This window comes from Camponotus floridanus, unplaced genomic scaffold (genome assembly GCF_003227725.1).
Source record: "Camponotus floridanus strain SB8 unplaced genomic scaffold, Cflo_v7.5 scaffold327, whole genome shotgun sequence".
Taxonomy (NCBI): Eukaryota; Metazoa; Arthropoda; class Insecta; order Hymenoptera; family Formicidae; genus Camponotus; species Camponotus floridanus.
This window is the reverse complement of record NW_020229467.1, coordinates 33,296-105,384: the sequence shown is the minus strand read 5'-3', so window position 1 is coordinate 105,384 and position 72,089 is coordinate 33,296. Positions and strand designations below refer to the sequence as shown.

At 39.2% G+C, this 72,089-nt stretch overlaps 3 protein-coding genes across 3 annotated transcripts; all 3 read right to left on the bottom strand.

Moving 5' to 3' along the window:
- Nucleotides 1–29,765: 29,765 nt before the first annotated feature.
- LOC112638587 lies at nt 29,766–32,003 on the bottom strand. Its single transcript, XM_025410582.1, has one exon. It carries the CDS (start codon nt 32,001–32,003, stop codon nt 29,766–29,768), a length of 2,238 nt encoding a protein of 745 aa, XP_025266367.1.
- Nucleotides 32,004–32,784: 781 nt separating this feature from the next.
- Nucleotides 32,785–34,866, bottom strand: LOC112638586. The gene has a single exon (XM_025410581.1). It carries the CDS (start codon nt 34,864–34,866, stop codon nt 32,785–32,787), a length of 2,082 nt encoding a protein of 693 aa, XP_025266366.1.
- Nucleotides 34,867–37,393: 2,527 nt separating this feature from the next.
- On the bottom strand, nt 37,394–37,981 carry LOC105254426. The gene has a single exon (XM_011263100.2). It carries the CDS (start codon nt 37,979–37,981, stop codon nt 37,394–37,396), a length of 588 nt encoding a protein of 195 aa, XP_011261402.2.
- Between the last annotated feature and the right edge of the window lie 34,108 nt (nt 37,982–72,089).

Here is a 72,089-nt window from a genome sequence, read left to right as displayed (position 1 = left end):
TTTGATTTGTTTTACTGGTTTCTGCAGTCATCCAGATGCTTGTTTGGAACTTTGGAATTTCTGAGACTTGTATCATTTCGTCTAATGATTCATCAATATCGTTACTTGTTTCGTCAACAATTTTAGCGGCTCTAATTTTTCTCGACCTTTTTAAATTTTCTTCTATATCAGGGCCAGAGTTATGTCGGATAATTCTTCGGCATCTTTTAACTTTTTCCTTGCCACTCCATAGTTTTCTGAAAAAAAATTTTTAAATAAAACTTAGTAAATAATACAAATTTAATTTAATTAATTTAATTTAATTTAATTTAATTATATTTTCTTATATTACAAAATAGCTACATATATATAATGGGCGGCCAGCTATATTTATATATCGTAATTACGATTTTAACAAAAATTGAAATTTATGAAATGTGACAGTTAATTTTTTTAAAGGAATCTTGTTTAAAAAATAAATGGTTCACATTTCATAAATTTCAATTTCAAACAGTTGGTCACCACTGTATATTTTATTGTAAAAGAATATTTCAGAATAATATATACAAAAAAAATAACATTACTTTACGAAATGTTCCATATATTTTTCGAATAGGATGCTCCAACCAAGTATATTCTGGCTCCTCCCTCAATTTAACTGCTTTATCATAACCGCTTGTTGTTTGTAAAATTTGGCCAAAAAGCTTTCTTTAAGTCTCCACTTAACCAATTATATTGGTATAACTTGTAGTCCATCTTCGAATTCCACGATTGCATAAAATTTATCAGTCATTTCTGTGTCAATGAATATTAATTACTTCATTGTGTATTAATGGAAAAACTGCGTATTTAACATTTTCATATGGTAATTTGACATATTTTTTATCACATTTTTCAATGGCCATGATTTCAAATCTGATAATGATTTTACGGAATAAACCCCAAGCAATGATGATGAGCAAGGCATATTATAAATCTTCCTTTTCCAAAAATTCGCGTCCAATAATAATTGGAATATTCTGTTTTTTGCAGTGTGCCACGTTTTCAATACATACTATAGCACCGCAATTTAAACCACAACAATTATCTGCATGTGAGCCAGTTTTAAATGTTATTCCGTTGACATATTTGATAATTTTATATTGTGGATTATTGCAGTCAAGTAAAAGTGGACCATCATCATGTAATGTAATTAAAGTGGGATATATCAGGATAGAATCTGACAAATTAGTCAATGTACTTAATCTATTTGATGTACTTAAATTTTCTTTTTCAATACATCTTCGTATTACTTGTTCCAAAGGTTTTTCTGCTTTTCTGAGGTATTTTTTAAACACTTGCATGTGATTCTCAAATCTAAACGCACTAAAATTGTCGAGTGGTCCAAATTTTTTTACATCGTCAACAAGATGTATGAGACTATGAATATTATGCGACACGTTTTGTACTCCATAAATCTTGATAAATGTTTTGATAAAAAAACGAATCATATCTTGTGCATACGATAAGTGTTCATCATACAAAGTTTTTGAACACAAGACTCTAATAATAACATGCAATGTCATAAAATGGGTGTACACACTTTTTTTCAATATTGAGTTGAAAGCCAATGGACCTGTATACAACAATATTTGTCTATATTCCGTAGCTTTCCATAATTTAATGTAATCTAATTTCCGTGGCTTTCTTACGAATTCTACAGGTATCGATGGCTTTAATTGAATTGTTAGACGTGTTGATATTTCTTCAATGGCTCTATGTTGTAGCCGATAATAGAATTCTCCATTCAACCATAAATACATTAATTTCCGCATAATTCCCAAACACACTAGGTGCATATAATCCATGGGAACATTTGTAACTGGTTTGAAATGAGGTATTTTGAGTAGACTGCATGTTATATCTGGTTTATGATAACTGTCATCAATTTTGTTAATAAAATCATTATCTGATCTAATTGGTGCATCAATTTGTGGGAAGCATATACGATTTCCGACATATTCTCCTTCTGTTGTGCATTTAGTGCAACTTGAATATCCGGAATGCCCTTTTTACACATAGCATAAATGCTTTTGCCGGTGTATCACATATTAATGCTTCTATTCTGCATTGTATATTACGATTATTGATATATATTCCATTTTCACACATTTCTGCAGCCTCGTTCACAAAATCACTTAAAAAATCATTAACATTTGCAGGTTTTTTCAGTTCCATGATAAATTCCTATTGTAAATACATTATTATATGGAAAAATTGAACCAAGTATGGGCCAAAATTGTTGTTGCGATGATTTTGAAGTGGTAATCCATCGACATTAATAGCAATTTTTATACTGCTTCCAATATTGTTTTTCATGGAGGTTAATATATTCAACATAGACTTTTGCAATCCAAAATGATAGTAAATTCCTGGCTGTACTATACGTATATCTTGTTTTCTCGGAGTTTCAAAAGTGAACGTGCATCTAGAGATAATGATGAAAAACATGAATGTTTTTTTAATCTTTGAAGTAATGCTTTTAAAGCCGTATGTGAAATTTGATGTTGCACAGCCCAGATAGCAAGATCATTTTTCAAATTGTCACCTGTTACATCTGCATCTTCAGATGCTAAATCAGTTTGCGATTCATAAGAATCGCTAACAGAGGACTGTTGCATGTTCAATACATTGTTACTACTTTCGTTCCACTCGTGAACATTATAATTTTCGATTACAGCATTTTCAGCAGCTTGAATGTTTTTTACTTCTGAATTTACTTTAGAAACGTTTTCCAAATGTTCTGTGTATTTATAAGTAATGTTACTATATGACACTGTAGTCGTATTTAATAAAGCATCGTAAACAATTTTGGATTCTTGTACGGCTAATCTTTTTAAATGTCGTTTTGACACACATGCAGCGTCTTTTCTTGAACGCTTTTTATCCATTTTTTTTCTTTTCTGTAACATATTGAAGCTGATAAATATATTAACTATAATATATAATTTAATATTTAATTATTACGTCGATATTATATATACACACACACACACACACACACACACACACACACATATATATATATATATATATATATATATATACATATATATTAATAAAATTGATATTATAAAATAAAATATTGCTGTTAAAATTATCAAAATATAATATTATTGGTAAAATTGTAATTATACAGGGTGTCCTATTTAAAAGAATACATTGGAATATCTGAAGGGAAAGTATTTAGAGAAAAATATTTCAAACAAAAAAATTGTATGGCTTCAAGAGAGATATAAAATAGTGAGCAAAATTTGATTCTTTTGGATAATTCTTTGAAGGTTACATAAAGGTCAATTTCTTAAATGGGTTTTACTATTATATTTTTTACTGAATATTTTTGTAGCTTACCTTAAGAACTTTCCAAAATACTAAAGTATTTTTTGAGTTATATAAAGCTTGAAGTCTACAATTTTTTAACATAAAATGTAAAATATTTTGCAAAATATTCTTAAATATTTAAATAATCTAATCTTAATACTTTTATGCATGGAATAATGAGAGACTAATCAATTGGTGTAAAGAAAACACACAGTTGCTTTTAAGAAAAAGTACGCAGCTGCAAATTACTTGTTTAAAAAGCAACTGTTTTTTTTACATGAATATATTGATTTGATTATTCTGTGTATAAAAGTATTAAGATATAAGACTATCGAAAACTGAAAGTTTCCCCAAGATATTTTATATTTTGTCAAAATATTGTAAACTTTAACAAAAATACTTAATTAATAAAAAATAACTTAATAAAAATGTTTTGGGGAATTTTCAAAATAAGCTGCAAGAATATGCTATAAAAATTAGAGATTCCATTTAAGAAATTGAAAATTTTTTTGTCTCCTTCAAAATAATTATCTAAGATCAAATCAATGGCACCATCTTATATGTCCCCCAAACAACTTTTGTCTAAAACCTTTTTCTCTAAAATGTTTTTTTGAGCAGATATTCCAGTGTATCCTTTTAAATGAGATATTTTGTTTACCTGAAATATCTCCGATTATTTTAAAGATTACAATTTAAATGAAATATAATTTTTAATTTTTTAAAAATATATATTTTATGTTTTATTTATTTATTTATCATTTGTTTTATTATTTATTTCATTAAATTTATTTTATTATTTATTTATACTTATATAAATATATTTCATACTTAAATATAAATACACATACACATAATAAAATAATACATAAATAAAATAATAAATAGTACAATAAAAATAAGAAATAATCAATTCATTTACCTACTTTATAACTTTTAATATTGTAGCCAAAAATTATGTACAGTTTAAAATTTTCAGAAAACTATTCTCATTATTTTTGAAAATCTTATTAAAAATAAAAATTGAATTTTTGAAATTTTAGTTTCAAATTTATTTTGCTTCTAACATTAGTATTATATAATTAGTACTTTTCAGTTAAATTATATACATAATTATATATATATTTGATACGTAAACATTTTGTAAAATATAAAATAATTTAGTGTCGTAAAGTGAATTTAAATAAGACTTATAGTAATTTTAAATCGTTTTTACAAATAATTGCAATAACAGCTAGTTTGCTTACACTAAAAATATCATTAAAACTTACTTTTTGTTGTGATTTGTTGAGTCCGCAGTTTATATCACCTTGTTTTTATATTTCCTCGTTTTAAATATACATATATTGCATATATCCCATCTATATATGTATATATATATATATATGTATACAATTTTCTTACTTCACAGAAACTATTAGATCATGAAGTTGATAATAATGTTCTTTTTGTGCGAATGCTGTAACATATAATAATAATTTCACATAAAAATACATATTTTTGATAAATTAGCAGCATATAAATATAGAATGTGCCATATACATACAAAATTATATATTATTAACATTGAGGTCTAAAATTACACATAATATAAACTTAAATATTTACATTTATATTTTTAACTGATTTGAAAACATTAATATATATTTTTATATATATTTGTTATTTAAATCAATGCAAAGATGTGATTATAAACTTTACATGTAATGTAATTAAAAAATTAAATTTTTAAAGTTTATAATTGTCATAAATAATTTTATGTCTGTACAGAACATTCTGTATACATACAAAGTGTTCCAAAAGTCATAAATTTAAGAGCTCGTTAATCATGTTTTTAAGTAAAAAATGTCAATAAACTTATATTTGATTATCAATGTTACTGACATTCAAAACAGTTTTATTAATGCTAGGAATTCCATGATTCATCGTATTGTAATAACTCCATATAATAGTTCTGCTAATCAAAGATAAGTTTATATTGACATTTTTGACTCACAAAAACATTAACAAATCTTTAAACTTAACTGTATATCTTTTGGGACATCCTATGTATATTTTAAATCACATGTAAAGATATAACTATGAACGTAAAGATATAATTATGAAAGATATAAATATATGTATATGATAATAAAAAATCATATAAGATACGTAGCATTCCCTGTTGCTTCAGTATGATATAAACGGAATGAATTATATTGATGAGCTGTGTACATAAGAAATAAAAAAACAAGACAAAATGTAAAAGAAATATCAAAATGTTAGTTTTTATTACAAATTATTTATACACACCTTGCTATACGCAATATTCCAGTTGTGTATGTGTGTCTTTCCTATGTAGATTGTTTGCAAAAATAAATTTATATTATGCTTTTTACATGGCAATACTGCAACACAGATAAGAATAATAAGTATTTTTAACCTTATTTAATAAACTTATGAGAAAATGAACTATATTGTGAGGTTAATTTGCATTTTTGAGGTTAATATCGTAATTATTAAGTATTAATAAAAAATATAATAAATAAAATTTAGCTTTTATAAAATACCTTTTATATTTAATTTATTTGAGAATAAGAAGTATTACCTGCGATTATAATCACAATCGTATCACAGACGTAGCAAAGAATTACACGTTACACGTTACACGTACGTCGTCAGTGAAGAAGAAGGAAAAGACTTCTTCTTCTTCCTTTTTAGCAAAAATCAGCAGTTTTACTGAGTGCTGATTAGGCTGCCAGATTATCTTCTTTAAGAGGTTGAAATGAGTGTAAGTTCTTAATAGTCCGTATATACAACGGAACGCGCGGGAGAAAGAAAAATTTATTTTAGACGAAACACATCTGCACGTGTCGGTTATTGTCCTGTGGCAACTAGAAGGAAAAGACAAATGACGGCAATAGCGGAAATTACGTATCCAAAATGGCATACATATCCGCTCAAAAGTAAAAATGCACGTAATTCAATAGTATATTATGAGAATATACGAAAAATAATATACTATAAAAGATATTAAAAGTAAATTCTGAGAATATACGAGAATATACGAAAAATAATATACTACACAAAATGTTCTGATAATATCCTGATAATATACGAAAAATAATATACTACACAAGATATTATAAAAATGTTCTGAGTATATTACGTACAGTACGTACATTCACAGAATGAGTATAGAATATTCGTACGATATCATGTGCTGTGTGGGTACAGTACAATTACACACCTGTTCAAACTTACGATCAGAGCATCTGTGGACAATTGTGCTTACAGTTTCTTCGAACGGTCGATGCGTGCGAATTTAAAGACTGATATTGCGCTATTTAACTCAGTATTCGTTAAACAGTTTTGCCGACATGTCTATGACATTCACGTTGAGTGGGAAGAGTAGCGTTCTCACGGCAAACTTCTTTCCCGCCGTAGATTTGGGCGACGATGCATACGAACTCGGTCTAACGGATTTTGAAACTTATCACACAATACCGAATGTGAATTCCTCGAATAATAAATTTTACTTTGGCAAAGACGACGCGGAAATTACGATTCCCGAGGGATCGTACGAGTTGCGAGATATACATGAATTTTTGAAACGTGCAATTTCACGACAACATCGCGATACGAAACACATTGACGACGGTGTCAATGAAGATGGCGAATATCCGATAGTGTTCCGCACTATTTACAATACGAAACACATTGACGACGGTGTCAATGAAGATGACGACGGTGTCAATGAAGATGACGAATATCCGATAGTGTTCCGCACTAATTACAATACGATGAGGAGCGAGATCAAATGCGCATACAGATTAAATTTTAGCAAACCCGGCAACATTGGATCGCTGCTAGGATTCTCGAATCGTATTCTCGAGTCGGGAAAATGGTACGAATCGAACATGCCGATTAACATTATCAACGTTAATATTATCCGCGTAGAATGTAACGTGACCGCGGGCGCGTACAACAACGGCAAACTCGTTCATACGATACATGAATTTTCACCGAGGGTACCGCCGGGATATAAGATATCGGAAACGCCAGCGCAGATCATTTACCTGCCGATCATCGCGCGGAGCATTACGGATTTAACGTTACGCGTTGTCGATCAAAACGGACGATTGCTCGATTTTCGAGGAGAAGAGATCACCGTAAGATTGCACGTACGACGGTTGCAGCGATAACGTACGTATGCGACGTATGAGATGCTCGTGTTGAACGGATCGAAAGACGTGAGAGATAACACAATCTTTATGAAATCAGTGACACCAACAACAACAACAACATCGACGTTCGCTAATATCCAATCATCCGAGAAAAAGAAACTCAACACATCGAACGTTGCGTTTTTGCAATCTTTGGGATTCGCGGTGCGAAACAGCTGAACGATGACCGACATCCTCAACATCGGTGAAGAACCTATCTTTGACGATCGTATCGTCAAGATCGAGACTCACACGTACAACCCGTTCGCCAATACAACGTTCGGACACAATGACGAGATAAGAATACCCATACAACAACAGGATCTGTATACGCTGCCGCATGAGAGTTTCCTATACATCGAGGGAAAACTAACAAAAAACAAACCACAAGCTGGAGGAGAAAGTGAAGTGTTACTGGGAAAAAATTGCGTCGCATTCATGTTCGATGAGATTCGATACGAACTCGACGGTGTTGAGATTGATCGCAATAGAAACGTAGGAATAACTACTATGCTCAAAAACTATGCAACAGCATCAACCGATAGACATGTGATTTTGAAAAATGCCGGCTGGGAGACGTCTACCTACGCGCATGGACATTTCAATTTTTGCGTACCACTCTACATGTTGCTGGGATTTTGCGAGGATTACAGACGCGTGGTGATTAACGCTCGTCACGAATTGATCTTGATACGATCGCGCAACGACAACAATTGTCTGCTTGGAAGTTCGGTGCAGGAGCCTGTGATCGACATATTCAAGATACAATGGCGAATGCCTCACGTGCTGTTGAGCGAAATCAAAAAGTTGTCGATGCTGCGTGCTCTGGAAAGCGGACGATATCTCAGCATGGCTTTTCGCTCGTGGGATCTGTACGAGTATCCGCTATTGCAGTTTACAACCAAGCATTCGTGGGCCATTAAGACTGCGACTCAGCTGGAGAAACCACGATACGTTATCTTCGCTCTGCAGACAGGTCGGAAGAATGACATGTCTAAGGATGTGGGTGCATTCGACGACTGCAATTTGATCAACGTGAAACTCTATCTGAATTCGGAATATTATCCGTACGACGATATGAATCTGGATTTCGAAAAAAGTAGATATGCCATTCTGTATGAAACATACGCACGCTTCTGCCAGAATTATTACGGATACGAGTATCTCGAGCCGAGTCTCACCGTCCTGAAGTTTCTACAACATGGTCCGTTTATGATTATCGATTGTTCTCGACAAAACGAATCGGTCAAGAGCGCGACCGTGGATGTGAGATTGGAATTCGAGTGTAAGGAGAACGTGCCGCCGAATACCACTGCGTACTGTCTCATCATACACGATCGCATGATCCAGTACAATCCGTTGACCAACGTTGTACGCAAACTCACCTAGGCGACACAAGAGAGAGGGGGAAGAAGAGCATGATATAAATCGAAGTCTTGCGAGATGGTTTTAGAGTTTTGTCATTCCTCTCGACTGGCGTATCGAAGAGAGAGAGATCTCATCATGTCCGTACCAACGTTTGTGGATCTGCAAGGATTTATCGTTGGGAAAAATTTTGTCGTGAAGGAAGCGGCAGTCTTGAGAAAGGGATACGTTCTATCGCATTACTTTTTCGCAAGTCCCGTACCGTGGAGCGTGCTTACAAAATCTGAGCGATGTCAAGTCTCATGGCTGATTAGAAATCATCATGGATTACAATGGGAAGACGGAAACGTTCCGTATGGTTTGGCTCAGCGTGTAATTACAACAGCTATCGTTGGTACGATGCACGAAGAAGAAGAAGAAGAATCATCTGTCATATACGTTAAAGGACTTGAAAAGCGAAAATGGTTGACCGATATACTAGACGATACGAGGAATGATTATATTATTGAAACCTTGGATGCAGATTACGAAGATATTGATGCTTTAAATAAATTAGATATTATCAATAGTATGCGATGTGGAAAACATGTTAAGAATTGCGCATTACAAAATGTATTTAAAATATTTAACTGGTGGTCGCAACGCCAGAAAGAATTGCAAGAAAATAAAACAAATATGTAAACATTAATATGTGTTTTATCTCTTATTTCCCCCCTCCCTAGACCTTTCCTTGCGTTTCTAAGAATATTTTATCTGAGCGTTATTTCATCCTTCTCCTAAAATTCAAAGCGTTAGAAGCATTGATCCCCCCACCACATTATACTTTTGGAAGATGAGCGTCACGTATACCCGGTTAATTCCTGTACGATCAGTCTCGCATCAGTAACCGCTCGTGTTTCACTTTTCATAACCTTCAAAGAAATGTACTACGTCGAAAGAAGCAGTAGCGGCAGCGACGTCGGAAGACGCGTGAATAATAATTACGTGCCGAGTCGTAATAAAACTTCATCGTTTGAGAATAAATGTGACGAGTAAGTTTCATTTAACTTTTTTCTATTTTTATAATTTTATTACTATTATTTAATTTTTCTATAGCATTTCGTTGGAGCGTCGTGCGACTCGTATACTAGGTAGACGATACGCATTGACAGCTACGGAATTCAAATTCCTCGAAATTGGTATCAACGTGGGTCCACCGAGTTACGTGGAGATTGCAATAGGAGATCATCGAGGAAAGGAACTGATATTATCTCTCGAAACATGGAAAGGACTCTACGAGCAACGTCGCAATATTCAAAATTTACTTCGGAACGACTCTAAAGATGACTACAATTTCATAAGCGTTGGACCGCTAACAGTGAGAGTTCGTACGATTAACGACGTCAAACTCATAAGTCTCGAATCTTCGGATGTACGCATGATGATGGTCGAATCGACGTTACATCGTATGTTCGATCTCGATCAATGCATAGATGTAACTTTTGATCGATTAGATAAAATTATCCAAACAGTTGATGTTAAATTTACGCAGTTCTGCAATATTGCGTCCACTGTAACGGATCCGAAAGAAGTATCATATGTAATACGCGCGAGTGATGTTTTCAACAAGCATCAACTCGTCGATTGCGAGCTGGCAGCTTTAGCTTTTAATTCTTAATATGTAAGACAAAAATTATATTTGTATACTAAATATATAAGCAGAATAAATAGTTATAAATCTATATTATGATGTACTTTCTTTGCGTTTTGGCGTGCTCTCCCGTCCCAGCTTTCATGCATAGCTCCTTGCGAGAGAATTATCATGAGAGAGTAAACACTAGGAAAGAAAGAGACAGAAGGAGTGATACGGCGCACGTGAGAGAAGAGATATCACGCAATGAAATTATTTTTGATAATTTAATATAATTTTTTAATAGTTTTAATAGTTTAATAGTATTTAGTAGTTCTTATAATTTAGTAATAAATGGAGCAATGAAAAGAGAGAGAGAGAGAGGAATTTGGAAAATAAATCAGATTTTTTTTTATATTAATTAATTAATTTTTAATAAAGAAAATAAAATGTGTATTATATACATAGTGTGCAAAAGAATTTAAAATATACAAAATATAAATGTGTATTATATACATAGTGTGCAAAAGAAATTTTAAAGAATTTAAAATATAAATGTATATTATATAAAGTGTGTAAAAAAAAGATACTGTAAGAAAAATTTAAAAGAATTTAAAATATAAATGTGTGAAAGATAATGTACGAACAAAATTTAAAAGAAGTTAAAATATACAATGTATACAATTATATAATATATATAATACAATTATAAAAGTATAAAAAAGAATACAAAATATAAATGATTAATATATAATTGAATAATATAATATAATAGAAGGGCGATGGCGACGACGATATGGTGGTAGTGGTGGTAGTGGTGGTGGTGGTGTCGATGAGAGGCGATGGTGGGGCGGCCGGTGGAAGAGTGGTGACTCTTTCTGCACATAAAAAAAATTTATTAATTATTTGAATAATTTTGAAAATAAATACCTACACATGCGACCTACCTCCAATTATTGATCAGCATCCATATCAGAATCCGAATCAGAATCATAACTGATCATATATTCAAGATAGTTATGCTGATGGATTCCTCGCATCCTTTCGGAACACGCTTCTCGATTTCCACCTGGCAAACAGCAATCTCGGCAAATGGCTGCCTCTAATTTGTTCCTCTTTCTAATCCGTATATCCCTCTTTCTAATTTTTATATATGATTTTAGATGGGAAGTCGTGATTGGAGAATTTCTTCCGCCAAGTTCGCGATTTCTTAAATATTCCACCACCGACATGTTCATTAATTTTTTATTCCGTTGCTCGCACACTTTAGTCTTATTCACTTTTTTAATGTTTTTTTTTCACAACGTGCATTGTGGACACTTTTTTTAATGTTTTTTTTTCACGACGTACATTGTGGACACATATTGCACGGAAATGTTAGATATAATGGATCTCTGCAATTGGAGCAGTATCGTCCATCCGTTGCATCCAATGTCTGAATTACATGTTTTCGTACGGCATACATCATTTGGGCGTCTACACCTTGCAACGCAATCATGCAGGACGCACATACTGCTAAAGCGCCGCCAGTCGAGTAATAAAAGAATATCGTGCAATATTTTTTTTGTCCGCTTAATGCATTAATTTCTGCGATAGATACTATTTTTGCTCTGACTAGTGCAGAGTCACTATCCTCACTGCAGTCACTAATACAGTCACTGTCGAACGACAACACGTGATCTTCGTCTTCGTTTTCCATTTTATATATTATCACACAATATATCACACTTTCTAACAGAACACTACTTTTTGAGAGAACACTTTTGTTACCGACGTGTCGATGCGCTTTCAAATCACGTACTATGATCTGATGCGCTTCAATCCTTATATTCGACTAACAAACTTTCAGAGATTGTCGGGGACAAAAATTTTTTTGCAAATGTACCTATCGTAGGAAATGCGCTATTATATTACGTCGATACACAGATTGCTTGAAAAGGCTGGACCGAAATATCTCAAAAATATAAGTTTATGAAATAAAGTTATTAAAAATATATATAAGGGTATAAAAGGTTTTTTTACAATATCCCATTTGCAAAAAAAAAATTTTTTGTCCCCCCGATAATCTCTGAAAGCTTGTCCGCTTAATCTCTATTGTTCATACGTCGAACGAAAAAAAACCTAGAATTTTTTATATTAGGGGGTGTACAAAGAGTGTACTCGAGAGTACAAAGCAGCCGAAGATCGGCGCTGATATGTAAACGGGGGGAGCGGGGGGAGACAAAGCAGTCGAACATTGGCACTGTTAAAATTTTTCCTTAAAAAGTAAAATAAAAAATAAAATAAGATGATAAAATAAAATAAAATAAGATGATAAAATAAAATAAAATAAGATGATAAAAAATGATTTTTTTGGTTAGGCCCAAAATCATCTTCAAAAGAATATCGCCCTTTTTTTTGTTTATGCATGTCATAAAACATCCAACACGTGCATCCCCCACCCCGCAATCCCCGCGTGACGTCATACCCCGCTCCGCTGAGATCCCCTCGCACCTCACCTCCCCTGAGAGGACCTAAGTTAGAACCCGCCTAGTACTAACTACTTTACTATGCAAAGCGAGGTATATCTCATACCACGGACATGGATTGGGTTAGATTATATCTTCTGAAAGTGGAGTCCCCCGCAAGGAGGCGGAACATACTGTATCTACACATGTACCTTCTAAGATGAAACAAAATTCACTCTTAACGAAGGTCAAGATTAAATGAATTTCGCTTAATTTTGAAAAGTACATGCGTGGACAGTATGATCCGTTTCTCTGCGGGAGACTCCACTTTCAGAAGATTTAATCGAACCCAATCCATGTCCATGATATGGGATATACCTCGCCTTACAGTTATAAATCCATGCAGTATTCTACGAATTTATTTTATGTTATAGTGCGTTTTTCGTTAATAACTGTTATTCGCTCTCATAACTTTTATGGTAAATCTTCAGAAAACCCACTTATATGAAATAATGGGTAAGAATACCCAATTCCCACGTATCGTATTTTTACCTCCTGAACACGAATATGAAATTTAAAAATGGCGGTCGAACTCGCAAATCGAAGAAAAATGCAATAAAAGGTAAGTTAAAGGTAAATAAAAAAAAGGTAAACAATTTAAAATGTAGAATTTAATACAATTTAATACAATTAAAAAATATCACAAATATATGTGTACACACGCGCGCGCGGGGGGATGCAAGAGGAGCCTTTGGTCCTCCCTCCCGCAACCACCCCGCCGGTAGGCTAGATAGACCTCGCTTTACAACTTACAGCATATATCCATAGTGATTGAACTCTTTGCAATGTCCCCTGTGTGTGTGTGTGTGTGTGTGTGTGTGTGTGTGTGTGTGTATGCATGTGTGTAAGAAAAGTATAAGAAAAGTAAGCAAACCAATCTAAACGAATAAGGTAATACATATATTGTTAAATAATTGTAAAATTAGGGCTATATATCTTTTTTTCGCGAAGAAAGCGAAAGTCACTATTTAATCTTAATTTACATTTAACCCTCGTTAAGACTTAACCTAACCTCGTTAAGAGTGAATTTTTGAATCACCTTGACAATATATGTCAAGATCAAGGTTATCCGAGGTGACTTCTCTAAGCTAAATAATTACCATAACTTTTTGCATTATATTGCTGTTTTCGATGACAAAACTATATTATTTGTGTGTGATCGAGACTTTATGGTTCTTAAAGTATTGCAAGTTAATCTCAGATTAAGAATTAGACGTAAATGAATTGTGAATGAAAATCTTTATATAAAATCGATCTTCCTAAAAAAATTGATTGGATAAAATTAGCCTTTGATGATATGTGGATATAAATCGGTTTATGTCCAACAGACGATAGAAAATTTTTGTTTCTCAAATTTACGATCTCTTTTAAGTTAGAGTCCTTCTTTACTCAAACACTGAAACTGTATTTTCTGTAATTCCAGATGCGAAAACGAGTAAAAGTAATAATATATTCATTGAAACGTTACCCTAGTAGCACACTTTATTGGAACAATATTGGCTAACAATATATATTCAATATTTCCCATGTTAATCCAATATTGCAAAGTAGATGCGATTTCATTTTGAGCCAATGTTGAATTGTAATATTGGACAAATATATTATTTTCATCTTTAACCAAGATTGGCTAATTATATATACCTAAATATACATACCTAAATATTTTTACATTGGATAGATCAGTTTCTTATATATGACAGAATTCACCATAAAAAAAATTAACCGTCTATGGTTAATTTATGGAGTTCTGCAGTTCCTCGCAAAAGCTAAAGGAAGTGCGCCTATAATAGTCCGCACTCTTTGACTGATAAGTCATGACTCGTGAGACCTGTGCCGCGGCCTTATATACTGCTTTAGATGGAGTTCTGCTCTCGGGTTAGGTGTTTTTCTTTTCGCCACCTGTGGTGACTAGCGAAGCTCATATATAATATGTGAACGTGCAATATTGGCATACATTTACAATTACTTCATAGCCAATATTAATATTATAATAGATGCAACCATACTGGCAACACATTTATATTTATTTAGTAGTCAATATTGGTCTTCATGAACACTGCAATATTGCCAGAACACTTGCATTTTATTAGCAATCAATATTAGTTTTACATTGATTGTAAAAGGTTGGAAATATTGGTTGTAATTGGTTGGAAATATTGGCCAAGACATTTCCAATCAGTGATGGTAGGCCGGGTGACTTTTTCGCGCATGCGCAGTAGTAATCACAGGAAAGCAACGGTATATGAGATAGCGGATTATGGGCGCCAAAGTTTTGGCAGGCAAGCTGAGGTCGGTGATGCCAGAAAGAAGTCCTGAGTCCCGAGTGAATGTTATAGTGTTTTAAAATACAGCGAGAAAAGTGATTAGTGAAATGAAAGTGTGCAGTTGGTCGCTCGTAAAAATTTTTTAAAAATTTTCTTTCAGAAATTTATTTAAGAGCGACCAGTGACACACCTTTTGCTTCTACTAGATACTTCGTCAACGCCGCGTTCGTGGCGCATGCGCGAAAAAGTCACCCGACCTACCATCACTGTTTCCAATATAACCAACATTGACTAGATAGTCAAGGTATAACAATATTTTGCTACACATGTACCAATGTTTTGTGCTACTAGGGTAAATTCAATTTGTGTTATAAAATATGCTTTAAGAACTAGTATTTGGCTTTTATAACAGCAGAATGTGTATATGGAAAATTATATTTGATAAAAAGAAATAATTTAACATTATATTCACACGACGATGAAGAAGAAATGGAATATAATGTTTTTATATACTTTTTCGATTAATAATAGGCCTGCGAGGGTCAATTGGTTACAAAAAGCAGAGTAGATGAATGTAACAAATTTTTGACGTTAAAAACGAATTTGACCGCAGAACTTTCCCAGCATGTCAAGTTTTCGGATAATTTATAGTTAGGTTAGGTTAAATAAAAATGAGAATTTCAACAAATTTCATGAATTTATTATGGAAGAATCTAATTTTTTTAAATATTTCTGCCAATGACATCGTATAGTTAGTCTTCATCTTTCAAATCCATTTTTAATTGCCCCGCTACACAATTATTTTTTGTTGAGATATACAAGTTATAAGACTGGTCATACATAGAAATACAATAAGCTATTCAAAGTTAACTGTTTTACCTCTTACCACGAATCAAAATTTGGGCAAAAACATATATTTTTGTACGTCGCTTATCATTTTTTGAAATTAAAAATGGCGGTGAAGACTAGTACTGTACGACATCATTGGAAGAAATATTTCAAAATAGTAGTAATAGTAGTATAGATTTATTGGTCCCCTAAGGGTTTCAATCTCTTACATATATACAGGGTGTTTCATTTTAATCCGACCACCTAAATTTCTCGGAACCTAAGCAAGATAGAGAAAAATGTTTTAGACAAAAGTTGTATGGTTTAGAGGTTTAGGTTCAAGGGGGACATAAGATGATATCATTAGTTTGATCTTGAAGAGCCACCTGAAGGACACGCGAAGGTCAGCTCCAACTTTTTAAATGGGACACTATATGCTTTTGCATATTCTTGTAGCTGATCTCAAGAGCTTTCCAAAACACTATAATTAAGTTAGTTTTCATTAAGTACTTTCCAAGTTATGAGGCTTGAAATCATTTTTTAATTTTACATAAACCGTAAAATATCTTGTAAAATATTCATTTTTCGATTATTTTACCTTAATACTTTTATGTACAAAATAATGAGAAGAATCAATTGGTGTAAAGAAAACTCATAGTTGTCTCGAAAAAAAATATGTAATTTGCAATTAACAATTACATATTTACCAAATTAATCGTAGATAAAGAATTACGGGCTCTGTAATGTTAAAACATAGGAAATCATGAAAAGGAGCAATTAAGAGCCGACGCGAATGGTAGTGCGTGAAATTTCAAAGATTATTAATCCGCGAATTAAATCGCATTTGAAGAGCATATATGCCTGTATCTTACTTGGTGCATAAACCAAGATATCGATTCTCAAATTGAGAATACTATAAGATTCCTTTCTTTATCCCTCTAAAGAGACGTAGGCGAGAAAAATATCGGGGCGAAGTCGCTGAATCGGGAATCGAACCCGAGTCTTTCGCTTGCCGGGCGACTGCTCTTACCACTGAGCTATTCAGCCCCACACCGATACTTCTCTCGTCAATAATATTTATTAAATAATAAGATCGCGATTATCTCCCGCGTAAATTTACCAAATTAATCGTAGATAAATAGTATTCTTCGTAGATCTTATAGTATTCTCAATTTGAGAATCGATATCTTGGTTTATGCACCAAGTAAAATACAGGCATATATGCTCTTCAAATGCGATTTAATTCGCGGATTAATAATCTTTGAAATTTCACGCACTACCATTCGCGTCGGCTCTTAATTGCTCCTTTTCTATTACATGAATTACATATTTTTTCTTAAAAATAACTATGTCTTTTCTTTACACCAATTGATTCCTCTCATTATTTTGTATATAAAAGTATTAAGGTAAAATAATCGAAAAATGAATATTTTACAAGATATTTTACGGTTTATGTAAAATTAAAAAATGATTTCAAGCCTCATAACTTGGAAAGTACTTAATGAAAACTAACTTAATTATAGTGTTTTGGAAAGCTCTTGAGATGAGCTACAAGAATATGCAAAAGCATATAGGGTGTCTCATTTAAAAAGTTGGAGCTGACCTTCGCGTGTCCTTCAGGTAGCTCTTCAAGATCAAACTAATGACACCATCTTATGTCCCCCTTGAAACCATACAACTTTTGTCTAAAACATTTTTCTCTATCTTGCTTAGGTTCCGAGAAATTTAGGTGGTCGGATTAAAATGAAACACCCTGTATACATCAAATCACAACAATAAACAAATTTTAGCTATTAACGTCCACTACCTAACTTCTTTCATCACTCCTCCTACATATACCTGGTGGTGTATGTGCTGGTGCACACAGCCATCACTCCTCCTACTCACCTCCTCCGAACCTGGCCATATTTGGTCTTACAATTTTATTTCCCCCACCCCTCCCTCGTACCTACTCCTCCTTGCCCTACTTCTCCTTACAAGACTCAGCCTCACACACATTCTTACATATATATCTTTCCACATATCTCTTCCGAACCTGGCCTATTATGATCTTACAATTTCTGTTCCCTCTCCCTTCCCTACGAATCTTCCACTCCTCTTTTCATCCGACCCTCCCCCCTCCTTACTCCTCCTCATCTCCTCAACTTCAGGTCCCATTCCTCCCCTCTCCTCTTCCCCATCCTCCTTTCATTACTCATTTTCCTTCCTCCCTCCTCTCTCTCCTCCCTGCCCTTCCTCGTCCCATCTTCATCTAATCCCCTTGTCCCAAAACTCCCTATTCGTTGCAACCACTTTTTTCCCCTCGCTCTTTCCCTCCTCGCTGCCACTACTATTCCCAACTTCCTCTCTCTCCCTCCTACCCTCCCTCATCTTTTCATTCCTCCTCCTCCCTTTCCCATTCCTGTCCTTCCTCGTTCCATCTCCACCTAATCCCCTCCACCCATAGCTCCCTATTCTTCGCCATCACTCTCTTCCCCTTCGCTCTCTCTTTCCTCGCTGTCTCTACTATTCTCCAGCACACTCTCTGCACTATTTTCCTCTTCCTTCTGTCCACCCGTCACTCTCAACAGCCCTGAACCTCTTCTATCACGTGTCTCTCCACCACATTAACTACTTCCTGCTTTCACCATGTGCTTCCCGTCCGATCCTCCATATCGATATTTATCGCTCCTCGCTCCTTTACCGCTCCGCATCGATATATATCGATTCTCGATCCTTTACCGCTGCGTCGACTCCACTTACCATTGATCGATACCTCGCTCTCCTACCTCTGCTCACTGCGCCAACTTCACATCTTCTTGCTCTGCCTACCCCTCCTTACCCCTCCTCTGGTTTTTCTCTTCCTTTTCTTCTCCCGCCTCCGAATTTTCCTTTCCTCCTAACTTCCTCGCTCACCCTCTTCCTTTTCTTCATTATCCTGCACTCCTCTCACTATCCGCCTTTCAATGCGCCATCTCCTCCCCATCATCACCTCCTACTTCTATATATCCTCCTCATTTCTCTTCATCACTCCCACCAACTATTCCATCACTCTCCTTATCTCTCTTAGCTCCTCCACTACTCCTCCTCTTCTAATCATCTTCGCCATCCTTCCTCCTCTTTAGTTACTGCCTCGTATCTCCTTTACTCTATCTCAATACACTCATCGATTCATCGATCATTCTCCAATCCCATGTCCGTCTTCTTTCGCTATCTACTTTCCTTTCTCTCCGCTCACTCACTACCCCTGCACTTCCTTCTTCCTCGATTTATCGATCCATCAATCTACCATCCTTCTACTCCAACGCCCTCTCCGTTCTCTTCTTATCCGCTCCGTTACTTCTACTATACCTCTCTCCTTCTAGTGCTCCCTACCTTTCTCTTGACTCCTTCCTCTTTCTCCTCCCTCCAACACACTTTCTTACTCAACACTTTTACTTCACTTTTCAATCCACCCGTACTTTCCTTCCACTTTTCTTCTAGTATTATCTCCATGTCCTCTTATCCTTCTACCTCCCACCCCTCTTCCTCCTCCAACACTCAACCCTTTTTCTCACTCCTATCCTCCTCATTTTTCTCTTAATCTCTACCTCTCTTTTCCGACCTGTCACTCTCCTGACCCATCATGGCCGACTCCATATTTCAAAATATTTTCTCCCATAGTAAATTTATAATATTGGTCGAAATAATCATTTATAGAATATTTAACCACAAATTACTCAGAAATTTAACGTGCTGGAGAAATTTTGCAGTCAGATTCGTTTTCAGCGTTAAAAAATCTGTCAGATTCACCTTTGCTTTTTGTAACAAAACCTAAAATTCCGCAGGCCTGTATTATTTATAATCTTATATAATCACATAAGTTCATTTTTTCTTGGGCAATAATCTTTCTCATTACATATAAGTTACAATTACATCTTATCAAATAACATGTTATATTAAATTCTGTGATATCTAGTATAAATTTTGCCCAATTGTAAATAGCTGCTCTTGTTTCATATCATATTAAATGAAATATGATTATATCAGTAGTTCAGTATAAGTCTAGTACAAATTCAGTAGAAGTCTATGTGTACGAATTTCTTTACTTGAAAAAATTAACTTTTTGTTAGTGTTAGTGCTATTTGGATATAATTTTTTTATATTTCTTTTGAAATTTATTCGAAATATTATGCACATTTATTCGAAATATTATATATATTTTTACAGTTTGACTATTAGATGTCAAGAGCAATCCTGATATTTGGACATACTCCAAAATTTGGATAAACATCTCACTGACTATGCAACAATGATAATAAACAAAAATATCACATCATAAAGAGAATTTAAGATAAATTAAAATAATACTTTAAAAATGTACACAATATTAACCAAAATGTACGTGTGTATTAAATTCATTAAATATATATATATATATATATATATATATATATACATACAGAATGGATCATTTAAATAAGTCCACGCTAATACCTCGAAAAGAAAAAATTTTTCAAGAAAATGTTTAAGACAAGAGTTTTATGACTTCAAAAGGAACATAAGATAGTGGTAATTATTATGACCTTGGACAGTCGAAGGTCACGTGAAGGTCACCTTTAATTTTTTAAATGGAATCCTATTTTTATTGCTTATTCTTATAGCTTATCTCGAGAGCTTTCCAAAACACTATAATAAAATTTTTTTCATTAAGTATTTTTTGAGTTATGAGGCTTAAAATAATTTCTTAATTTTACGTAAACTATAAAATATCTAGTAAAATATTCATTTTTATATATATTTTTGTGCACAAAATAATGTGAGGAATCATTTAATTAACAATTACATATTTTTTCTCAAAAACAACTATGTTTTTTCTTTATACCAATTGATTCCTCACATTATTTTGTGCATAAAAGTATTAAGGTAATATAATCGAAAAATGAATTTATTTTATAAGATATTTTATAGTACCTCATGTAGACGCGAAAAGTGAGAATTTGGAGTCGATATAATTAAATGTATTGTTGCCTCTTTTCCGCGTATGTGATTGGTCGAATTGAATAAGAATGAACATTGATGAGTTTGATGATAGTTTTTGGGATACGGTAAATTATAAAAGTTCAGTTTTGATAGTGACACTTTAAACGGGGTTAGATTTATTTATAAAAAAATATATTTAAAGTATTGAATATAATAAGAAAAAAGCACGAGAAAAAACAATCATTTAAAAAAAGTGTGCAGTTCCCTTCTTATTTTACGTATTTTTTTTGCAAAAATTGCGTCATTTTTATCGTTACATTTAAATAATCATTTATATATTGTATGTGTATTATTTTGTTTTATCATATAAAATATGATAGGACAGAGAAAGAGAAAAAGAGATGAAGAGGAAAGAAAATAGAAAAAGGACTTTCATCGGACGATAGAAAAAATAGAAAAAAAGAGGTACAGTGAAAAAGAGATCGGCTTTTTCCAATGTTTTTTTTTGCAAAAATTACGATTCTTTTCTTTCCCATGACCGGCGCATACGTGCATGACTCTAAAAAAATCATTAATATCAATCAAATTGGAATAGAATTTTCAGTAAACGCTTCAAAAACGACAGCCAGATATTAGCGGGCTATAAAATTACAAGAAGTAGTATGCGGTCATAGTCAAGACGCCAGCCAGTCAGACGAAATTGATATTTTCTTATCACTTAAAACCTGATAAAGTCTCAAGAAGTTATAAAAAATAAAAGAAACTATTCATGAAAACGCGAATGATGACCGAATGTCGTGACGCGACACATGAACCTATTTTAACTTCAAGAGGGTAGTTTAGTATCTCCAAAAGTCACCCTTTATTTTTAGCAGATGCACTCTACACTTAGAAAAACATAAATTACTGTCACCTCTGATACTGAGAATCCTAAGCCTCCCCGTTTGGAAAACGCTCTCCTATTTGCTGACGAATATAATAGAATTCTGATTTGTTACATTTGTTCTAAACACCCAAGAAGGAGCAAAGAAGAGACGATGGAAATCTAAGGAGAATTTCTATTCGATATCTTCTTCAAGAAAATTTTACAGAGGGCGTAGCCCCAAAATAGAATATAAACACCAACTTTCGACAAGTAAGTGAATACGTGGATTATACAGTAGGATCAGTGAGATATACAGTCAGTCAATAAGTCAACATAGTCAGTCAATCAGTAGAAATCAGTAAGTCAATTAAATGACATATACAGTGAGTAAGCCGAGATATACAGTCAGTAAAATCAGTAAGATAATACAGTCGATACAGTCAGTGAGTCAACATAATCGATCAGTCAGTTTCTTTTCGGAAACCTCGCTAATCTTAATCGGTACTTCTCGAGAAATATCGCAGTCACTGAAAACCTCACAATCAACCTTTAAAGTCAGTACAAAGATCCAACCAATTCCGCCAATCAATACAGTTCCGTCGGCCATCAATCTGTCGATCAGTACAGTTCCGGCTGATACAGCAATCGTTATCAATACGTGAAAATTGTTACTCAGTGCCACGCTAACCGATTACATCGAACAGAGAATCTCCCGGACTAATCGACAGTCGTATTTCCAATCAAGTAGTAAATTTTTTGTTATTGATTCATTTTCTTATTTTTTCCCTTCTTGCTATACTTATTCTAATCGATTTCCTAGTGCAACATATGTCGAGAAACTCGATTAAAGCCAAGGCAAAGCGACTTCGGTATCGTCGCAATCAACGTGCAACCTACTGGCTTGGGCTACGGCTGATCCTTCATTTACTTTAGATTTAAATCAACTTAATACTAACTTACCCATAACAAGAATTTTCTTGAATAATATTCAAGAAGATTCACGAGACGCTCCTTACTTATTTCCCGGAACACTTCCTCTTAGTTATTCCCCCGTAGAATCTGACTCTCTGACTTTCAATTACCTTCACCTCTTCCTTCTCTTCTCAATGAATCACCATCAGACTTACTTCCCCCCCTTCCCCTACTCATCCTCTTCCTATTTATTCCTCAATCGATCCTAGTGATCAGTTCATCGTGGGATTCTTTAGTCTCCGTTTCCCCGAATACATTGATCCAATCCCATCAGATTCCTTTATCATAAGACTCATACACCTTCCCCATATACAATGCGCAACTTCCATAATGTTGCTCTTCCTAATATTTTTATCTAGGGCTTTACTTCGTTTATCAATAAACTTATAGATTTATCCTAGAATTCCTATGGGAATAATTCCTATAAGATATCGTCCCTAAAATTCCTATGGGAATAATTCCTATAAGATATCCTCCAGATTTCAATTAAAGCTCCCTTGTCTTGTTTGAACACGCACGCACGCGAATCCTTCCAATCTCGTCAATTCCTTCACGCAGGGATGCGCGGATTCGCGGCCAATCACGACGCGACACGCGAGGTATCCTTACGCTTCGCGACAACGCCATATCGGGGGCCGTAATGGCCCCGAATTATTCAAAATCTTGCAGTCGACGACCCGGCTAACAGCGATCTTTTTTGACGCCGATCACGTATCCTCCACCCTTGAAGAGTAGCGCCGACCGGGCTCTTGTCCTCCCTTACTTGAAGGCGGCTTCCGCGGCATTTCGCTGCTCTGTTCCTCGGGCGTTATTTCCTCCGATGTAAAATATAATAATGGTTCGCCTTTCCGGGAGTCTCGGTTTTCGCAATCCTCTCTGGCACGGCTGCTCGGCTCGCGTCCCGAAGAGATTTTCCGGGGCGGATGGACGCGCGTCGGGACGGCAACGTCACAATATATAATCAAAATTATTAAAAGATTTTTTGTTTACATAGAAATATATTGATGATTAAAAATAGTAGTAGTAGTAGTAGTGCTTTATTGTTCCCCTTGGGGTTACAATCTTCTATAAAAACATAACAAAATTTCGCTCACAATTGCAGCCGCCCTAACATATTACAATTATTTACCCTATCTACAAACGCATCGCATACATTATCAATCGCGCATGAGTGCCATGAGTGCAGATTGTTTTCTCTACCCATAGCTGCTCCGTACACATATATACATCGCATTTTGCACTCCCGTCCTTTTGCTCTTTTCTCATTCTCTATTTTCATCCTCTACTCCCGCTAACCCCTCTTATCTCTCATTCACTCTCTGCCTCTCTTCCTCTCTCTCTCTCTCTCTCTCATCTTCTCTCTCTCCCTCTAGTCCTCCCTCCTCTCCCTCTCCCAGTCTTTCTCTTTCTACTCTCCTTATCCATCCCTCTCCTTCCCCCTCATCCCCCAGTACCCATCCCACATTTTCCATCCACCTTCCACCTTTTCTTGCCTCCCTAACCTAACTCATACATGCTACAGATCGTTTTCTCCTTTTCCCAATACTTACTCTCTCTTACCTCACTTCCTAACCTAAACCATGCCATCCTTCTTGTTCGAATGAATACGTTTGTGCGGGAGGCACGTCACGAAGGATCTGATCTAAGGACATCACAAGATTGAAGAAAACGACGAACTACGACACGTATATTTTTTGTGATTTTTAATAGCTTTATTTTTAACGCCATACAATTAAATACTAAAGTTTAATACAAAAGAATATGTACACTTATTTTATGAACTGAAATAATGCCGAAGTCGAGATAAGTCCGAGTGAGCAAGCGGTCGTATAATAGAGCAAAGGCGGTTGAATAAAGCGGTTTTACAGTAAGAGCGGTTTAGCGAAAAGTGCGAGACTTCCACGCACGGTGCCCATTATATAGCGAGCGGACTTTTGGTCCCGTTGCGACATGGATCAATTAATTTAATGTTTTAGCGGTGACCTCAGCGTGCCGCGTATAATTGGTTGTTGATAAGATCTGACGTCGAAAATTGTTTATCTGTCATGCGCACAATCCTTTTAGATCAGCTGATTGGCAATCAACTGATCATGACGTATGGACGCGCATGCCCGTAAGCTGCGTAGATTTCGACGATGGTTGACAATAATATTATTAGCGGTGATAATGAGCGTTTTTCGGGTGACAAAAAAAAGAGAGATAACTCGAACGGTCGAGTTTTTCTGGTAAATAGATATTTCGAGAAGATTCTCGACGCCCGTTAATTTTAAATTTTCGAACTTTTGATAGTGAAAAAATGCGAATTTTGCTATACGAATTTTAATCCGGAATAATGATTTTAAATTTCGAACATCTCGCCCGCCTCGTCAGTACATGACGAAATTTATGAGTGTGTGCGGTTACGGACAGATATCGCAAACTGTTCCGTTGATGAGATGTGAAATGATTAATGAATGGAATGCGATAGTGACGTAGTATTAGACACGTTGCTCAAATTATTCGAGTCTTTCGCGAGAATACGCAGTGAAGTTATGAAATGAGGTATATACTGGTGAATAATGTGAGATGAGTGCACACAGTGATTTAGTGAACGATCTTGCGAATGTGGTGAAGTTTAAGAGTGAATGTTAAACAATGAATGAATGTTAAACAATCGCAAGTGAAGTGCAGTGATGAGTGAAAGTGAATGCAAAATTGTGACGCGAAGACCGAAAAAGGGAAATGAAAGAAAAGTTGATAACGCGGCTCGAATGTGATGACATCAAATGTGATTAAAATGTGATTGTACGCGGTCCGATTATCGGAAATAATGCACAAATCAGACCGTAATAAATATTGCAGTGAGGACAAGTTAGTTATATATAAAAAAAATTCGGTGTCTTTCTCGCTCACGAGTCCGGGTGCGTTGATGCTGCGATGTCGGTTCCTGGCAGGAGGACGATCTTAGTCAGTGGTCGGATGAGCTCTGAAGATGCGGTGCGTATGGTGACCACGCGTGTCACGCCGTCGGCCCCAGGATGCAGCCTGATGATCCGGGCGAGTGGCCATCGGGTCGGCAGTGTTATGTCCGACCGCACTAGGCACAGAGCGCCGACGGTAGGATTGGCTGAGTTGTTCAGCCACTTTGATCGGGAGGCCAAGTAGTTGATGTACTCTCGTGATCACCTTTCCCAAAAGGTCGCGCATCCGTTGGAGTAGTTTCCAGCGGGGCAAGAGATTGATGTTGCTGTCCGCCAGTGAAGGCTCAGGCACTACCAGCAGAGGAGCCCCGATCAGGAAGTGTCCCGGTGTGAGCACCGTTATGTCATCGTGGTTATCAGATAGTGCCTGAAGAGGACGCGAGTTAAGGCACGGCTCCACTTGAGCGAGGAAAGTAGACATCTCCTCGAAGGTGAGGGTCGTGTCCGAGGACTCTTCGCAAGTGGTGTTTAGTAGACTTCCTTCCCGACCGTTGCCTCCCAAAGCCCGCCGAAGTGAGGTGCTGCCGGTGGATTGAATTTCCATCGGATCCCGTTGGACGCTGCAATGTGAGCGATGCGTCGGCCGTCGGATGATAACGCTTGGAACAGGAGTCGCAGCTCTCGGTTCGCTCCGACAAAATTTGTAGTCGGAGTAGACTTCCTCGCAGAGGTCCCGACGGGAAGTGAAGCGCCGGAACGCAGCAAGGAATGCATCTGTCGAGTAGTCCGATGCGGCTTCCAGGTGAACGGCCTTGGTGGCGAAGCAGATGAAGACGGCGATGAATCCTTTGTGGGATTTATGGCCTCTTCCCTTTCCGATTCGGATGAGAATCGGCCCGGCATAATCGACCCCGGTTCGCAGGAATGGACGTGCCGGAGCGACTCGTGCCGTCGGAAGGTTGCTCATCATGGGCTGTGGTACTGCGGCCTTCCATTTCGCACATGTGACACACCGGTGGATTATTCCCTTGATGATGGAGCGACCTCGAGGAATCTAGTATCGTAAGCGAAGCAGTCCGAGAGTGAGCTGAACCCCGCCGTGGAGCGTTCGTCTGTGGTGTGCCCTGACGAGGAGCTATGTCATCCATGACTCTGGAGATAAGATAATTGGATGGCGTTCGTCTTCTCACAGCGTGCTTCAGCCGGCCCCCGACTCGAATGATTCCATGATCGTCGAGGAAGGGGGTTAATTTCGTTAGTTGACTCTTGACCAACGTGTGGTTCTGTTTCAAGGCAGGGATTTCCTTGGAAAAGTGAAAAGCTTGCACCAAGTGGAGCCAGAGGAGCAAGGCTGCCTCTAACTCGTCGGGCGGTTGGGGTAAGCCTTCGAACTCGGTGAGTTGCCTCGCCATCGGCAACACCATATGGTGACCCTCAGGAGGCGATGGAGGTCGGAGAACCTGAGGAGCATCTCTGGTTCGGCTTTCTCCGTGGTCGTCAAGTTGGAGGCGATTGCTCTCGTCTCCGGCACCTTGACGTGGTGTATGGCGTGGTCGTTCTGTGGTCAGAGCGATGGATCCTTGGTGAGCCATGGGGGTCCCGTCCACCAGAGGAAATGGTTGAGCAAGTCCCGGGGCTCAATCCCCCGAGAGGCGCAGTCAGCGGGGTTGTCTCGCCCTGGGATGTGTCGCCATTGCGCCTCCGAAAGTTTCGTCTGGATATGGGACACCCTGTTGGCCACGAAGGTTTTCCACTTCGAGGCGTGTCCTTGAATCCATTGAAGCGTTACCCAGGAGTCCGACCACAGAGTGACTGGAGCTGAAATGTCAGGTTAGTGACCAGGACTGCGGCGGACAATTCTAAGCGTGGTAGTGACACGGGCTTAATAGGCGCAACTTTGCTTTTTGCAGCAAGCAGGTTAGTCGTTGTGGAGGAGGAGCTTATCAGGAGATAAACGACGGCCGCGTAACCTCGCTCCGATGCGTCAGCGAACCCGTGAAGCTCGACGTGATTTGGTTGCTTATCGGCACTCAGCCATCGTTTCAACCGGAGCTGTTCCAACAGCGGAAGATCTTCAAGTAGACGTCTCCACAACGCCTCATCCGATTGAGGCAGTGGGGAGTCCCAATCCAAGTGCTTCATCCAAGCTGACTGGATGAGGATTTTGGCACGAGCGATGACTGGAGTTAACCAGCCTAGGGGGTCGAAAATTCAAGTCGTTTCCGACAATGCCTGTCTCTTCGTCAACGGGGCAGTCGTGCGAGGCTGGAGGCGAAACGTGAAGGAGCCGCTGCGGAGGTACCACCGTAGACCAAGCGTCGGATGAACTTCGTCCTCCCAGTCGGTGTGGCTGCTGGAGTTGATGCTCCCTTGGTATCTCCTCAAGGATGCTTTTGTGGTTTGAGACCCACTTCCTCAAGGGGAACCCGCCCGCCGTGCAGAGCCGGCCTTTGTGTCTCGACTGCTTCTTACTGGGTGCTGGCGCCTGTGAGATGTCCTAACGATGTCGACGTAACAATCGCGCCGTAAAGCGACTGCTCCCTTGGGGTTTGCCGGCTCTTCATCGTCGGCTAATTGGCGGAGAGTTCTGATTGCCAGGAAAGGTGTACAGGCCAATCCGTATGTCACCATGTTGAGCCGATACTCCTGAACGTCGTCAGTGCCTTGTCGTCTCCAAAGGATCCGCTGCAAATCTCGATCGTCGGGGTGTACGAGAATCTGCCTGTACATCTTCTCGATGTCAGCGATGAAGACAAAGCGGTGCCAACGCCAACGAAGAAGGATGTTCGCGAGCGGATCCGGCAAGAGATTGCGCGAACGTTGAAGGATAGGCCAGTGCAGTGAAACTCGTGATATTCACACAAAACAATAGTTTATTAGAGTTCAACGATGACCGTGACAAGTGTACAGAGCAACGAGCGGTGCGACAAGCGAAGCGGTTAAACTCGCGGGAGATCGCGAGCGGCGTGACAGATCGAGCGTGCGGGAAATCAAAGTCCGAGAAGAATAGCGGTTGTCGTATAATATTTGCGGTTTGACTGAGCGGTAAGGTTAAGCGGTATAGTAAGCGAAAAGTGCGAGACTTCAATTGAGTCTACGTGCGGAGCTACTTATATCGTGAGCGGGATTTTGGGCCCGCTGGGACGTGGCCCAATTAATTTGTAAATTGGCGGTGACCTCAGGGGGCCGCACGTTATTAGCCGCCGATGAGGTCAGGGGCCAAGTTTTTACAGTTGCCATGCGCACGCTCCTATTCGATCAGCTGATTGGCGCGCAGCTGATCGTGACGTGCGGGCGCGCATGCCCGTATGTTGCTTTAGTTTTGACGGCGGTTGACGATGTTATTGTCAATCGCTTAATTTCAAGCGTTTTTATGCGGTGCAAAAACGAGCGGTGACTCGAACGTTCGAGTTTTGTTTACCGAACGAAGGCTCGAGAAAGTTCTCGATGCCCGTTAGATTTGAAATACGGATTTTAGCAACGCGAAATTTTACATTGAGATAATCGATTACGCATTTCGAACATCCCGCCCGCCTCGTCAGCGCGTGACGAAATTCGCGAGTAGGAACGGGGACGGACAGATGTCGCAAGCGGTCCAATTGGCGGTGTCTGGATCGCGATCGATGAATGGAATGTGTGACGCAATACGATAACACGTGTTGTTCAGTCGATTTCTATCTTTCGCGAGACTAAGAGTTGCGGTAGTGAAATACGGTGATATTTACAGTGAAATAATGAAAAGTAGTGCGATGTGAAGTGCAATGATTAATAGGGATCAATTGTGCATCGCTCGGGGATGCACAATGTACAGTGAGTGGGTGACTAGGGATACGCGAATAAGGAAATCGCGGCGAGAACGCGAGATGGGCGACGGACAGCTGTAATGAAAAATATATACACGATATATACAATATGTACAATATAGTGAGGCGCGCAAGACTCTACGCATCGCGGGGAGAATAGTGCCCGAGCATTATTCGTCTACGGACGCGCGAGCCTCCTTGACTCCCGGTAAAAGGACGAGTTTTACGACTGGCCGAACGAGATCCGAGGTGGAGGTGCGGACAGTCACAACGCGGACCGTGCCATCGCTTCCTGGATGCAGCGCGAGTATTCGCGCGAGGGGCCATCGGGAAGGCGGGGTGATCTCCGAGCGGATGAGGCACAATGCTTCGACCTCCGGAGCGGGCTCGGATTTGAGCCATTTTGATCGAGGTGCCAAGGCGTGGACATACTCCTGAGACCATCGCTGCCAGAAGTGGTCACGCATTCGTTGCAGCAGCTGCCACCGGGATAGGGCGTTCGGAGGCCGTTCGGCTAGTGAAGGCTCTGGGACCGCCAGTAGAGGGGCGCCTATTAGGAGATGCCCAGGAGTCAATGCGGTGATGTCGTCGGAGTCATCTGAGAAAGCCTGCAATGGACGAGAATTTAAACATGCTTCGATTTGTGAAAGAAGAGTACTCATCTCCTCGAAGGTGAGCGTAGTCTCTCCTATCACCCGTCGCAGGTGATGTTTCATGGATTTCACCGCCGCTTCCCAGAGGCCTCCGAAGTGCGGCGTGGCGGGGGGATTGAAGCGCCAGGATATCCCTTCCTTGGCGACTTCCCGAGAGAGGCGGCGGCCGTCGGAAGACGACGCGCGGAAGAATTCTCGGAGTTGGTTGTCCGCCCCGATGAAGTTAGTTCCGCAGTCCGAGTACATTTCCTCGCACAGTCCGCGACGGGAAACGAACCTGCGGAATGCTGCGAGGAAGGCGTCAGAGGAGTAGTCAGATACTACCTCAAGATGAACGGCTCTGGAACAGAGGCAGACAAACACGGCTATGAACGCCTTGTGAGCTCGATGTCCTCGCCCCTTGGAAGTGCGGAGGAATATCGGGCCAGCGTAATCGACTCCTGTCCTCAGGAAAGGGCGTGCTGGAGTGACTCGCCCCCGAGGGAGGTCGGCCATGAGGGGCCGTGGGGTGTGGGCTCGCCAGCGGGTGCATGTCACGCACCGGTACAGTGTCCGCTTGATTACGGCTCGACCTTGCGGCACCCAGAAGCGGAGGCGAAGGAGCCCCAAAGTGAGCTGAGTGCTTCCATGAAGCGTCCGGCGGTGGCAAGACTCTATCACGAGCTTGGTGAGCCATGAAGTGGGCGGCGCTATCATAGGATGTCGTTCATCGTAAGTGAGTATTGCGTGTTTCAGGCGGCCGCCGACGCGCAGGATCCCGTCGTCGTCGATGAATGGATGCAGCCTGGCCAAGTGGCTACCGCGAGGCACTGGGCGAGACTCTCGCACGGCGGCTAGTTCAACGGCGTAGTGGATCCCTTGGACGATTCTCAGCCAGCGAATGAGGGAGGCGTCGAGCTCGTCCGAGAGCAGTGCGACGCTGGGAGAATGACAAGCGGTCCGGCGCCAACGAAGACACCAAGCAGAGACACGTAAGAGCCTATGCAGTGTCGAGAACTGTAGGAGTATTTCAGGCTCCGGTCTGACCTTGCTGATGGCCGTTAATACCGTGGTTTTTGTTTCAGGGACGCTGACCAGTGATGCCTCGTCGCTGGCTGGCCATAGTGACGAGTCGCCGAGAAGCCAGCTGGGGCCCTCCCACCATAGGGGGTGGTTCAGCAGATCCCTCGGAGCGATCCCTCTGGAAGCACAATCGGCAGGATTCTCTTGACCCGGGACGTGTCGCCACTGCGCTTCGGGGAGCCGGTCCTGGATCAGCGACACTCTGTTGGCCACGTAGGTTTTCCACCGCGAAGCATGATCCTTGATCCAGTGGAGGATAACCTTGGAGTCGGACCAGAGATATACTGGCGCCGACACCTCCAGTGATGACCGGAGGTGGTGCACGAGATTGGTCAGCAAGGAGGCAGCGCAGAGTTCCAGCCGTGGGAGCGTCACGGGCTTAATCGGCGCGACCTTGCTTTTCGCGGCCAGTAAGTGGATAGACGTTTCCTCCGTACTGGACACGCGAAGGTAGACGACGGCCGCGTATCCACGCTCAGACGCGTCGGCGAAGCCGTGGATCTCGACCGTCGGATCCTGTTGATGACACCCAGCCAGCGCCTTATTCGGAGGCGCTCCAGCAAGTGGAGCTCGGAGAGGAGGCGCTGCCAAGACTGAGCGTCCTCCGCTGGGAGCGGAGAGTCCCAGTCCAGCCTTTTCAACCATGCTGACTGGATTAAGATCTTGGCGCGGATGATCACAGGAGCGAGCCATCCCAAGGGGTCGAATAGCCGTGCCGTTTCCGCCAGGACTCGCCTCTTAGTGAATTCGCCAGTGCTTCGAGGCTGGATGGCGAAGGAGAAGTCGTCGCTGGCTGGATGCCAACGCAGGCCTAAGGTGGAGTGTATCTCGCTCTCCCAGGAATGGTGTGCCTGTTTGAGTCGATGATCGGGAGGAACACCCTCAAGGATGGCCTCGCTATTGGCGGCCCATTTCCGCAGCGGAAACCCGCCTGCCGTGCAGAGCTCTCGGAGCTCCGTCTGCAGGGCGACCGCGTGCTGCAAGGTGTCCGACCCGGTGATCACGTCGTCCATGTAGCAGTCATGGCGCAGAGCGGTTGCTCCCTTTGGGGCTCGTGCCTCTTCGTCGGCCGCCAATTGGTGGAGAGTGCGGACAGCGAGGAACGGAGCACAGGCGAGCCCGTAGGTCACGGTGTTCAGCTCGTACTCTTGGATCTTGCCGGAAGCCTTTGGACGCCAGAGTATCCGCTGGAAGCGACGATCTTCAGGGTGGACGAGTATCTGCCGGAACATCTTCTCGATGTCGGTGACGAACACGAAGCGGTGCCGGCGCCAGCGAAGGAGGACATCAGCTAGTGCCGGCAGTAAGTTGGCGCCGATCAGCAGATGTCGGTTGAGGGAGTCCCCCGAGGCGATACGTTGCGACCCGTTGAAGACGACGCGGAGCTTGCTGCAGGAGTTGGACTGGCGGAGGACTCCGTGGTAAGGTAGGTAGCATCCTGCGGTACCGACCGTATTCACAGGACTCATGTGTTTCAGGTCCTCGTACTCCTGCATAAACTCCCGATACCGGACGCCGAACTCAGGATCTCTCTTGCTCCGAAGGTCCATCGCTGACAAGAGCTTTCAGCCGGTTTACGGGTTCCACCAAGCGACGTTGGCGGGGAAGAAAACGGGAGTCGTACTACGTATCTTCCGGACGCAGTTCGCTGGTGAGTACTTATGAAGAGGGTCTCGCACTCTTGATCCTCTGGTGTAAGGGCAACAGAGGAGGGGAGTTCCCTTTTTTGTTCCCAAAAACTGTGCACAAGCTGATTGAGCTCTTGGTCGACAGTGCACTGCAAGGAGTTACGGAGTCTTTGGAAGGGTGCGGCGCTGGACCCCCCTGACAGGATCCATCCCAGGGCTGTTTTCTGGGCGACGGGATCTTGAGGACCACCCTTGCGAAGGCCGACCTCCAGGATGGTTGAGCAGACTTCCACGCCCAACAATAGTTCTACCGGATCGAGCTCCTGATACCTGGGGTCGGCGAGCTCAAGACCATGAACGTGAGGCCAGGAGGGGAGGTTCTTCACCGAAGAACCCTGATAGGCCGACAGGCGCGGTAACACGAAGGCGACGGCCTTGAGTTTGGCCCCGGTGATCATCGAGGAGAGACTGAGTGCCACTCTCCCGCGGGTTGCCCCGGATCGCGATTCGCCGATGCCGATTATGGACACTGAGGAGCGGGAGTGGGAAAGTCTCAGCCGTTGGACCAGTGCTTCGGAGATGATCGACACCTCGGATCCTTGATCGAGCATCGCTCGGACCGGATGAAGATCCCCGGCGCGGTCAGTGAGGTGCACGCGAGCTGTCGCGAGGAGGATCGCCTTACGCTCAGACGAGGAGTGCATCGCAGACAGGGCGTTCACCTCGTTGGAGGAGGGCGAAGTGTACGCGTCGTGCAGCGTAGTGTGGTGCTTGCTCTTGTACGTCAGACAGGTCTTCACAGACTGGCACTTGGAGATCATGTGGTTCCCGAGACAGTTGTAGCACAGTCTACCTTGCTCTACAAAGGACTTTCGGTCTATCGCGGACTTCGCCTTGAAGTCGTTACACTGCATGAGGGTGTGCTTCCCCTGGCACAGTGCGCACTTCAAGTGGTCGGATCCGGTCTTCGTGTGGTGAGCTTTCGCGGTTCGAGACGCGCCATCGGAGTTTGGTTGCGATACTCGCGGCCTAGCGGCGTTTAGCGTGAGAATGCGCTTAGCGATGAAGTTGACGAGAGCAGCGTGGTCTGGCGGATCAGTGGAGTCGCAGGTCGAGGACTCCCATTCCATCCGTGTACGCGAATCGAACAATTCGACGGTGAGGAAATTGAGGAGATCCATACCGTGGGAGTTGATGGGTCTCCCTATACTCTCCTGCGCGTTCACCGCGGTCGTTACGGCGTTGTGAATGCGACCGAGTTCTCCCGCTGACTCGCACTTCATTTTGGGAACGGAGGTGAACGCGGCGAAATTAGAACGGATAAGCTCCTTCTTGTTCTCGAAGTGCTTGCACAAAATCGTCCAAGCGCGATGGTAATTATCACCGGTCACCGTTAATGATTTTATCAATTTTTCAGCGGCTCCCTTGACACAAGACCGGAGGTAGTGAAATCGCTCGATGTCGGAGACTGACGCATTCGCCCCGATGACTGATTGGAAGAGGTCGCGGAATGATGGCCATTCTTCGTAAGATCCCGCAAACGTCGGAAGCATGATGCGCGGCAACGAGGTTTTAGGAGCCCGGTCGTGGTCTGACTCACCTCTGAGTGCGGCGGGCGTCTCGCCCTCAAGCTTCTCAGCGTAGCTGGTCAGCATGCTACGTTGTGTCACGTAAGTATTCTCCGCGACTTCAATAAAATCAGATACAGCGTACTCACTCTCCTGATACTTGTCCTTCAGCGCCGCACGAATGAGCTCATGCTGGGTCTTCATTTTTTGCCAGAGATTGTCCAGGATGCCGAGGCGAGCTTGGATGGCGTTGCGGGTGATGTTGCTCACGCCCATCTTCCTCAGATTGTCCACGGCGCGGGAGATCCGACCATGAATGTCGTGCTGCGCTTCCAGCAGCACCCTCACTTCAGCACTCATGTCTAATATTCCTTTGTCTTTTCAGAGGTCACTTTACTCCACAAACTGCACGAGGGGATCACTCACGAAACAGCGGACGCGGATGATGGTAATATCCGGCTCGAAGGACCAGAAATGTTTGCGAGCGGATCCGGCAAGAGATTGCGCGAACGTTGAAGGATAGGCCAGTGCAGTGAAACTCGTGATATTCACACAAAACAATAGTTTATTAGAGTTCAACGATGACCGTGACAAGTGTACAGAGCAACGAGCGGTGCGACAAGCGAAGCGGTTAAACTCGCGGGAGATCGCGAGCGGCGTGACAGATCGAGCGTGCGGGAAATCAAAGTCCGAGAAGAATAGCGGTTGTCGTATAATATTTGCGGTTTGACTGAGCGGTAAGGTTAAGCGGTATAGTAAGCGAAAAGTGCGAGACTTCAATTGAGTCTACGTGCGGAGCTACTTATATCGTGAGCGGGATTTTGGGCCCGCTGGGACGTGGCCCAATTAATTTGTAAATTGGCGGTGACCTCAGGGGGCCGCACGTTATTAGCCGCCGATGAGGTCAGGGGCCAAGTTTTTACAGTTGCCATGCGCACGCTCCTATTCGATCAGCTGATTGGCGCGCAGCTGATCGTGACGTGCGGGCGCGCATGCCCGTATGTTGCTTTAGTTTTGACGGCGGTTGACGATGTTATTGTCAATCGCTTAATTTCAAGCGTTTTTATGCGGTGCAAAAACGAGCGGTGACTCGAACGTTCGAGTTTTGTTTACCGAACGAAGGCTCGAGAAAGTTCTCGATGCCCGTTAGATTTGAAATACGGATTTTAGCAACGCGAAATTTTACATTGAGATAATCGATTACGCATTTCGAACAAAGGACGTCGGCGAGAGTTGGCAGGAGATTGGCTCCGATCAGTAAAGTGTTGTTGAGCGAGTCTCCGGCAGGCGTACATTGGGATCCGTTGAAGACGACTCTCACTTGGTGATCGTGCTGAAAATCCGGAGCACACCGTGATGCGGTAAGTAGCACACGGAATTATTTTTGATAAGCGGTGTTTTGACCAAGGTCATGTGTTTTAGGTCCGTATCCTCTTTCATGAAGTTGCAGTAGAGCTGGTTGAAGTTGACGTCTCTGGAACGACGTCGCTCCATTGCCGTGAGAAGTCGCTCGGCGGACGTTCGCGTGTGATCGAGAGATGGAAGAGGGCCAGCCAGCAGTCGCACCGTGTATCTTCCGTCTGCGTGGCGCTTGTGAGTGCGAGCGAAGATCTCCTCCCATCGTTCTTCGTTTGACGTGAGGGCAAGGCAGGCTGTTTCCGTTTTTCCTCCCAGAACCTTTGAACCAGAGCGTTCAAATCATGGTCGATAGCACACTGGAGCTGAGGGAGCCATTGGACGTCACGACTCCGCAGGCTCCTGACAATATCCACCCGAACATGGTCCTCTGCGCGATGGGTTGATCCTTGCGACCCTTGCGGAGACCATCGAGGAGAATGATGGAGAAGGCATCGGCGCCGAGGAGAAGGTGGATGGAGTCTTGTTGCAGATATTGCGGATCTGCCAAAGTGAGGCCGTGAATGTGCGGCCACGTGGTGGAGGTCCCTGATAGGAAGACAGTGGAAGAACGTATGCAGCTACGGTGAGGGGGGCTCCAGTCACCCTTGACTTCAGGGCGAGTGTTACCCTTCCGCGGGTGGATCCTAAGTGTGTTCCTCCAACTCCGATTACGGACATCGAGCAGCGGGTGCGTGCCAAGTGGAGGCGCTGTGCTAAATCCTCCAAGATGAGAGACACCTCGGATCCCTGGTCAAGCAGGGCTCGCACGTCTTGAGGTCGTCCCAGATGGTCGGTGAGAGTGACGCGCGCGGTGGCGAGAAGAGTCGCCTTTTTATCGTGTGAAGTGTGTGTCGTGGAAAAAGTGCTCGCTTCGTGTGTCGATGTTGGTGTCGCGTACGCGTTGTGCAACAGTGTGTGGTGCAGCGATTTGCACGTGAAACACGTTTTGATGGGTTGACACTTCGCCATCAAGTGGTTCCCGAGACAGTTGAAACAAAGTCCGCTAGCCTCGACGAATGACTTTCTTTTGCTCGCGGACTTGGACTTGAACTCGGGGCACTGCATCAATGTGTGTTTGCCCTTGCAAGCGGCGCATTTGGACGCGTCAGGCCCGTTCTTCACGAAGTGAGACTTCGCGGTCCGAGAGGTTTCCCCAGCACTCTTCGTGGCGATCTTAGGTTTCGCGACGTTCAAGGTAAGAATTCTTTTGCTAATAAAATCAGTGAGTGCCTCGTGAGTTGGCGGATCGGGAGAGTCGCTTGTGGAAGATTCCCACTCGAGGCGTATTCGCGAGTCGAACAATTCAATCACCAAGTGATTGAGGAGATCCATCCCACGCGAATTGATGGGTTTTCCAATGCTCTCCTGCGCATTGACGGTGACCGTGACAGCGTGGTGGACGCGACTTAGCTCTTCGGCGGACTCGGACTTTATTTTTCCGACGGCAGTAAAGGTAGAAAAATTTGATCGCATGAGTTCCTTTTTGTTTTCAAAGTGTTTTGCCAAGATCGTCCACGCGGTCGTAATTCTCGCTTGTTATCGTTAATGATCGGATTAATTTTTCCGCAGATCCTTTAACGCAGAAGTGAAGGTAATGAAACCGCTCAATGTTCGAGATCGACGGATTCTCTTCTACGAGGGATAAAAAAAGGTCCCGAAAAGAAGGCCAGTCTTCGTAAGTGCCCGAAAACGGCGGCAGTTTTATACGCGGCAACGCGGTTTTTGGAGAAGATTCCGACTTCGGCTCGATTTTGGGTGCGGTAACTGACTCCGCCTTTAGTCTATCAGCGTAGTCGGTAAACGTGCTTCGCTGAGACATGTAAGTATATTCCGCAGTATCGATAAAATCAGCTTTGGCGTACTCACTCTCCAAGTATCTATCTTTAAGAGCCGCTCGTATCAGTTCGTGTTGAGCCTCGAATTTCGCCCAGAGGTTGTCGAGGATGGTGAGGCGAGCCTGGATGGAACCGGTGGTGATATTGGTGACCCCCATCTTGCGGAGGTTGTCCACGGAGCGAGACATTCGTCCGTGGATGTCGGTTTGAGCCTCTAACAAAACCTTCAGGTCGACACTCATTGTGACTGATCTTCTTTATCTGTCTGTTCAGGAACTTGCAGCACTGGAAACGTCACTCACGAAGTTGCGGATGCGGATGAAGATCCGGCTCGAAGGACCAGAAAATGTTCGCGAATGAATACGTTTGTGCGGGAGGCGCGACACGAAGAATCTGTTCTAAGGGCACCACAAGATTGAAGAAAACGACGAACCACGACACGTATATTTTTTTGTGATTTTTAATAGTTTTGTTTTTAACGCCACACAATTAAATACTAAAGTTTAATACAAAAGAATATGTACACTTATTTTATGAACTGAAATAATGCCGAAGTCGAGATAAGTCCGAGATTTCGAAAGTACGAGTGAGTAAGCGGTCGTATAATAGAGCAAAGGCGGTTAAACAAAGCGGTTTTAGCGAAGCGGTTTTACAGTAAGAACGGTTTAGCGAAAAATGCGAGACTTCTTCGGGTCCACGCGCGGTGCCCATTATATAGCGAGCGGATTTTTGGGCCCGTTGCGACGTGGACCAATTAATTTAATGTTTTAGCGGTGACCTCAGCGTGCCGCGTATAATTGATTGTTGATGAGGTCTGACGTCGAAAATTGTTTATCTGTCATGCGCGCAATCTTTTTAGATCAGCTGATTGGCGATCAGCTGATCATGATGCATGGACGCGCATGCCCGTAAGCTGCGTAGATTTTGACGACAGTTGACAACAATATTATTAGCGGTGATGATGAGTGTTTTTCGGGTGGCAAAAAAAAGAGAGATAACTCGAACGGTCGAGTTTTTCTGGTAAATAGATATTTCGAGAAGATTCTCGACGCCCGTTAATTTTAAATTTTCGAACTTTTGATAGCGAAAAAATGCGAATTTTGTTATGCGAACTTTAATTCGGAATAATGATTTTAAATTTCGAACACTTCTCCACCTATTCTCTTCCCAACCCTTCTTCAGATATCTTGGAATTCCGTCTCCCTTAACCTCCTTATACCATCTATTATATTTGGAATCTTTCATTTTTTCCCGTCTTTTCCTTCTTTGTCTATCTTTTTCCCTACTCTCTATTTCCTCAACCTAAGTTTCTTCTTCTTCTCTTTTCTTCTTTATCTGATCTATCCTCATTCCCCTGCTCCCGATGAATTCCTTTCTTTCTTCCTCCCATCTCGATTTAGTTTTCCCCTCCCTATATCTTTCCTTCATCTCTTCCCAACATTTCCTCGCCAATTCTTCCTTTCCCTTCATTTAATTTCTTTTCGAACGCCATAGCCCTTCTCTCTGCCCTACTCCACAATTTATCCTTTTGCAATTCCTCCCTTACTAAATACCCCGGTGTCTTTCCCTCAATCCCCAACACCCACCTCAAATACCTTTCTTCCAGCCTTTCCATCTTTTCCCTTTCAATCCATCCCCTTATTTTCGCTCCATATTCCAATATCGTCTACACCAGTCTATCAAATATCCAGGGTCTTCTTCCCTAGTCTCTCCCAAACCTCCTTTTCCCAATTCCCCATACCTGTCCCGCCGCCGCTTTCCTGACCCTTTCCTTAACATGCGACTCCTGCGCATCATTCTTTGTAGTATATACTCCATGTACCGGAATTCCCTTCTACCTCTTTTACCTCTCTTCCCTTCCACAGCCATTTCCTTCTCCCCACTCTTCCATCTCCTTTCCTAAATCTCATTATTTTTGTCTTTCCGGTATTCAATTCCAACCCCTTCCTATCTAAATATCCTTCTAGCCTCCCCCTCATACTCCTCATCTCGTCTTCCTCCTCCGCCATTAAAACTATATCGTCCGCGTATCCTATACACCTCCCCTCCCATAGTTTCGCTCCTCCCCATCTTATTTTCCCCATTTTTTCCTTCAAGTCTACCAATAATACATTAAATAAAATTGGGCTCAAAGGACATCCTTGCCTTATCCCCCTTACCGTCCAAAAACTTTTCTCAATTTCCCTTCCTACCCTCACCCTGCTCGTCTATCTTACTCACTCCTTTACTCTCCTTACCAGCCCATCTCTTACACTCCTCTCTCTCAACGTCTCTATTAGAACTTCCCTATCCACCGAATCAAACGCTGCCTTCATGTCAACAAACAGCGCTACCATTTTTCCCCCCTTCCGATTCAGCTGTCTGTTTATAAGCATATTTAGTATGTATATGTTGTCCCCATTCCTTTCCTGAAGCCCGTTTGGTTTGGTGAAATAATTCCCTTACCCTCCACCTCCTCCCTTAACCTCTCCGTTGCATATATTGCAACTCTCGGTTGCATAAATACCGTTGCATATATTTTATATAAGTTGACATTAAGGAGTAATCTTCCTATAATCCTCAACTTTCTCTCCCTCTCCCTTTTTCAAAATCGGAACAATCATTCCTTCCCTCCACTCCTGAGGCCACCTCTCCCCTTTCCATATCCTATTACAATATCCCCATACCCATTCTTCCAGTTCCTCCCACCCATGCTTCCACACTTCCCCGGAATTCCATCTAATTCCACTGCCTTCCCTTCCTTTATGTTGCTCCTCACCTATCTAAATTCCTCTCTACTTATCTCTTCTTCCCTATTCTCCTCCCCCCTCTCCCTCCCGCTTCCCCTCACTACTCTCTATCTCTACTCCTCCCAATAATCTCATAAAATGTTCCCTCCATTCATTCATTCCTATTCCTTCATTTATTTTCCGTCTTCTCTTCCTTTCATTATCAATTATTTCCCACACCTCACTTTCCCTCGTAGCTCCACTTTCTCGGCTCTCCTTTCCCATCTCTCGTTTTCTTCTTTCCTTTTCCTCTCACACATCTCCTTGTATTCTTTTTTCTCCCTCCTATAATCCTCCTTCTCTCCTTCTTTCTCCCTCAACCCCTTAAAACTTCTTTCCTTAAAACCTTTTTCTTCTTCCACTCACATTCTTCATCCCACCAATCCTTTTTTACATCTCTTCCTTTTATTTCCTAACTCCTTATCCCTCTCCTTTACCACTTCATTTATCCTTCCCTCTATCCTTCTCCACTTCTTCCTTAACTCCTTTCCTTCTAACTCTAACGTACCCGTCTTCTGCCTAAATATCATTTTTCCCTGCACGTTTCAAACTCCCCTTCCAGTTTCTCTTTCATCTGTTCCTTTCATTTTCTTTTCTATTTCTCCTTTAATACATACTGCTAACGAATGATGATCCGAATCAATCGTCTCCTACCATCATCCTTTCTACTCTTTCCTTTACATCCTTGTCTCCTATCACATAATCAATTATCGTACTATCTTCCCTCCTGTAAATATGAATTCCCCTTCCTCATCCTCTTTTATGCCATTAAAAATACTTCATCCTCTTTCCATTATAAATTCCAATAATTTCCTACCTTCTCTATTTATCTTTCTATCTTTCTTGCCTCCCTTCTTTAATCTCTTCCCCCTTACTTCCTCTTCCTTCACCTCTCCCCTTTCCTTCCCGTTCTCGTATTAAAGTTTCTTCCTATCACAGTTCTGACTCCTATATCCCTTTCTCCCACCCTCTGATCCAGCCTTTGTAATGTCCCCTCTATATCCCCACTCACATACACCCCTACTATCCTCCACTTTTCTCCTCCATTCTTGACTCTCCCCACCATTATCCCTTCCTTTTTCTCCTCTATTCTAGATCCTTCTTCCAACAATTCCTTCCTTATTCCCATTAACATTCCCCTCATTACCCTTCCTCTGCTTCCCTTTCTTCTCGCCATCTGCACTTCCCATTCGAATCCCCATGGCAATCTCTCTCTTATCTTTTCTCATCCTTTGTCTTCCATCCACGTTTCTATTAGAATCACCACATCCCAATCTTCCAACCAGAACCCTTTATCCTTACCTGCTAAACCCGCTACGTTCCAAAAAGCTATCCTCCACGCGCTCCCCGTCTTCCCCCTCCCTCCATTCTTCCTGTCCCTCTTCACTATTTCAACCCACGGTCTTTCTCTCTCTCCTCTTCTCCCCCTCTTCTGTTCTTGTAATTCTCCTCCAGTTCCTCAACACCTCCTCCTCCTCATCCCATTTCCACCATATCTCATCAATATTTATTTTCCTATATCCCACCCACACTTTTCTTCCCTTCCCTTCTTTCATTCTCGCTATCTCCTCTAACCTCCACCTCATTCTTCTCTCCTTTCACGTCCAGTCCTCTATTATTCTCTCCCTCCTACCTCTCAGTTTACCCTTATTTACCAAAATGTCTCTTCCCTATTCTTCGCTACTCAATCTAACCCATAGCGACTCTCTTCCCTTCCCTACATCCCCTCCAATCCTCTTTACTTCCCCTATGTCCACCTTTACACCTATTATTTTCATTAATTGCTCCACCGCTTCCCTTCTCTTCCCTTCTCTAACCTCTATTCCCTTTATTATTATGTTCTTCCTTCTCTTTTCTCTCCTCTCCATCTTCCTTTCTATCTCATTAATCCTACTCTCCACTTCTCCAATTTCCTTCTCTTTTCCTACTTCCCTCCCTCTTTTAACTGCTCTCTCTACCCTTCATACTTCTTTCTAATTCCTGAATTTTCATTCTCTTCAATTCCTCCCTCTTTTTCATCCATCTCTCCTTCTGCTCCCTTAACTCTCTTCTCCAACTCTTCCCTCAACATCTTACCTACCCCTATCTTACTACCCCCAACATCTAACCCTACTCCCTAATTCCTTCATTAACCTCAACCTCCTCCTTCATTAAACTCAACCTCCTCCTTCATTACCTTGATGTCTTCTTTCCAATCCTTTATCTCTTTTATCTCTTTTATCATTTCCTCCAGCTCATTAATATCTCTTCCCAACTTCCTTCCCCTCTGTTGTTCTCCATCCTTATCTCCTCCCCCTCTACCTTTTCCTTCCGCGGTGATCTCACCGTTATATTACTTTTTTTTTAAATTTCCTTCTTCCTCCTCCTCTCCTTTCCTTCCTCTCCCTCTACCCTTTTTCTCTTAAATAAATCCTCTATATTCCCTAAACTCCCTCGTCTCTCTCTAACTCTCGCCGCCATTCTTCCCTCTACACTCTTCCTCTTCGCAGCTCCCCTTCAATTGCCTACTCTACTACGCCCTCTATGCTCACCACTCTCCTCTGTCTTCCTTTCTACACCTTCCTTTCTGTATCACCATCTATCTATGCCTAACGGTCTATCTCCACGTCGCACATCTATTCCCCTTTTCTCCTTTTCTATCTTATCCCACCCTTGTCCCTTTACACATACATGCACCCTTTCACTCTCTCACACCGCCCTCACACTTGCTTCTCCTCTCACTTTTCCACACTTTTCGCCTGTTACAATCGCCCGAAAAATCCACATGTCTATCTACTAACGCACCGGAAACGGAAGTCTCATAATTAAAAATATTATCCGTTAGAAACAATAAGAGAAAAATATAGATAAATATATAATAAGCTAATATGATAAGAATTAATCAGTCCCTAATAAGAATACAGAGGAAAAAGGTAACAATTTTATACAAATATCTTATATTACAAAACAATATAATAATGAATGGTGATTTTCCACACCACCCATGAGGTACCACCAATGGCGCGTTAAGTTTTTTAAAGTGGACCTTCGCCTTGAACTATATCTTACCACTCTTATATTATATATTTTATATTATTATATTATTATTATTTATATTATTATTTTATATTCTATTTGTCACATTAGAAATTTTTTAAAAACATTTTTAAAAATGTATTTTTTGCAAGTGATATCAAATGGTTTTTGCACACTTTTGCAAGTGTGATGTCAAATGGTGACAAGGCATTTTTTACACACTTTTGCAAGTGTGATGTCAAATAGTGACAAGGTATTTTTTACACACTTTTGCAAGTGTGATGTCAAATAGTGACAAGACATTTTTTACACACTTTTGCAAGTGTGATGTCAATTAGTGAAAAAACATTTTTTACACATTTTTGTAAGTGTGATGTCAAATAGTGACAAGGCATTTTTTACACACTTTTGCAAGTGTGATGTCAAATAGTGACAAGGCATTTTTTATAAATATATTATAAAATCAATATATTAATTGATAATAATGCTTATGAAATACAATTAATTTTATTTTGATCATTATTATTGCATATCATTATTCGATGAAGTACTTGGAATATCAGCAGCATTAAACTGCTCTTTTATTTAGGACAAATAGAATATAATTTACCCGATGACATGAGAGACAAATGCTTTGCATTAATCTCCATGTCTAGAACAGTTTTTCCTTGCGTCTCCTTGAGTTTCCTTTCTTGCTTTTCATGCTGATTTTAACACACAACTAGCATTTATACATGCGGACGAAAGTTCATTTCGTTTTTTTGTTTTTAGATCTGTTAACAAAGAAAACTTTCTTCCTGGATCGGCATTTGAATTTGGAAGTGATCTAACAGCATTCAAAAGAAACTTCATATTAGGATATTTACATTTAAAAATTTTTTTCCACATCTCATCAAAGTTTAATTTTAAAAAATGTTCTTTTTCTGCTACTGTAAAATCTAGATGTAAAGTGTACCATTCTTTTTATTAAAGCTTTTTTTCGTCAAAACCACCGAGGATTTGAGCGACAAAATGAAATGATGTTTCTCTGTCAATACTATATAATGCTATATTTGAATGAAAAACCTTTAATTTTGATAAAAATTTATTTTTAATAGGCAATCTTTTACTAATTTTCTCGCCAGCGATTACATAGAATTGCAGACAATTTTCTCGAATATTTGTAATTATGTCTGTGTGCCCTTCTTTCATTAATTCTTCTAGATATTCCTCACACTCAATTCCTAAATTAATTAATATCAATTAAAAATTTTTGATTTTCTTTTTCAGAAAATTGAAAATTATTACATATATTTTTTAGAAGCTCTGGTTTCAAAAAATTTTTAAAAATTATTATTAAAAAAAGGGGACAATAAGGCGTAGAGAGCTAAAGAATCGGTAAAATAGGTTAATTATCAACATATATTAAATCATAAATTACAAGTTTAAAATAAAAAACCAATAGTAAAACATATAAGTATTAAAGATGTGTGCGGACGTTTCGACTCGCTTTTGAGTCATCTTCAGCGCAAAATATGTGATAACGGTAGAAAATTTTAATATATAAAGTTCGCATAGAGAGAAAGCGGTAAAGTTATACGCAGCAAGGACGTAATTATAAAGGAGATAGATCCAAACCGCAGCGGTTGTACATAGTTAGAAGTAAAAACCTTACTGATATTAGAGCAGAAACAATACAATTCGCAACAATTGTTCATCGTTAATTCTGGATGGTCTTAAATATTTCCAAAATGATGAAACCACTCTCATTTGGGTTAGTTAGTCCAAAGTTGAATATGGTTCAATTGAAATCTGTAAGACCGTGTAAAGATAAAAGTAAATAAACTATAGGAGATTATTTAGCAATGTAAGTGTTGTTAAAGCATCAATAAAGCATGGAATTAAAAATAATGTCAGGATTTGACAAATAAAATGGATAATATGAAAATGAATAAATAATGAAAAAAGAGTCAATATTATAAAACAATGATTGTCGTAAGTATAAAAGACTAAATATATGTAGTTCATTGATATTTAAATAATTAAAAAATTAAAAACAAGAACCCGAAAATGCTAAAGAAAAAATACAAAAGTACAATGTAAATTTATATAATTAAACATATGCTGAATTTAAAAGTTTAAATAGACATAGAAATTATTAAGAAAAAATATTAGGAAAAACTTACATTGCCATGAAAAACAAATTGGAGGTGTATGTCGTTGTAATCGTCTGACGAACAGTTATGTTAACAAATTAAAAAAAAAAAAAAATTTTTTTAAAGATTCAAATACCAAAACTTCTGTATCATTTTCTCTTAAGAAGGCAAGAGTATAAATGGTGAAAATAACGTACAGTTAGTCTTATGAATTTCTGTGTATGACCTTCAAACATCAGGAAGTTTATTTATTATATCGTTGTAAATATCAGGGAAACATTCCGTATCCATTTGCAAATTTAAACCTTTATGTTGTCGTTTGATGCATAGCATTTCCGAAATCAACCTTTTGTTGTAAAAAGATTCTTTATCTAATATTTTGACGTCATCCCATTTGAATTCGTGATCAAAATTTAACCTATGTTCAGTAATAACAGATTTATTAATTGTACATCTACCGATATGTTTCCTATGTTCGTTAACTCTTGTACTTAACTTCCTGCTTGTCTGTCTGACATAGGAAGCGTCGCAATTCGCGCATTCAATTTTATAGACGACATTCTTGTTAGAAAGTTTCGGGATGACGTTTTTATGAGCCCTGATGATTGTATTTAGTTTATTAAGACTGTAGTACGAAACCATAGTATTCGTATCTTTTAGGATGTGTCTTAAATTGTCAGTTAATGATGGAAGAAATGGGACCGTAAAATATGATGACTCCTCTCTTTCAATTACAGAGTTGGATGTAGGTGTACGTGTCAAATAGTGGAGTCTGTGATTAATCGTGTCAAAAATAAATTTTAGTGGATAACCATTGTTAAGCAAGATCTCAATAATGAGTATAATATTCTTTCTATGAAATATCGGATGTGACAACAAAAAGGCTCTGTCAATCAGGCTAATAATTGTGCCTCTTTTTTGGCAACCAGGATGTTGTGACAGAAAATTCAAATATCTACTAGAAAAAGTTGGTTTATGGTACCAATCGAAATACAGTTTATTGTTATCTGATATAATAGTAATTTCTAAAAAATTGAGACATTTATTATTTTCAACTTCTAATGTGAACTGTAATCTGGAGTTGAATGAATTGAAAATAGCTAATGTGTCATCAATAAGATTGGAAGGACACGCGGTGATTATGTCATCAACATATCTAAAATAAAGTGGTGGTATAAAATTAATTGTGTTAAGAGCCCTGTTTTCTATATCTTGCATAACGATATCCGCTATAATTGGTGAAAGGGGTGAACCCATAGGAGTACCATATAGTTGTCGATAGAAGGTGTTATTAAAAACAAAAAAGGTAGAATCCAGCACCATTTTTACTCCCAAAAGAAATTCTGATTTTGGAAGATCCGTATCACCTTTAATATATTTCCATCTATTTGAGACACTGTCCATAGCGAGATCAATAGGAATATTAGTAAAGAGTGAAACAACGTCAAGGGAAATCAATTTATAATCACTATCAAAATGTACGTTATCCAATTTTTTTAACAGTTCAAAACTGTTTTCAATAAAGCTGTGCACCACAAGGAAACCCTTGATCATAATTTTGTGCAGAAAGACTGCTAGTTGTCTGAACAATAAGTCTGAACGGACATTCAGGTTTTTGCACTTTTGGTAAACCGTAGGCTCGTGGGAGATAGCCTTCTCTATATGATAATGAACGGTATGTGTTCAGTGTGATGTGACAATTGTTTTTCCATAATTAAAAAAAATTTTTTTTTTTTAATTTGTTAACATAACTGTTCGTCAGACGATTACAACGACATACACCTCCAATTTGTTTTTCATGGCAATGTAAGTTTTTCCTAATATTTTTTCTTAATAATTTCTATGTCTATTTAAACTTTTAAATTCAGCATATGTTTAATTATATAAATTTACATTGTACTTTTGTATTTTTTCTTTAGCATTTTCGGGTTCTTGTTTTTAATTTTTTAATTATTTAAATATCAATGAACTACATATATTTAGTCTTTTATACTTACGACAATCATTGTTTTATAATATTGACTCTTTTTTCATTATTTATTCATTTTCATATTATCCATTTTATTTGTCAAATCCTGACATTATTTTTAATTCCATGCTTTATTGACGCTTTAACAACACTTACATTGCTAAATAATCTCCTACAGTTTATTTACTTTTATCTTTACACGGTCTTACAGATTTCAATTGAACCATATTCAACTTTGGACTAACCCAAATGAGAGTGGTTTCATCATTTTGGAAATATTTAAGACCATCCAGAATTAACGATGAACAATTGTTGCGAATTGTATTGTTTCTGCTCTAATATCAGTAAGGTTTTTACTTCTAACTATGTACAACCGCTGCGGTTTGGATCTATCTCCTTTATAATTACGTCCTTGCTGCGTATAACTTTACCGCTTTCTCTCTATGCGAACTTTATATATTAAAATTTTCTATCGTTATCACATATTTTGCGCTGAAGATGACTCAAAAGCGAGTCGAAACGTCCGCACACATCTTTAATACTTATATGTTTTACTATTGGTTTTTTATTTTAAACTTGTAATTTATGATTTAATATATGTTGATAATTAACCTATTTTACCGATTCTTTAGCTCTCTACGCCTTATTGTCCTCTTTTATTGAATTTACAGAGAGCTTATTACTTTTTATTATTATTAAAAGTTGTAATGATTTTGGTCATAAAAAGTGAACTCTTGTTTCCAGAGCTTGGAAAAATGCATTGAAAGAATTAAAAAAATTTAAAGTATGTTTTAAAAATAACAAATATGCTTTTACATCAAGACTTTGCATTATTAATAATAAATATTCTCCCTGATTTTTCACTTATGATCATTTCGGTCAAAAAAGACTTCATAGTATCCCAAAAATTGAGAACTCCTGAACACATGAATGATAAGATAACCACCATGTATTAAATAATTTTAAAATTTTACGGTTTGTTTCCTGAAAACATTCGCTAAATTCTTGATAAATAGCAGCACGCTTAAGACTACTGTTAACATAATTTGCGAACTTTTTTAAAAATTCCTCACAATACTCTGGTATTTTAGCAGCATGTGCAGCCAATTCCGCGGAATGGCATGGATAAGGAAATGTTTAATAAATTTATTTATGTTATTAAATTCATCTAACTTGTTTTTGAATGAAACATGTGTTTACCTGTCATGACAGACGCATTGTCACATGACAAGGCAACAATATTCCCATTTGGAATATTTACTTTCCACATTTCATTACATTAAATAATTTTTCCACGCTGCTATTTTTTGCATCAATATTAATTAATTTAATTAATTGCGTGCAAATATCTAATGTTTCAGGATCAAAAAACCGCACAAGAAACGTCATCCATTTTTCGTTACAAATATCAGACGTCAATAAAGTTTCGTCAATAAAGATGGAAAATCTGGTATTTTGAATGCTGTCGACTACATGATCCTTCTCAACCGGACATAATACATTAGAAATTATATTTTTACATTTTGTTCGATCCATATTCATATTTTCCAACACTTTAGGATCTTTTCCTGTTTGTTGAAAAAATTGAAAATATCTTTTACCGTTTGATACGAAATATTCTTATCAGCAATTAATGCGGCATATCGAGCTTCTGCTGCTTTTTTTCGTCCTTTAAATGCCAAAAGTAAATTGTCGATTGCGTTTGTATCTTTGTCCGTGTTCTTTGTTTCTGTTTTATTTTTATTAGATATTGTTATATGTAGTTTGAATTCTACGTGATGATAAATGTTCAATATACCATCAATTATAGATTTATTACAAAATGAGCAAAAAAATAAATATATGTCATCTGACACTTCACGTAACCATGGTTTAAATAAATCAATTTCCAACCATTGTTGTTGAAATTTATATTTTTTGCATAAATTTTTATATGAATTTTCATTATCATTATTTGATAAAGATAGAGTATTTAAATTTTCTGTATCATTTCTTTTATTATTTTCTTTAATATTATTTTGGTGATATGCAGAATTCGCATGTTTTGAAACATATGTGTTGCACGAAATATTTTTATTACATATGATACAATGATAAAAGCTATCATCAGAAGATACTTTTCGAAGACTTAATTCTATTATTACTAAGCCAAGCTTCTTGAAAGCTTCGCTTAAGTTTCTTCCTTAATTCATCATTCATTTTTATGTACAAAAAAAAATAAGCAGAAACAAAGAATTAAAAAGGAATGTGTGAAATGAATAAAAGAAGTAAAGGATTAAAGTATAGAAATTTGAAACAATCAACAAGGACTCACTCGGAATTGATTCAGTTTCTTGAATCAAGATTTCACAAAGCACGTAAAAAAATACGTTTACTTGCAAGCATAGGGCGACAAAATTATTTGACCTATGTGAACCTGGTACTCGATTTTTAAAAAATTAACTTTTTAATAAAAAAATAGCATTTCGATTGTAATTGTTTGTAGTAACAATAATTTTGTTTGTTATTTTATCCCTTAAAAAATATAAAAATTTGAAAAAATGACTCGCACCCGACATTTAGATATCTCAAATCCGCTTGCGCAGTCTTCTTTAAAATCGTTTGTAATTGTTTGTAGTGCTTTTCGTTTTGTTTGTAGTTGAACGGTTCAAAAATTATAAACATTTAAACAAATGGCCAAGAGTGAATTTTTTTATTTATTGAGATATCTCAAATGCGCTAGCGCAGTTTTCTTTAGAATTGTTGTTAGTTGTTCGTAGTGCTTTTTGTTTTATTTGTAGTCGAAAGGTTCAAAAATTATAAACATTTAAACAAATGGCCAAGAGTGAACTTTTTTATTTATTGAGATATCTCAAATCCGCTAGCGCAGTTTTCTTTAGAATCGTTTTTAGTTGTTCGTAGTGCTTTTTGTTTTGTTTGTAGTCGAACGGTTCAAAAATTATAAACATTTAAACAAATGACCAACAGTGAACTTTTTTATTTGAGATATCTCAAATCCGCTAGCGCAGTTTTCTTTAGAATCGTTTTTAGTTGTTCGTAGTGCTTTTTGTTTTATTTGTAGTCGAACGGTTCAAAAATTATAAACATTTAAACAAATGACCAATAGTGAACTTTTTTATTGATTGAGATATCTCAAATCCGCTAGCGCAGTTTTCTTTAGAATCGTTTTTAGTTATTCGTTGTGCTTTTCGTTTTGTTTGTAGTCGAACGGTTCAAAAATTATAAACATTTAAACAAATGACCAACAGTGAACTTTTTTATTTATTGAGATATTGCAAATTCGCTTGCGCAGTCTTCTTTAGAATCGTATGTAGTTGTTTGTAGTTCTTTTCGTTTCGTTTATAGTCAAACCGTTTAAAAATTATAAACAAATTATTTAAACAAATGGGCAAGAGTGAAGTTTTTTATTTATTAAGATATCTCAAATCCGCTTGCGTAGTCTTCTTTAGAATCGTTTGTAGTTATTTGAAGTGCTTTTAATTTTATTTGTAGATGGATGATTAAAAAATTATAAACATTTAAACAAATGGCCAAGAGTAAATTTTTTTATTTATTGAGATATCTCAAATCCGCTTGCGCAGCGGATCTTCTTTAGAATCGTTTGTAGTTGTTTGTAGTGCTTTTCGTTTTGAAATATCTCAATAAATAAAAAAGTTCACTCTTGGCCATTTGTTTAAGTATTTATAATTTTTGAACCGTCCAACTATAAACGAAACGAAAAGCACTACAAACGATTCTAAAGAAAACTGCGCAAACGGATTTGAAATATCTAAATGTCGGGTGCGAGTCATTTTTTCAAATTTTTATATTTTTTAAGGGATAAAACTACAAACGAAATTATTGTTACTACAAACGACTACAATCGAAATGCTCGTTTTTTGTATTAAAAAATTAATTTTTTAAAAGTCGGGTGCCAGGTTCATGTAGGTGATTATTGAAGAAGAAAGAAATCCAAAAAAAGAGAATGGCATAAAACAAATAAAACGGGATGAAACAAATGAAACGGTATAAAACAAATAAATAATTGTATGGTTCATTAAAGCATCGAGCACGGCGAGCATAAGACACACGAGAAACATAATGTCTCGTAAGTAAATAAAGTCATTATTTGTAAAAAAGTATTAAATAATTATAAATTAATATAAAAAAAAATTAACCTGTCTCTTTAATTGTCTACATAATTTATTTTTTACAAGAGAAGTAAACAAAGAAATGGGCGCGCTGCATCTTAGCGAAAACGTGCAGCTAAATGCTACAAATATGCAACAATTGTTGCAACAAATATTGCAATAGTTGCAACAAGTGCAACAACAGCAGCAGCAGATACAGACGTAGCAGCAGCAGCCGTATTCGCAGCTGCAACAGTTGCAGCCGCAACCGCAATCGCAGCAGCAGTAGCCATTGGCGCCTCAAGATATATATTATTTATATAACATTTATTTTTTTATTAAAATATTATTAAGGGCTTAAGTACAGTCACAAGATCGAAAAAAGCAGTTTTTTGATAATTTTTTTTAAGTTCTGAATGGATGTATTTATTTAAAAGTTTTCCTACATAAAAGAGCAATATTTAAAGAATATTTAAGAATTTTTTCTTAAAAAATATGGATAATTAATCCACTGGTAATAGATTTTCGTAGACGCCTCAAAAAAAAGATGACTTGCGGTGCGTAAGATAACTCGTCACAGGATTATTTGAAATCAAAAAACAAAGAGATTCGGTTAGTAGATTAATATATCTCGCACTTGAACGAATTTATTTCAAAAATTATTAAAATTTCAATTTTTGGGACTGTTTTGAACCAAATAACGATTTTCATCCAAAAAATCAGCCTACTATTGCTTGTAAAATAGGTTACAAATAAATAATATAAAAAATCGTTCAAGTGTGAGTTTTATTCATACTAAAGATGTGTGTAAAATTTTATCAAGATCGGTGCAGTAGTTTTTGAATTACTTTACGCACGGGCTTCAAAAATGCAGTTTTGAGATAAACGCGTTGAAAATTTTCGGTGTTGATAAAAGTATGATAATTATTTTTTTTAACTTACATAGAATCATCGATCCCAGGGCCATACAAGGTATCCTTAGCAGCAGTTTGAGCGCGCGTGCAAAGATTTTTTTTTCTGTTGCCTAAGAGAAGTTCTTCCCTCCTTGGTGCTCTACAACGCCTGGCGCTCGGCCTCTCGTACTCGAGCCTCATCCTTTCCGGCATATTTGTGTGCAGAATGACCTTGACTCCCATGGAATGTAAAATAGCTAAATGAGCACTGGTACCTTCATTGAATTGGCATGCAGAAATATTTGCAGCCTTTTCAACCACCGATAAGCTGAATGATGTTTTGGAGTGATTTTCCAAATAATTTGATTGAAGCTTTCATTGCTGTTCTGAGTGAATCAACCAACACATCGCTCTAATAAAACATCTACTCAAATTTTCGTACACAGGTTTCATGACTTGTAAAATAGTTTGGCAGAGCTTGATAGTCGTGTTTGAAAGATGCAAAAGTACCGGCTGCAGAAACTCGCTGGCAAGCACACCAGGACTCCGCGCCGATCGGGCATTTCTTGTGCTGAGGATTTTCATCGGTGGAGCTGTAGTGATAATAGGTGGTCCATATTGCATCCCTCATTTTGTCGACTGAATCAGAGTTTCTTCCTATTGCCAACCCATAATATACTGTCAGTTTATCAATCATTTTATCTGTTAGTTTATTTTTTCCAGAAAGAATTTTTTTCTGGATTTTTTCTTTGACTTCTTTTTCTTCTACAGTTTTTTTTTTATCAAATCTCGTAAATGGGTGCCCATTCTCTTTTGCACATGGCCAACACATTCTTTTTTATTGATTACTACATCTTGACCACAAGGAGCAGCTTTGATTATACCACCGTAGATCTTCGAGTCACCATCTCCGATAAAGTTTATATACCTTGCTCTATATTTTTCTATAGAGCGCTCGAACATTGCAATCATCGAATTCACCTTCATTTTACCGGAAGATCCTTTATGATTAGCAGTACATTCATTTTGACTCAAATGCTCTTAAAACCACTCTTCAAACTCTGCCGAATTTAAATTTTTTTCCCAAAAAAAAACTCACATTTTTTGCAATAGCCACTTTTCACAAATAAATCTAGGACTTTTCCTGTATAGTGTCCTATTAGCGACACCATATAACGAACTGAAACTTCGTTTTTTCCACGTACCATCTCCAGAAACATTTAAATAAAGGTAAACAAACAGCTGCCGCCGTATACGAGCGCACCGAGCGCTCTCGACGAATTGGAGGGGCAAAGATATAGAAACCAGTCTCTTTGCGAGTTTTATTTCGTTCGATTGTTTTGAAACTTTCACATAATGTTTCTGAGATGTTGTACTTTCATATAAAAAAATTTCAAAGAAACGATTTTTTTCGACCTCATGACTATACCTAAGCCCTTAATATGTGCATAGTTATATCTATATATTTTCATTTTTTCAATCAGAAGAAGAGGCGGAAAATCCCGCTCTCTATGGTACGCTCAGCGGGGCGGCAGGGGCGAAGGGAGAGGAGGCGCAGCTAGTGCCAGCGCTAGCGCCAGCCGAGGCAGCGGCGACCGAGGCAGAGGCAGAGGCGGCAAAGGCCAAATGATAATAAAAAATTATTACAATTTTAAATAATGTAATATATATATTTAAATAAATAATTTTATTCAAGTAAAATAAATCATATTTAATTAAGTTAATCAAGTAATATTATTTATTTATATATTAAGTTTTCTATCATCCTTTTTTCCTTATATATACTTAAAATATAAAATAATATATAATATAAGAGCGGTAAGATATTCAAGGCGAAGGTCCAGTTTAAAAAATTTAACGCGGAATTGGTGGTACCTCATGGATGGTGTGGAAAATCAACATTTATTATTATACAGTGGGGAAAAAGTATGGAAGCAAACAATTATTTCCGAAACTATTCATTTTTCGACAAAATGTCTTAGACATAATTTTTATGGTATGAAAAGATGTATTATGTGGCATAGACGGCATGACCTTGAAATGACCCTTACGAGCTGCATACAAATAACGTAAAAAATTTCAAATGGAACTCGTCAGTTTTTGTTACAGATTCTTGTAGCTGATGTCGAAACGTTTACAAAACACTGCATATGAGCCCCATTCCCTTAAAAACACTCCCAGTTACGAAACAATTGTGATACAAACAATTTGTATGCACATTGACATTGCTTACTGATTTCGCATCATGACGTTCAGTTGCGTCCACTAATAACATGTAATTGTACCTGTTGTCATATGATACACTGTCTATGAGTATTCATAGAATTTTTTTGATTTCTTGATCATCGCTACCTTATTTATTATTCTTCATATTATACTTCATTTATTTTATCCTTAAAAAAGTAGTGTCAATTGGCATACAAGTTTCGGATATTGTGTTTTGAAAATTTGCTATTTTGCACTTAACTTGCCTTAACTGGTTGGATGAATCGCACTTATCTTGCCTTAACTGGTTGGATGAATCGCACTTATCTTGTCTTAACTGGTTGGATGAATCGCACTTATCTTGCCTTAACTGGTTGGATGAATCGCACTTATATTGCCTTAATTGGTTGGATGAATCGCACTTATCTTACCTTAACTGGTTGGATGAATCGCACTTATCTTGCCTTAACTGGTTGGATGAATCGCACTTATCTTGCCTTAACTGGTTGGATGAATCGCACTTATCTTGTCTTAACTGGTTGGATGAATCGCACTTATCTTGCCTTAACTGGTTGGATGAATCGCACTTATATTGCCTTAATTGGTTGGATGAATCGCACTTATCTTACCTTAACTGGTTGGATGAATCGCACTTATCTTGCCTTAACTGGTTGAATGAATCGCACTTATCTTGTCTTAACTGGTTGGATGAATCGCACTTATCTTGCCTTAACTGGTTGGATGAATCGCACTTATCTTGCCTTAACTGGTTGGATGAATCGCACTTATCTTACCTTAACTGGTTGGATGAATCGCACTTACCTTACCTTAACTGGTTGGATGAATCGCACTTATCTTACCTTAACTGGTTGGATGAATCGCACTTATATTACCTTAACTGGTTGGATGAATCACACAATCTCTTTCCTTGAGTACGGTTCGATGTACGCCTTAACTGATTCTACGAACTTCGCGTGTCTTTCGTATCGGCAGAAATGATCGAAGCGGGTTATTCTCCATTTATTGCAGTAATCGCTACTGTTGTACTGATCTCTCATAATGACGTTCAGTCGCATTACACACATTCATGTAATCACACGTACGCTGTCTATTTTCAATTTCGTCGATACGAATTATCACAATTGTTTCGTAACTGGGAGTGTTTTTAAGGGAATGGGGCTCATATGTAGTGTTTTGTAAACGTTTCGACATCAGCTACAAGAATCTGTAACAAAAACTGACGAGTTCCGTTTGAAATTTTTTACGTTATTTGTATGCAGCTCGTAAGGGTCATTTCAAGGTCATGTCGTCTATGCCACATAATACATCTTTTCATACCATAAAAATTATGTCTAAGACATTTTGTCGAAAAATGAATAGTTTCGGAAATAATTATTTGCTTCCATACTTTTTCCCCACCCTGTATTGCTTTGTAATATTAAGATACTTGTATGAAATTGTTATCTTTTTCCTCTGTATTCTTATTATGGACTGATTAATTCTTATCTTGTTAGCATATTAGCATATTATATTATATATTTATCTATACTTTTCTCTTATTGTTTCTAAACGGATAATATTTTTAATCATCAATATATTTCTACGTAAACAAAAAGTCTTTTAATAATTTTGATTATGTACACAGACTATATAATGTGACCGTTATTTTATTAATTAGGGCTGATAATGAGATGATTTGGACGGTGTTACTGGTTCACGGCACACCTTCGGCATGATTTCTACTCAAATTAGTCTCAAAAAGTTCTTGGGCGCCAGGTGCGGCGATACGCACCACTTCAACAAAATAATTCGATATCTTAATATAATAAGAACGGAAAATGCTCTTTAATTAATCGCGACGGACGCTGGGCTAGCCCCGTCTCGAAAATGGTAGAGGGGGCGATTCGTTTTAATAATTAACAAGGAAGGATCAAAAATACAAGGTGGCTGCAAATAAGACAGAATGACAAGAATGAATATATTTAATAAATAGATAATGTTCAATACGAGACAGATTCACGTTGATATGGCAAAATGTTTTACAATCGATTATGGCAATTTTTACCGGCAGCGATGGGCCGGTATTCGAGTGCGATCACCGCGGTATCACACGTCACGCGGTAGAAAAAATCAGCGTAAAGAAAGTCCTGGAATTTCACTAAACGAGACATACTAGAGTCCCGGCAGCCACGAATTCCGCTTGAACTATTAACAATGAATACTGGTGATGATTCTATTAATGACATCCGTCTGTTGTATGCCAAAAATATTAAATAATGACAGTAGATAAATTCGTCAAACGCGAGATTAATAGAATCGATTATTAACGTGAGTCGATTAGACAAGTACAGAAGTGCGGCAATAACGGAAGAATTGAGCGATTAAGAAATTACATAAGATAAACGACGGACATAAGTGCGAACAATTAACGGTAATAAAATCTCAAAAACACGAACAATAAGCCATAATAAAGTATCGAACGATTCACGTCGCAGAAATACGCGAGTCGATGCCGCAACGCAACTGCCGGCTACGAATATCGCAATCGTCTTTGTGTGGGAGTTCGTCGTATCGAAAGTTTACTTAACAAAGAATTTCCCAATGCAACAATAATCGTAACGAGAAAACACAATAAATTTGACTGTCGACGCTTAACCGGGAGAGAGGGTACTTAGTGTTATCGCAGCTCGAACAAAGTATGTCGGCCGGCCGTCGCACTCTACTACGCAATTATCGAAAACACGAATTAATCTCTAGCAAAGAATTTTATGACGGCAGGGACTCTGTTCGGGCTAATTCTACATGATACGCAAACGATAAAACGGCCTGATGAGGTCGACGCTCGTCTGACCGATGACTCCTTGAGGTCCTCGGCACTCTCGGCATTCACACAAAAGATCGATATCTCTGGACCGTCGTACTCTTCGCTAGTCCGCCAAACAGTGACGAGCGGAAGGCCCGTCGGAATCATGCCGGCAAATTAATGCGTAAGTAGGCCACTTATGGCGCTTCCGCAACCCTCAGGATCGTCGCGGGTTTTAATTAATCATGCGGCCTTCAGGGCTGTATCTGTGCCTGCCGCAACCCTGTTTCTTCTCAAGATTTCCTCGGTTCTTCGATTACAGCTCGGTGTAAGTTTTTCCGGTAGACGCTCGCCGTTACTTTTATAGATTTTCTGTAGCGCTTAATCCGGCCGAACTGGCTCCGTTTCAGGATTCCGCGATTGTTCCTCGTACCTGCTGAGCATATTGAGGTTCACAGGAGCGGCAGAGATACTCTCAAATTGATATTGTAATTTATAAAAAACAGAGAGGGGTACTTAGCTCGGCATTCTCCTTATAATCGGTGTCTCCGCTTGTCCCGTATCTCTTCTAACCTGGTCTTCTGCGCCGGGTCGAGTCACCGAGTGGCACCCGTTTGGCCACGTTAATACTGACCACCGTCCCGAATGACCATGTTGAAATTGATCACGTTGCGATTGACCACGTTGCTATTGACCACGTCCCGATTGATCACCGTCCCGATTGACCACCGTCCTGATTGACCACGGTCCCGATTGACCACCGTTCCGAATTTCACATGGGTTTGCAACGGGGTGGGGGTGGGGCGGTGGGGGGTGTGTGCAGCTATGCGTGTACTTTGCAACGCAAACTGGGACTTCACATAGGTTTATAAAACTGTGGGCAACTCAATCATACCTTATGTGAATATTTAAATTATTTTTTTAATTATTTTTGTATTATTAAGTAGTAGAAATAAGAGGGTTCTAACCCAGGACCTCTCAGGGGGGGGGTGAGGCGCGAGGGGAATCGCGGTGCGGGGGGAGTGACGTCACGCACAGGGAAGGAGGAACCGCGGCGCGCGGTGGGTGACGTCACCTGCCGGGAAAGGGGATCCGCGGCGCGACCGATGGACGAGGGGATCCGCGCAATGAAGGGGGATCCGCGGCGCGAGCGATTGGCGAAGGGGTCCGCGCGGTGAAGGGGGATCCGCGGCGCGACCGATGGACGGTGGTATGAGAAGGACAGCGCTACGTATGGGAAAAGGACAGTGCAAAGTGTGTGAAGAGGACAGTGCTACGAGTGCGATAAGGATAGCGTTAACGTGAGACAAGAACGACGTATAGATGGGAGAAGGACGACGCAAAGGTAAGTGAACAACGAGTATATTCTAAGCGAAAGAGAGAGAACGATAATATCGAGAATAACAACGCGTGCGAGAGAGAACGATAATACCGCGAAGACAACACGTGCGAGAGAGAACGATAATAGCGCGAAGACTTACAACTAGCGCGTGCGAGAGAGAACGATAGCGCGAAAATGACATGTACAAGAGAGAACGATAATATCACGAGACTTACAACTAACGAGTATGATAGAGATTACTAATTCTAAGCGCGAGAGAAAGAGATAGACTTACAACTAGCGCGAGACTTATGATTAACGCGTGCGAGAGAGAACGATACTTAAAACTAGCGCAAGAGAGACGCAGGGATGGGAACGCATGGAGAGGCGCATAAATAATTAATTTTTTTAAAATTAAAATGTAAAATATATAAAATTTATTAAAAATGTGTATGTGTTTTTATACATTTTGTGTGTGTGTGTGTGTGTGTGTGTGTGTGTGTGTGTGCGCTTAAATTATGATTAATAATAATAATATAATAAAATAAAATATAAAATATATTATAATAAAAATAATTTGGAGGTGCGGGGGTGGGGGTCAGGGGATGGTCACTCCTGGAAGACTAGGGGTGATGTGTCGGGCTGAGGGACTTCCGCTCCTGGTCCTCTCGTCGACCATTCATATACTCTCGTAAACTCTGAAATTAAACACAATAATTGTAAATGTTTTAAATTTATTACACATAATTACAAAAATATTTTTACCTTCAAATCTTCCAAGTCTTACCGTAGCCTATTCTCATGCTCAGCTTCTTCGAGTTTTTTTATGTATTCATATAATTCAAGTTGTTCAAGTTGTTCACGTAGTCTATTTCCGTAACATTTTACTGCAGTGTGATTAGGATCTTCTTCTCTATACCTGCACCAACTTGTGCTACAAATGTCAACCGAGTTCGCCCAATATTTTCGAGATTTGAAAAATCCTGTCAATGAAATTATGCGGGGATTTTTCAAGCTGAGCTCTCGACTTCTTATAAACTGAACAATTGATGTTTCCAGATTCTTCTTCAAAAGTTGTTCCCGCTTATACTTAAGTAATTCTTCAACACTAGTTTTCGCTCTCCTCTTTCTCTCAAGCTCAATTGTTTCCGCCTCTGAAGCAATCCAATCATCCATATCTTCATCGTCGATGAAAATTACGTTTTCTTCAGCCATAATAAGAGATCAACGAAACACACAAGACTAACGAAACGCAAAGAACAACGAAATAATATTCTAATGTCGCAGACTCCTCTTCATTATATATCTTTTAATATCTCGCGTCTCATTCCAACTAGAACATCGCGTCTCATCTACTTCAGCATTTCTCTACATCTTTGGCGGAGCGTGTTGAAAAAAATTGTCGACTATTCTTATTCATATGGAAGGAAAGAAATAAAATCATAGATGGAATAAAAATAATTATTTATTGCACGCATCGTAAAGAATATCATTTACAGCACATGTTAATAATTCGCAATCGATCAATGATTCGCTGTCAAAGGCATCACTCTCACGTATCGTTTTTACAGCATCGCATACAGTAGTAATATTATTACGTTGTAATACAGTTTCAAATTGTTTAAATTTTTCATTTACGAGATACGTATTCTCGCATAACCAATTATGCATATGATCGATACAATTTTCAAAATTAAATAAATGTAATAACGTTTCTGGTTTCATGTACAAAGAATTTTCACATAATGCAAGTTTTACAATTTTTGATTGATACATTTCAATCATTAAATCTCCAATTCTTAATGGGGGAGCAGTCGATTGTAGAGATTGTTCAACGTCTGCTTGCTTCCGCATCAACAAATTCCACGTTGAAAAGGTCAACACTATTTGATTGCCTCGATTATCGCCGAGAATCAGCTCCACGTACGATACAGCTCCAACGCTTATTCCAATGTCCAAATACTTGTACGACGTCGGAGTTAGAGCGTACCTTCTTCCAAGTATGCGAGCTGCACGACGAGGCTGAATACTATAAAATATAAATAATTATACAACAATATTAAAAATCAATAAGTAACAGATTTTTTAAACGATTTAAATTTACGTGTCGCATTTTTGTTTCTTACACGGTGGAGTTTCACCGTTTCGAATCGGAACGTAGAAGTTCATATTTCTTCAACGATGAACCTTTCACACGCGCGATTGATGCAATACTACAATCGTATTAGAATTAATATAAATTCAAATAGTATCGTAAATTGTGATGTAGAGGGGATTATTGCTGATGCAACATTTTAATTTCCTCCAAAATTTTGTCGCACCGATGTACGGCTGCGATGACATCATCATCTTCGGAACAAAGATTTAGCTGAATTTGCTAAAATCGAGCGCTGATGTACGGCTGCTCCTGATACAATCACATCAAAATTATTCAAATGTACGTGACAAAACGGGAAATTTTCAAGGTTAAGATTTGCATCGAAACTAAGATTTAGCTGAATTTGGAAAAATCGAGCGCCGATGTACGGCTGCACCTGATGCAATCACGTTAAAATTATTCAAATGTACGTGACAAATAGTGAAAAAATAACTGCCAAGGTTAAAATGTGTATCATCCCTAAACAAAGATTTAGCTAAATTTACTAAAATCAAGCGCCGACGTACGACTGCGCCGGATGCAATCACGTTAAAATTATTCAAATGTATGTGAGAAATAGTGAAAAAATAACCGCCAAGGTTAAAACATGCATCATCCCCAGACAAAGATTTAGCTGAAAGCGCTAAAATTGAGCGCCGATGTACGGTTGCCCCTGATGCAATCACGTTAGATTTTTCAAATGTACGTGACAAAACGTGAAATTATCAAGGTCAAATTGCACACGGTACTACGGGGAATTTTTTTGTAAGATGAAATCGTTCTAGAATGTTCGATGATAAAACAATGCATGAGACGATATATACATCATGATAGAGAGGCGCACCCCACCAGCAGCTAAAGTGCATCAGGACAGTCATTAGAAACGCTAAATTTTGCAGGTGTTACAATATGGAGGAGCAAATTTTGCAAGAGCAGTCCGCTTTGCTTGATTCGTTAGAAAACTACATTGTGTGGGAGCAATGATGCGACGAGTACATCGAGTCGCTGGAAGAGCAAAGTCGAATCAAACGACCGCGATTATCAATCGGATATCGACAATCGCTAATTGCTCAGATCGCGCGCCTCGAAGGACTAAAAAATTCGGTACGCGGACGTTTCGTACACGCGGGTGCCGGATGTAGTGCGCGCCAAAATACACTTGTGTGGCGCGAAATTGATACGGCGTTTGAGAGTCGCGGATCGACTGGTGCGGTGATAAATTATAATCACATCGAACCGCGCCAATTTCTCGATGACGCCAAAGACATTGTGTTGGAACATGTGCAGGACGCTTTAAAAAAACACAACAGTGTAAAAGTGAACACAATATTCAATGGTGAATTTGTGTCGGGTGATATACACGCGAATAAAAATGTGAATACGAGAAACTATGAACTCTTTCGCACATCTGATTTACGCGAGTGGTACGAACAGCGCGTTATCGAGTCCACGTCTCTGGAAGAGTTTCAGGAACGCGATAGCGGGTGGGCATTGTCGCGAATACTGAACTTGACTGTAAATATTAACAAGTACAATCCCATGCGCGCGGGATGTCACATCAAGTTACCGCGAGATATTATGATGAAGAGAGCGGTGGTTAACGTGCAATCAAAGGACAATGCGTGTTTCGCGTGGGCAGTGGTCGCCGCTCTGTATCCCGCCGAAAGTCATTCGGAACGGGAATCATCGTACCCGCATTACGCGACAGTGCTGAATCTTCGGGACATTGAGTTTCTAGTGACTGTGAATCAAATTAAGAAATTTGAACTTGCAAATGACATTTCAATCAATGTGTACGGCATCGAAGACAAAAACATTGTCCCGATACATCTTTCGCAGCAGAAGCGGGACAAGCATGTGAATCTGCTGTACATTGAAGACGACAACAGCGTGGGACATTTTGCATGGACCAAAAATTTATCCAGGCTCGTGAGCTCGCAATTGAGCAAACACAATGGCCAAAGATATATCTGCGACCGGTAAGTGTATTTTATATTATTTGAAAAATTATAATTTATATAAAAAATCTTATGATAAAAAACTTTTTTCTTTTACAGATGTCTACATTATTTTGGTTCGGACGACAAGTTGCCGTCCCACATGGTCGACTGCGGAAAGCTAAACGACTGCGCTGTTCGATTACCGAGCGACAAGGACAAGTGGCTCGAGTTCAGCAACCCTAATTGGAAGGAGCGGCTTCCATTTGTGGTCTACACCGACTTGGAATGCATCCTGGCCAAGAAGGAAGAAGAAAAATTATATCAACTTCATCAAGTATTTAGTTTAGCTGATTATGTACATTGTTCGTTCGACGACTCATTATCGGCGTATCATTCGCGTCGTAGCGCCGATTGTTTAGCATGGTTTGCCGAAGACCTTAAAAATTTGGCGTTACGTGTAAAAAATATTTTAAAAACAAATGTCCCTATGGTAAATTTAACGTCCGAAGAGTGGGAGAAATTCCGTAACGCCACTCGTTGTCATATATGCGAAAAACCGTTTGCGCAAGACGATACACGCGTTCGCGATCATTGTCATCTGACCGGGCGGTACAGAGGTCCCGCGCATTCAAATTGTAATCTAAATTATAAAGATTCTTTTTGTATTCCGATAATGTTTCACAATTTATCCGGTTACGATTCTCATTTTATCATCGAGGAAATAGCCACAGCGTTCGAAGGGAAAATCGAATTATTGCCGATAACCAAGGAAAAATATATTTCGTTTACTAAAACTGTTGATTTTAAAGAAGAATAAAAAAATCAAATAAAATTACGTTTCATCGATTTATACAAATTTCTCGCATCGAGTCTCGATAAACTAGCATCATTTTTGGACAAAGATAAACTCAAAATTTTAAGATCGGAATTTCAAAATTTATCTACCAAAAATTTCAATTTGTTAACGCGAAAAGGTGTATTTCCATATGAATACATCGATTCCAATGACAGGTTGCAAGATACATGTTTACCATCGCGCGAATCATTTTACAGTTCCTTGACCGGCGAAACTGTATCCGAGAGAGATTACGCGCACGCCGAGAACGTCTGGACGCGATTCTCCATTCGGACGCTAAGCGAATATAGCGATTTATACCTCAAAATTGATGTCTTGTTATTAGCCGACATTTTCGAAAACTTTCGAGATAAATGTATCGAAAGTTACGGACTCGACCCCGCGTATTATTATACTCTCCCCGGATACACGTGGGACGCCATGTTGAAACATACAAAGATCACGTTCGAGTTGCTTACAGACATCGACATGGTTATGTTTATCGAACGTGGTATACGCGGTGGTCTGAGTCAATGTCGGGTAGATACGCTCGCGCTAATAACAAGCACATGGAGTCGTATGATCCATCGAAACCATCATCGTACTTGATGTACTTTGATGTAAATAATTTGTACGGATGGTCAATGTGTCAACCGTTGCCCTATGTCGATTTTCGATGAGTCGACGACATGTCCAATTTTGACGTATCATCCATCGCGCTAGATTCGCCTACGGGCTATATCCTCGAAGTGGACCTCGAGTACCCGCAACATCTTCACGATGCGCACACTGACCTACCGTTTTGCCCAACACGCGACAAACCACCTGGCAAGCGGGAATTCAAGCTACTTGCAACGTTATATGATAAGAAGCGTTACGTGATACACTACCGCAACCTGCAGCAATGTACGCGGCACGGCCTTCGTGAAACAAAAATACATCGAATTTTACAGTTTTCACAATCTCCCTGGCTTCAAAATTACATAGAATTAAATACACATTTCAGAAAATTAGCTAAAAATGATTTCGAAAAAAATTTATATAAATTAATGAATAATGCGGTGTTTGGTAAAACGATGGAAAATGTGCGCAATCGTGTCGATGTAAAATTATTAACAAAGTGGGACGGTCGGTACGGTGCAGAAGCGATGATCGCGAAACCAAATTGCCACAGCAGAAGCGTTTTTTCGGAAAACTTAATCGCTGTGGAATTGCGTAAACTCGAGGTGAAATTCTACAAGCCGATTTACGTGGGTATGTGCATCCTCGACATATCCAAGACATGTTTGTATGAATTTCATCACGAGTATATGGCGCCAATGTATCGCGAAAAATGTCGGGTAATGTATACCGATACGGACAGTCTCATATATCACATCGAGTGCGCGGATGTGTATGAGAATATGAAGCGCGACATCGCTAGATTCGACACGAGCGATTATGCGGTGGATAATGCGTACGGTATACCGCTTCTAAATAAAAAGGTACCGGGTCTGATGAAGGACGAAAACAACGGCGCCATAATGACCGAATTCGTCGGGCTCAGAGCAAAGATGTACGCGTTACGAGTGAATGGGAAAAAGGATACGAAGAAAGTTAAAGGCGTCAAGAGCAACGTTGTCGCGAGAACGATAACGTTTGACGATTACACGCGGTGCTTGAACGAAGAGATTGAAATGACGCGTCAGCAGTCGTGTATACGATCTAAATTACACCAAGTATACACGATCCGCGAGACGAAAATTGCTCTAAGTCCGTACGACGACAAGCGATATATCGTACTCGATATCACCGATACGCTACCGTGGGGACATTATCAGATACCGTTGTAAATAATTCTCGCGACAACGTTGCTCTTGTCGCCTTTAACTTTCTTCGTATCCTTTTTCCCATTCACTCGTAACGCGTACATCTTTGCTCTGAGCCCGACGAATTCGGTCATTATGGCGCCGTTGTTTTCGTCCTTCATCAGACCCGGTACCTTTTTATTTAGAAGCGGTATACCGTACGCATTATCCACCGCATAATCGCTCGTGTCGAATCTAGCGATGTCGCGCTTCATATTCTCATACACATCCGCGCACTCGATGTGATATATGAGACTGTCCGTATCGGTATACATTACCCGACATTTTTCGCGATACATTGGCGCCATATATTCGTGATGAAATTCGTACAAACATGTCTTGGATATGTCGAGGATGCACATACCCACGTAAATCGGCTTGTAGAATTTCACCTCGAGTTTACGCAATTTCACAGCGATTAAGTTTTCCGAAAAAACGCTTCTGCTGTGGAAATTTGGTTTCGCGATCATCGCTTCTGCACCGTACCGACCGTCCCACTTTGTTATTAATTTTACATCGACACGATTGCGCACATTTTCCATCGTTTTACCAAACACCGCATTATTCATTAATTTATGTAAATTTTTTTCGAAATCATTTTTAGCTAATGTTCTGAAATGTGTATTTAATTCTATGTAATTTTGAAGCCAGGGAGATTGTGAAAACTGTAAAATACGATGTATTTTTGTTACACGAAGGCCGTGCCGCGTACATTGCTGCAGGTTGCAGTAGTGTATCACGTAACGCTTCTTATCATATAACGTTGCAAGTAGCTTGAATTCCCGCTTGCCAGGTGGTTTGTCGCGTGTTGGGCAAAACGGTAGGTCAGTGTGCGCATCGTGAAGATGTTGCGCGTACTCGAGGTCCACTTCGAGGATAGCCCGTAGGCGAATCTAGCGCGATGGATGATACGTCAAAATTGGACATGTCGTCGACTCATCGAAAATCGGCATAGGGCAACGGTTGACACATTGACCATCCGTACAAATTATTTACATCAAAGTACATCAAGTACGATGATGGTTTCGATGGATCATACGACTCCATGTGCATGTTATTAGGGCGAGCGTATCTACCCGACATTGACTCAGACCACCGCGTATACCACGTTCGATAAACATAACCATGTCGATGTCTGTAAGCAACTCGAACGTGATCTTTGTATGTTTCAACATGGCGTCCCACGTGTATCCGGGGAGAGTATAATAATACGCGGGCTCGAGTCCGTAACTTTCGATACATTTATCTCGAAAGTTTTCGAAAATGTCGGCTAATAACAAGACATCAATTTTGAGGTATAAATCGCTATATTCGCTTAGCGTCCGAATGGAGAATCGCGTCCAGACGTTCTCGGCGTGCGCGTAATCGCTCTCGGATACAGTTTCGCCGGTCAAGGAACTGTAAAATGATTCGCGCGATGGTAAACATGTATCTTGCAACCTGTCATTGGAATCGATGTATTCATATGGAAATACACCTTTTCGCGTTAACAAATTGAAATTTTTGGTAGATAAATTTTGAAATTCCGATCTTAAAATTTTGAGTTTATCTTTGTCCAAAAATGATGCAAGTTTATCGAGACTCGATGCGAGAAATTTGTATAAATCGATGAAACGTAATTTTATTTGATTTTTTTATTCTTCTTTAAAATCAACAGTTTTAGTAAACGAAATATATTTTTCCTTGGTTATCGGCAATAATTCGATTTTCCCTTCGAACGCTGTGGCTATTTCCTCGATGATAAAATGAGAATCGTAACCGGATAAATTGTGAAACACACTCGGAATACAAAAAGAATCTTTATAATTTAGATTACAATTTGAATGCGCGGGACCTCTGTACCGCCTGGTCAGATGACAATGATCACGAACGCGTGTATCGTCTTGCGCAAACGGTTTTTCGCATATATGACAACGAGTGGCGTTACGGAATTTCTCCCACTCTTCGGACGTTAAATTTACCATGGGGACATTTGTTTTTAAAATATTTATTACACGTAACGCCAAATTTTTAAAGTCTTCGGCGAACCATGCTAAACAATCGGCGCTACGACGCGAATGATACGCCGATAATGAGTCGTCGAACGAACAATGTACATAATCAGCTAAACTAAATACTTGATGAAGTTGATATAATTTTTCTTCTTCCTTCTTGGCCAGGATGCATTCCAAGTCGGTGTAGACCACAAATGGAAGCCGCTCCTTCCGATTAGGGTTGCTGAACTCGAGCCACTTGTCCTTGTCGCTCGGTAATCGAACAGCGCAGTCGTTTAGCTTTCCGCAGTCGACCGTGTGGGACGGCAACTTGTCGTCGGAACCAAAATAATGTAGACATCTGTAAAAGAAAAAAATTTTTTATCATAAGATTTTTTATATAAATTATAATTTTTCAAATAATATAAAATACACTTACCGGTCGCAGATATATCTTTGGCCATTGTGTTTGCTCAATTGCGAGCTCACGAGCCTGGATAAATTTTTGGTCCATGCAAAATATCCCACGCTGTTGTCGTCTTCAATGTACAGCAGATTCACATGCTTGTCCCGCTTCTGCTGCGAAAGATGTATCGGGACAATGTTTTTGTCTTCGATGCCGTACACCTTCATTGAAATGTCATTTGCAAGTTCAAATTTCTTAATTTGATTCACAGTCACTGGAAACTCAATGTCCCGGAGATTCAGCACTGTCGCGTAATGCGGGTACGATGATTCCCGTTCCGAATGACTTTCGGCGGGATACAGAGCGGCGACCACTGCCCACGCAAAACACGCATTGTCCTTTGATTGCACGTTAACCACCGCTCTCTTCATCATAATATCCCGCGATAACTTGATGTGACATCCCGCACGCATGGGATTGTACTTGTTAATATTTACAGTCAAGTTCAGTATTCGCGACAATGCCCACCCGCTATCGCATTCCTGAAACTCTTCCAGAGACGTGGACTCGATAACGCGCTGTTCGTACCACTCGCGTAAATCAGATGTGCGAAAGAGTTCATAGTTTCTCGTATTCATCACCGCACCAGTCGATACGCGACTCTCGAACGCCGTATCAATTTCGCGCCACACAAGTGTATTTTGGCGCGCATTACATCCGGCACCCGCGTATACGAAACGTCCGCGTACCGAATTTTTCAGTCCTTCGAGGCGCGCGATCTGAGCAATTAGCGATTGTCGATATCCGATCGATAATCGCGGTCGTTTGATTCGACTTTGCTCTTCCATCTCGATGTATTGGTCGCATCGTTGCTCCCACACAATGTAGTTTTCCAACGAATCAAGCAAAGCGGATTGCTCTCGCAAAATTTGCTCATCCATATTGCTAATGCACACTTGCAAAATTTCTAATGATATTCCTGATCCACTTTAGTTACTGGTGGGGTGCGCCTCTCTATCATGATTTATATACCGTCTCATGCATTATTTTATCATCGAACATTCTAGAATGATTTCATCTTACAAAAAATTTCCCGTAGTACCATGTGCAATTTGACCTTGATAACTTCACGCTTTGTCACGTACATTTGAAAAATCTAACGTGATTGCATCAGGGGCAGCCGTACATCGGCGATTTTAGCAAATTCAGCTAAATCTTTGTCTAGGGATGATACACATTTTAACCTTAGCAGTTATTTTTTCACTATTTGTCATGTACATTTGAGTAATTTTGACGTGATTGCATCAGAAGCAGCCGTACATCGGCGCTCGATTTTAGCAAATTCGGCTAAATCTTTGTTTCGATACGAATCTTAACCTTGAAAATTTCGCGTTGTGTCACGTACATTTGAAAATTTTGACGTGATTGTATCAAGAGCAGTCGTACATCGGCGCTCGATTTTAGCAAATTTAGCTAAATCTTTGTTGTGAGGATGCAGCCGTACATCGGCGCGACAAAATTTTGGAAGAAATTAAAATTGTTGTGCCCGGCGCGGCACAGGATGTGGGGTAGCCGGGAAAGTTTAATAATCACGGGATCCTGAGTTCCTTCTTTTATTTATAATCTCTTTATTTCAAAGTACAATTTGCTTATTAAATATATTTTTATTTGGAAATAATCGTATATCAATCAATTTCCTTCGAGCCCTCTCTTCGTAGCTCATTCCTGAATCGCTTCGTTCTTATTCTTAGTGTGTTTAGTCACTTCGTCGGATGTTTCACGCAGTTTAGCGACTAGTCCTTGGTTTAGCACTACTAACGTTCGTTGTTTGATTGTTTATTAATGACTGTCCACCGCGGATTCGCGGTGGACGGCTTTTATTTCCTCGGTTTCGGGGGTGTTTTGGAGGGGATCGCCTAGCGACATGACCATGTATGGTCATGGGGGTTCTTCGTGGCATCCAAAGTCCAAATGCAAGCGAAGGAGGTTCAAAGTCGAATCCCTTCGTTAGCGTTTTTCGCGTTTCCGGCGAGCGTTCTCGCGCGTGGTTTGCTGAGATGGCGATTTTGCACGGTTCGCGAATGTTCTATTATATATTCTATTATAATGACATAATAAGTTATAGTCTTTCGGACTATAACATCCCTCCCCCGTTGGAAAAGAAAAACGGAGGTTGCAAATGAAGTTTTTCTATCTTCTAAATGTGTATATGCCTATCCTTATTTTAAATACAATATATTTCGCGTGTACAATATTTATTATAATCGTTTCTTAAATTAAACTTATTTATTCTAAAATCGTGTGCTTTTAGTTCGTTTTAATATTGGTCTAGGCATTCCGTATGTTTTGTCAGTTTCGTCTATTATTGTAACAGTCGGTTTTTTAGATTTCTTCTTTTTATATTGGACAATTATCCATATTATTACTATTATAATAATTATAGTGGTTATTCCACTGGAAGCCATTGGATATATAAATGTTTTTTGTTTAAAGAAGTTATTTTCGTTACTATTTAAATCTTTATTTATCTTTTCTAACTTGTTATTTAGTTCCTTTAGTTCTGTTGGATTATTTACTATGCTTTTAAGTTTTTGTCTGTCATTTGTATAGTTGTTATCTTTAAAGATTGTTATATTATATTCGGGTTGAAATTTTTCGATTTCTGAAGTATATGTAATTGTTTTAGTCTGTAATATTATGTCTGTTGACGTCAATTTACAATTGTCACGTAGGGTGATTCGACCTGTATTTCTGATTATTTTCTTATAATCAGGGTGCTTATCGCATTTTATTGTGACTTGCTGTTCGGATGCTGTCGAGTACAGCCAGGAGTGTGGTTGACGTAAGTCAATCCATATCGTATGGTTTACTGTTACGTGTTTTACGTTACAATATTCTCGATAATCTGTTTCGTATACATATATTTTTATTTCGCACAGCGTATTTATATTTAAATGATATATCGGATGATTGCTTTCGCATATGTATTGTTTATTTTTATCTATACAATTAGTTAGATCTTGTTTCGTTAAACTTAAATAGGTACGCATTTCTTTATTTACAATCATTAGCTTATTCTCTATTTCTATATAAGCAAATTTGTTATTATAGTCGGTTGTTGATAACGGAATGACATTAAAAATTTCGTACATAGGTTGCGTAATGATGGAAAATTTTAATATTGTATATATTTTCGACTTTTCGCAATACGCATTTATTTTTATAAAATTTTCTATCGTTACCCATTCATTTTGATTAATTTCAAAGGGGAAATATGAGCCTCGTGGTAATTGAAGTACGGCTTCTTTTAGTTGGTTTATAATGTCAGTTATGGGTGTTAGCAATGGATGCATTTTACCCTGACGTATATATGTTAGATATTCCAAAATATCTTTCGCATCTCTTATTAAATTATTTATCATTGCTATTATTACAGTAAAATGTTCATCTATTTCTTCTCGCGTAGTATAATCTCTAATATATAGTGATTAATTATAATATAATAGTGATTAATTAGTTTTCCATTATAATCTAATATATTTTCCAATTTGTTTAGATGTATTATGGTGGAGTTTAAAATTTTAATCTGGTTTTTTGCGACGTGTTCTAAGATTTGTTGTTTGTTTTCTAATAATCCTATTTGTTCGTTTATTAATTTTCTGTCATTTTCATCCATTATTCCAAATAGGATTTTTGTGATAGAGCCTACGCCATTGATTAAGCCTCTACGTTTATCTGACTTAACTTTATATAATGTATTTATTAATGTTATTATTTTATCTAGATTATTTGAATCATTATTAATAATATTTTTTAAATTATCGCACGTTTGTTTTATGCTATTTTCTGGTTTTATTTCTTTGCACATTTCGTTAGTTTGTTTAATATATTGGTTGATTTGTCAGGTTCGATCATTTAATTCCGTTATGTCGAATTTGATGACTAATTTCCAGGTTTGCTCGGTTTGATATAGATGTCCGAGTTTTTCATAGTA

Bases quoted from the DNA above. Each gene is read 5' to 3' on its own strand.
- LOC112638587 (XM_025410582.1), bottom strand. From the start codon at position 32,003: ATGGCTCGCTCCTGTGATCATCCGCGCCAAGATCTTAATCCAGTCAGC.
- LOC112638586 (XM_025410581.1), bottom strand. From the start codon at position 34,866: ATGAGTGCTGAAGTGAGGGTGCTGCTGGAAGCGCAGCACGACATTCAT.
- LOC105254426 (XM_011263100.2), bottom strand. From the start codon at position 37,981: ATGAGTGTCGACCTGAAGGTTTTGTTAGAGGCTCAAACCGACATCCAC.